At 39.2% G+C, this 72,089-nt stretch overlaps 4 protein-coding genes across 6 annotated transcripts; 3 read left to right on the top strand and 1 right to left on the bottom strand.

The window, feature by feature from the left end:
- Positions 1-22,981: 22,981 nt before the first annotated feature.
- LOC306773479 (DENN domain-containing protein 2A-like) lies at positions 22,982-35,422 on the bottom strand (the record flags this gene model as incomplete). The annotated part of the gene is made up of 20 exons (XM_079263301.1): positions 35,369-35,422; positions 34,396-34,464; positions 32,283-33,383; positions 32,084-32,175; positions 30,883-30,977; positions 30,585-30,794; positions 30,233-30,326; positions 30,089-30,139; positions 29,791-30,002; positions 27,341-27,450; positions 26,109-26,178; positions 25,622-25,699; positions 25,397-25,537; positions 24,880-25,028; positions 24,082-24,259; positions 23,962-24,003; positions 23,761-23,869; positions 23,291-23,560; positions 23,126-23,212; positions 22,982-23,013 (listed from the first exon to the last, which is right to left on the bottom strand). Exons 1-20 carry the CDS (start codon positions 35,392-35,394, stop codon positions 22,982-22,984), a joined length of 3,216 nt encoding a protein of 1,071 aa, XP_079119427.1. The 5' UTR covers positions 35,395-35,422.
- A 2,367-nt stretch (positions 35,423-37,789) lies between these two features.
- On the top strand, positions 37,790-43,934 carry slc37a3 (solute carrier family 37 member 3). Its single transcript, XM_079263508.1, has 13 exons — positions 37,790-37,947; positions 38,564-38,678; positions 38,925-39,017; positions 39,783-39,866; positions 40,028-40,173; positions 40,541-40,637; positions 40,729-40,813; positions 41,083-41,285; positions 41,421-41,562; positions 41,743-41,844; positions 42,189-42,388; positions 42,540-42,605; positions 42,727-43,934. The coding sequence occupies exons 1-13, from the start codon at positions 37,871-37,873 to the stop codon at positions 42,817-42,819; spliced, it is 1,503 nt and encodes a 500-aa protein (XP_079119634.1). The 5' UTR covers positions 37,790-37,870; the 3' UTR covers positions 42,820-43,934.
- Positions 43,935-47,550: 3,616 nt separating this feature from the next.
- cdkn1d (cyclin-dependent kinase inhibitor 1D) lies at positions 47,551-54,209 on the top strand. 3 transcript variants are annotated; one of them, XM_079263206.1, is made up of 3 exons: positions 47,551-47,636; positions 50,763-51,259; positions 51,464-54,209. In XM_079263206.1, exons 1-3 carry the CDS (start codon positions 47,626-47,628, stop codon positions 51,520-51,522), a joined length of 567 nt encoding a protein of 188 aa, XP_079119332.1. In that variant the 5' UTR covers positions 47,551-47,625; the 3' UTR covers positions 51,523-54,209. The 3 variants fall into 3 exon arrangements, with proteins under 3 accessions (XP_079119332.1, XP_079119334.1, XP_079119333.1); XM_079263208.1 differs by lacking the exon at positions 47,551-47,636 and adding an exon at positions 47,878-48,028; XM_079263207.1 differs by lacking the exon at positions 47,551-47,636 and adding an exon at positions 47,895-48,101.
- A 12,817-nt stretch (positions 54,210-67,026) lies between these two features.
- sapcd1 (suppressor APC domain containing 1) lies at positions 67,027-71,577 on the top strand (the record flags this gene model as incomplete). Its single annotated transcript, XM_079263135.1, has 4 exons — positions 67,027-67,163; positions 70,609-70,776; positions 71,149-71,304; positions 71,464-71,577. Exons 1-4 carry the CDS (start codon positions 67,065-67,067, stop codon positions 71,575-71,577), a joined length of 537 nt encoding a protein of 178 aa, XP_079119261.1. The 5' UTR covers positions 67,027-67,064.
- Between the last annotated feature and the right edge of the window lie 512 nt (positions 71,578-72,089).

Raw genomic sequence — 72,089 nt, 5'->3', positions numbered from 1 at the left:
GCATGTTGTTTGCTGATGTGACAGATCAGCTACAAAGTGCTTAATTCATGTTTATTGACCAGTTACTTCCTAATTACATGCTATTAAATCTCAAGAGTGCTTTAGGGTTAATGACAAATATTTGGGGTATTTTTGTGATGTAACTCTGTGCAAAGCAGCAGAATTATGGTAAAAATCAATGTTGTATTGTTACTGTTTTGAATTATTGTGGAGAAATAATTGATTTCATTGTGACTTAATGAGTTAATGAGGTTGGTGTTAATCTCATTCCACATATTAACAATATTTTTTTTCTGTTTGGTCTTTGAGGTTTGTGAGAAATTGAACACTGAAGCGCAAGTCTATTTTTTAAACAGTATTGAGTTTGAAACTTGTACTGTGTTCCATTGTCCTGCTGTTTCCTGCTTCTTCATGTCTGTAGTTTCACACGCTACGTTTCCACCATCCAGTCGTTTGTTTCCACTTTTAATTCTCACCATCCACACATAAATACCACCCCCTGATTTCATTACTTCTACTTATTCTCCTCATCCATTTTCCTCATCAACACTTCTTTCCTAATCTGTCATTTGGTGAGTCTCCGATTATTTCTTTTCTTCTTGCATTTTCCACTCTACTCTTCTCATTTTCCTGATACTGTATCTTCCGTCCTCCTCTTCAACCATGAAATCTACACCCAGCTGAGTTCTTCTGGGAGCCAGGGTTACCAGATGGCATAAGGCAGAACCCAAACATCTGTGTTACCCAACTCGGCCCGAACCAGGCTCCAAAGGATATGCAGCTGTGTAAACAGCCCGTGTGTAAAAATGCAAGCTATGCGGCCAAGCACAGGGGTCCTCACCAGGTCACTATGAAAAGAAATATTAATAAGGATAATAATGGCAAAGGAAATACCTCAGTTTAAGATGTGATGCTGCTCTTGGGTGACAGTGGGGCATGGGAAAGATACAAAACAAAGTATTTAGGGTGAGATTAATCACACTGGTGTTCATGGCTCAGTAAAGATGCAGATTAACACAAATGAAACCAACAATAAAAATGATACTAGTCCAATCTCTGCTCAATTAAAACCAAAACAAAACACCCCACCATGAGCCGCCACCTTATCGTGGTGGAGGGGTTTACGTGGCCTGAAGATCCTAGCTGCTCTGTTGTCGGGGGCTTTATGCCCCTGCTAGGGTCACCCATGGCAAACAGTCTGATCCCTCCCTGAGACACCTAAGTAACCATTGGCAGAAGTGTTCCCTTGTCCAGACGTGGGTCACCAGGGCGCCCCTTTGGAGCCAGGCCCGAGGGTGGCAAGAGCGAGCGTCTGGCGCCTCACTGGCCTCCAGCTTGATGCCTGTACATCGTGGTTTACCCCGGTGGATGTGAGGGTAGCCTCCCTCTGCCTTTGGGTGGGGGTACGGGACCTGACTGTGGTCTGTGCCTATGCACCGAACAGCAGTTCAGAAGACCCACCCTTTCTGGAGTCCTTGGAGGGAATGTTGGTGCTCCCTCTAGGGACTTCCTTGTTCTGCTGGGGGACTTCAATGCTCACATGGGCAATGACAGTGAAACCCAAATGGTGTTTTGTTGTTTGACTTCTGAGCTCGTCATTGATTGTCCATAACTAATACCATGTTCAAGCATAAGAGTGTTCTTATGTACACCTGGCATCAGGACTCTCTTGGCCACAGCTCGATGATTGACTTTGTAATCACATTGTCGGAGCTGCAGCCACATGTCTTGGACACTCAGGTGAAGAGGGGGCGGAGTTTTCAACTTACTGGTGGTAAGTTGGGTAAGATTGTGGAAGAGGAAGCCGGTCAGGCCTGGCAGGCCCAAACATGTGAGGGTCTGCTGGGAACATCTGGCAGAGTCCCCTGTCAGAGTTTCAATTCCCACCTTCAGCAGAGCTTCAACTATGTCCGAATGGGCTGTGTTCTATGCCTCTATTGTTGAGGTGGCCAGCCGGAGCTGTGGCCATATGGTCGTTGGGTCCTGTCATGGCGGTAATCCCAGAACAAATTGGTGGAGGAGCTTTACAGATTGGACACCATCAGTCAAGCTGAAGAAGGAGTCCTATCAGGCCTTCTTGGCCTCTGGGACGCTGGAGGCAACTGATAGGTATTGACAGGCTAAGCGGGATGCGTCTCCGGCTGTCGCCAAGGCAAAAACTCAGGCGTGAGAGGAGTTCGGTGAGGCCATGGAGAATAACTTCTGGACGGCTTCGAGGCGATTCTGGCCCACCATTTGGTGACTCATGTAGGGGGAAGCAGTACTCCGTCAATGCTGTGTACAGTGGAGATGGGTAGTTGTTGACCTAAACCCGGGACGATGGGGATCGACGGAGAGAAAACTTTGAAGACTTCCTCAATCCTACCAACACAACTTGAGGGGAAAAAAAATGAGGAAGCAAAGCTGTGGGGACTCGGGGGTGGACTCTCTTATCTCTGGGGCTGAGGTCACTGAGGTGGTTATAAAGCTCCTTGGTGGCAAGGCCCCGGGAGTGGAGGAGATCCGCCCGGAGTTCCTCAAGGCTCAGGATGCTGTGGAGCTGTCCTGGCCAATACATCTCTCCAGCATCGCATGGACTCGGGGACAGTGCTTCTGGACTGGCAGACTGGGGTGGTGGTCCACCTTTTTAAAGAAGGGGGACCGGAGTGTGTGCTCCAAGTACAGGGGGATCACACTCCTCAGCCTCCCTGAACCAGCTCCATTCCCTCTTTGGCATCCCCGAAGGGTCATGGAAGTTTGCCCAACCAGTCTACATGTGCTTTGTGGACTTGGGGAAGGTGTTCGACCGTGCTCCCTGGGGGCTCCTGTGGGGGGTATTCCCTTAGTATGGGGTACTGGACCCCCTTGTATGAGCTTGCTTTTACTCACTTAAATGAACTCAGAGAAGAAACGAGATTCAATATAGATACCAAATTAGCCTTCACTAGGGGTTGCCACACTGAGAAAATTATGCCAAAGTTTAGTTGTATATTTCTTTTAGCCTTTATTTATACAGTTGATCACAGTGAGACTCAATATCTCATTTTCAAAAGATGTCTGTTTCTTCGTCGGTATGGAAACAGATATTTCCCATTTACCAACTTTACCATTTACCAACTACCTCAAAAAGTGGTCCATCCTGTACTATACCATGCAGCTGTGATGATCTCTCCATGTTGTTGTAGCTTACAGATTCATCCCAAGGGATGTACTAAAGGTCTTGGATGTATCTACGACTCTTTGTTTCTCTTTATTGTTTCGAGGGAAAGGATTTAATAAGCTTCTTTTTTAGGTTTGCCCGCCAATGAAAGGCAAATTTAAATATGCATCTTTTTGTGTAAAACAGCGTTTTCACCTTTCAAGAAAACATATGGTTTTTTGCAGCTCAAGATATGTTAAGAAAGAAAAAGTGGGTTTAAGCTCACTTTAAAATGAGTGTGTCACCACCAGTTTCACAGAAGCTACATTAGCACCACCTGGCTGGTACTTGTGCGACCTCTTGCCAGGTCATCATTGTAAATGAGAATTTGTTCTTAACTCACTTATCTTGTTAAATAATAAAAGTTTAATTAAATTACTTGTTGCTTTGCAAAAATATACCAAAGTTCAGTAATGCTACTTTAATTTTTCCCTGACATATCCATAAAATACTTTTTTAAATTTTTTATGTAATTATCTATCAATAACTTATTATTTGTTCTTTTAGAAAGCATGAGCAAGAAAAGTGCTTCTTCTATCCAAACTAGCAGTGCATGCACTGATAGAATATGCTACTTACACAACTTTTCTAAAGTACAGCTATGAGCGGTATGAAAACTACCAGGCATGCTGCCACATACACACTCACAAAAGCACAGAGTACCTAAAAAGTCCCTTCTGATGAAAGCTGAGGCACACACAAAGGCCAGGATATAGTCTAACAATGAGGCAACACACAGTCCAAGACTTACTGAGCCATGCTTGATGAGCCTGAGCTCAACTAGGATTAGCTGCATGTGGACTCCAAAGCAAGCAACAACTCAGACTTGGCTTGTGATAATTCAACAAAATACCTTACAAGACGTATATGTATATCTGAGAACTCGCAGATCTGGGCAGTTTTGTGTGTGCATGTGTTGAGCGGACTATAATAGTTTATCTCACAGGAAGCCATTGGCCTATTCTCCTTTGCCTCAAACTCCAAAACAACACTCAGGCCCACTTGAGAGTACTCTGGTCTTGGATGAGCTTTGCTTCTGGCACAGAGTCATCTGCACAAGAATCTGGCTGCCCACCAAAGACAATATTTGTCTGAGTAGCCTTGTTTCCAACCTTTTTCTGTTTATTACATTCTGCAGCCTTCACTTTAATTTTCTTACTCCAGAATTCCTGATTTAACCTTTAGATTCCATTTTAAATCCCCTCCATGAAGTGCTGGAAGTCTGCAGTGTTTTTAACTGGTTAACACAGCCATACAGAGAGGTGAGATGCATGTATTACTATTAGGCTTTTCTTTGTATTTATTCATTTTCCACATCATATGGTTCAAATAAATATTTGAGTGCCCTATATAAAGTGCTGCATTTTATATTGTAGCCCAAAACATTGGGAATTGGATTTTAGATTAAAATTGAAACACAAAGAAAATTAATATCTCTGAGTTTCATCCATAAGTAAGAGAAACCCTCCAACAGCACAGAAAATGCTCTTTGGATTATGAAATCCTGCAACTGTTTAGTCATGAAGTGGAGAATCACAAAAAAATTGTCACTACTAGATGATGGAAATTAATCTACTGTTCAGTTTAACAATTCCTCCAATGCTTAAACACACACACACTGTGACTGCCATAATAGGTCACCATTTTGGTGTATCAAAAGGCAGCAGTGTGTGATATTCGGCCTGAATGTAAAAATTGCGTCTTTGTGTGTTATTGTGTGTATAGGCTCTTTTCATTTAGCTGCTCTTTGAACTACAGTGAAACCACTTGACTGGCTGACACACGCCATTTCAAGTCATGGTGTTTTTGTGTGACTATTGTATAGCTCATTGTTTGTTTCTTGTGTGGCTTCTTCACTTTTACACTCCACTCCTTGGCTTTGCTTCAGATGGATAAAACACACCACACGACCAGATCATTCTGTCGTTTCAGCAAGAACATCAAACTGCTTTGAAGATCAAAGCGACTTGTGTGCTTTAGCGTCTGACCATGTGCCCTCACATTTCTGCCTTCCTCTTTACTGCGGCCCGTACACTGTAATGGCAGGCAGCCATGGCTCAAGTTCTCCATCATAAAACAGCGGAAACCCCTTCTGTCCATTGTTTGAAAGCCGGCTCGATGGCACACCAACCACAGATCTCAACAGTGCAGATTTGCAAATGTTCTGTGTAACATTAATAGAAAATGAGTGCTGAGGTCTCTTCTGAATGACTTTCCAGCACATTAGTGCCAGGAAGCCGTTCATTTTAATGTCAGTGGTGTATTAGAGCTGCTATGTACTGTTTTGACTGTAACTATCCCAGCATTTAATCTAAATATACACATGGCATTCTTCTTCTGCCGAGCATATCTTTAAGGCATATTTAAGTAATTACTGGAGATTTTAAAATAAACACATCCGGTGAACAGGCTCAGTTTTGTTAACAGGACGATGGTTACCATCCTTTCATGATGTAAATCCAGTACTGTATAACACTTGAGTTGATGCCAAGAAACCATGACATATGAGCTCCCACTAAAATGAGGTGGAGTGTAGCTTAGAGCTGCTGTTTGCAATCTCAGATCTACAGTGTTCCTCATTTTTTACACTGTCTCAGCTGGAAAACGTTTCATCTTCAGTACTTGGTTACTCAAACCAGCTGGCATCCACGGTATGTGACCACAGATTAGAAATGCAGAGTTAAATCTGCCTCAGTTAATAGGCCTACATTTTCTTCTTTTTACTTGTGATAAGCATCAGCTGACTTACATTTTTTGTTCTAAACGTAGAAGAAAAACATGGACTTGGTCATGCAATAGATGTACTTAATTTCTCAAAAGTGGCACCTGCTGCAAGCTGAGCAAAGTATGGGTATTTAATTCAATTCTACTAAACTGTTGCTGCCTAAATCAACTTCAACATGGCAATACTGTGCTGCACAGGATAAAATGACATATGCTCATATGTTTGTAATTCACATAAGTTTTGTGGCAGTTAGATTAATTACACTAACACCACTGAAATGCCCTTATTTTGAACTCAAGTAGTAATTTGTATTCAGAACGCAATCTTTCCTTTGAATGCCAATGCTTAATCTGACCTGTGACGTAAAGCGTTTTTGACTATTTTAAACTTAATTTGCTTAATTAGCATTAAGCGAATTTGTTTGGTGAGCACTTAAATTTAATAGACTTTTATTTATACTGAATGTACAGAAAAAGTCACTTATTCCAGCTTTAAATGATGGTAAGGGAAGTAGCCTTCATACCCTGACCATTCTGTATGGGGCATCTTAACACTTTACCTTGCAGGGGATAAGGCTTTTCTTTTTTCTTTTTTTTTTAAATCATACTATATTCCAAAGATGATAAGATATTTAAAGTTTTTACAATTTAACATTAATGAAAATTATTCAGAAATTGTTCCATCATGACTGAATAATTGCAGTGTAAACAATGTGGACATTTATTTATTTATTTGTTTGTTTGTTTGCTTGCTTTTTTGTCATTGCTGCATTTCTCTGACAGACTTTGTCTCTCTCTAAAGTGCTCTTTTTATGACCAGCCATGACATGTTTACCATCATCTTAATTATATACAATAATTTTTTTCCGTTTTGTTAAAGTATTGCCTTTTTTTCAGGCTTATCTTGCTCTTCTCTCAACTTAAAGAAATGTGTTGCTGCCAACAAACCAAAGATGAAATAGAAAATGTAGGAATAAGAATACTTCAACATTTGTAATCTTTTCAAAGTTAATTTGTGAATGAAATATTAGTTTATCAGTCGAGAGAAGCATTGCTATTTGTTTTTAAACCACATTCTTCACAGGTCTGCCATTTTCCAACTGGGGGTGTGATGCCTGAGTCGTTCTTCCTGTCATTATTTGGGAAATAAAAATATAAAAGAAAAGAAAACAGAATTAATAACTCACATTGTGCTATTTTTTAAGAAAAGTTTAAAAATAAAACATTTGAAAATAACAGTCCCCAGTTAAAGAAGAATTCTTCAGAAATTTCTTCTGAAGTTTCCACACTGAAAGAAGGTTTTACAAGATTTCATTGGTATCTGTTAAAGCCACTGTTTCCTGTCTTTTCCGTCTGTAGATTCACTGTCTTGGTATTCAGTTTGGCATTCACTGCTCTCCAACTATCATCAAGGCCAATCCCCACAGTCTGGCACCAGTCAGCGGTATTACAGTAACATCCGGTCCTCTATTCACAAAGAATGCTTGCTTTGGCTTACATTTGGATGTGTTCTCCATTAAAAGCCTTAGCACTCTCAGTTGCTGCATTATCTGCACTCATTAATGATTGTCAAAACAAAAGAGGAATGTTACATTGGCAGACATGGAGGAGGATACTTAATATCATATCTAACCTTTGCCTGCTTCAAATACCAACGAAAGGTATTATGAACATCGTTGTAGAGAGAGAGATCAAGAACACTGAATGAATCTGGGTTAATGACAGGGAAATGGAACATGTGCAAACACATTTTCAAGTTATTTCTGTATATGCTAACTTCAAATCTAACCTATCAGTTTCTACCTTTAATTTGCACTCATAATTGTTTTTCTGCTAAATGTTATTTTATCATATTGACTAATATGCTAGCTTTTTTTATAACTTCGATGAAAACATTGTTTCTAAAGTACATATTAATTTTACAACGAGCACATATAGTTTTTCAGTCAAGCCTGGAGCAGAGTAAAACTACTAGCATCTCTAAAGCTTCTGGGACATTTTGGATTTCATTATTTATTCAGTAAAAACATTTTAATGGATTTTTGGACACTGTTGTCACATTGTCATGGAAACATTAAAACCCTGTAAGTGATCAATTATGCAATTATGAAGCACCTGCCCATCATGTTTAGCACAGTGCTTTTTGGTTTGATAATGGAAAGTCATATGCGTGCTTAATAACTAAAGGTACAGATCTTATCTAAAGTGACTGAGGTGTTAAGACTGTATTTAAGTTTCTAACATAGATGTTCTATGGGAGGATATTTCGGGCCTGCAAAATGAAGTCAATGACAAATTGTCATCAACTTGCATTTTTATTAAAGGCCAACAGGTCTTGTTCCTCTGACATCCATGTTAGATAACCTGGTGATTTTAAAATCTTCCCATAAGTGATTGTGAGCATGTGTGGTTGTTTGTCTCATTGTTGGCCTGCAATCTTGCATTTGATTAAGTATTATAAACACGTATCACAAATGGATGGATGGATCTTACAGATAACTTTATGTACTACCCCAGTAAGCATTTTCCTAACAAGTTACAGGTTCCCGCAGTGTTTCCAGCTATAGATCCATATGCAATAAAGTAGTTTATGCTTTAGGGCAGGGTTATTAATGTGGTTACTGTGCTCTGAACATGCAGAGTCCACAGGTCCCCTCAGGCTTCAGGTCAAGATTGAATGAACAAAAATGGCAATAATTAAACTGGGGGCTAAAAAAGCAAAAAAAAAAACAAATGGGTGATGCAATAACAGTTATTTATATACATACTACACATGCCTTGTTTCAAAAAGGGACTGATGTGTCTTTTGTTCTCACATTATGTATAGAAGAGGTGGGATCTCAAAGTAGAGGTACTGCTAACACGATTTTGAACTGGCGATTGAGGTAGTCAGAGCCAACTGGATGTCTGTGTTTAAGGGTGAACTGGTACAGCTGACATACCAGATTTACCAACGACACTGTTGTCACTGGGTTGTTAGCTTACACATTGTAAGCTTGCACTGTTGCTTCCTGAGTTGCCTTAATTCAGCCTGTTTAAATTACCAAAGAAAAATAGCGGTATGCATATGTATAGATTCTGTTTGTTTTTTTGCATAATAAGACACTACATCTGTGTTAAATGGCTTAATTTACACCTAAAGAAACATTTATTTTCACAAAAAACAGATCAAGCATAAGACAAAAATATAAGGAACTGGTGAAAACCAAACCAGAACTTAAAGAAAAATTAATGTCATAGATATTTTACACAAATCTATTATTCCAGTAATTTATCTCTATATATTTGCTGTGCATTGCACAAACCAGTATAAGTGAACAGAATGCTGAATTACCAACAGCATGGGACCACACATGGATTTCCTCTCAAACACCTGCATTTCCAATCTGTTCCTGATCAGTTCAGATTATTTTTAACCAAACCCTACCCAAACCCCTCCCCCTCACATGGTCTTCCAGATCCCCTATAACTTTTCTGCAAAAGGTAAAAGGTGCTGCATATCATTAGCTAGAATGGCGAGAGGTGGGGAGAGCATGTTGGGTCAGCCAATTCTACCATTAGCTAATTCTAATGGTAATAGCCTGTAGCACTCTGTGGCACCTTTCAGCCTGTTCTTCCTCATGAGAAAAGTTTTTGCTTTCCAATTTAATGTTCATTTACATCTTACCTCATACACATGTGAAGCTTTTTGTTTAGAGACAAGCTACTATAGCAGATGAAAATGATTGGAAGCATTATTAAGATTCATTCAGCGAGCTCTGTTTTCTGCTGTTATAATGAGCTGGTCCAGGGCTCAAACCCTTGGGAGCAGTATAATCACAGTTTAATGAGCTGTGTCAGGATCAGCACTGAGGGCTGAGGGATTTAGAAAGTTCCTGACAAGACTGCAGGCCTTACCTGTTACCCCAAACGCTCCCATTACAGAACATCTGGATTTAATGGCAATAAAACACAACTTTTTTGACTGTTATTTACACTAGTATTAGGTTTCCCTGATCCACCTCATATGTAGTTGCAAAAAGCCTTCAGTAGTTTTGTTCAGTTCTGCAGAACTTTTTATCTCAAACTCTTATTAGTGAACTGATATATAGCTTTTCACTTACAAAAAAAATGTAATTTTTGGACTATAATCTGAAAACTATACATATATTTGGGGATTTAAGTGTAAACCACCATTGTTCATGCCAGTGAATGCCAGCGCAAGGTCATAACATGTAAGCATTTGACATACAAGCACAGACAAATAAACACCACTACTGATTTACTACTTTGATATTTTCCTGACAATTATGGATTTGCACTGAATTTTAATCACTATTACCAATGCAACAATAAACTGGTGTGTGAGAACATGTAATTTTAAAACAACCAAAATTTCTTTGTAAAGAGTAAATGTTAACAGGGGTATTGGTCTTCAACAGATACCTGCATGCATGTACTATAACAGTGCAGCTCTCTTTTTTAAAATAGGGCTCAGTATATAGAATGACATGATAACTGGAAAGACTAAAACCATTTATTCCCTTGTAAGATGCCTGCAGAGTACTTTCCAGTTATGATTAGGTGCAAGTAGATTATAAACTACTTTCATACATCTCAAACACAGGGATGCTAAACGGGATAATTGGTTGATTTGAACATCAAATAATACTTTGACTCAACAGCTAAAACAACATTTGCTTCTTCATGTTATATTTTAAACACAGAGTGACCATCCAATGAAACATGTATACATGTAATCTATAATATATCTCCATAACTGGCTCAAGCGATATTTAGGCTCTGACTATAAGGAGACCTTCTCTAGAGGCAGTTCTCTGAGCCACCAACAGACAAAATACATTTCAGGACAGAGCCATTATTTGTACAAGTGGTTCACATAAGGCCACTGCCAGAAATACTTCTAAATGAGACTAAATGTAGGAGGATTTTTGGATTCACAAATTCTTCCACTCTAACGAGTCCTGTCAGATCTTCAGACACGCGCCTCACTTCTTAGGAATTTATCTGCAGGCACTACCGAGCAATGTTTATATTCTTGCATTACTATGTTCAGACATGTTCTATGCTCTTTTTTTTATTGCTTTGGTTTTTATTCAGTCAGTAATAGATATTAATGATGGTCAGGTGACAGCAGCTTGGAGATCATTGGTGCAACTGGTGACTCTTTAACCTCTGGACCACACACTTTCAGGTTTATTCAAACTTTCAACATCTAACTGATTGTAAAAGCTTCAGAAATGTAAACTGCATTTTTGCAGGGCGGGCCAGGTTCTCCTGTTGACTACTGTTGCTCTCTCTTCTTATCTTTGGGTCTGCAAGACAGAAGACAGAAATCAACAGTACGAGCAATCACACACCACGCTGAAGAACTTCTATATACTAATTGACAACATGTGTTAAAGGAGGCAACTTGATACGAAGCTAGTGTACAACCCAAACACAAACCACCTGCTGTGGTTTTTGGAGAGAAAGAGGTTTATCTCCCACCACACCACCACAGCGGAGGCCATTCTGACTCCAGCGGTTCAAATAAGGACACACTGGCCAGAGTCCATAAGTCAATCAGCTTGTTCAGTCTAAAGTCTAAAATTACAAAGGTTTGGCCAAAATGCCTTGGCAGCATGAGAAAATATTATCTTCAAAATCCAGTTTCAAAAAAACACTTCAGGGTCACTGCTTCTAATATAAAGGAAGTTTCAACCTGTAGTGTTTTTTTTAACAGTGTAATTTTCAATGAGTGTCGCTCAGCAAAGACAAAGTTTCACCTTTCTACAGCAATTTATTATCTGATTTTGTGCCAAAATGTTCAAATCTTCAGGGTGTTTTGCACCCAAACTGGGTCTAATATCATTTAGAAGATTTCATTAAATGTCTTCTGTTTGCTCTTTAGCCAAATCAGAGTTTATGATTAGGTGCAATTGCACTGTAGTTTCCATTACAAGACATTTTTCTCCCTTTTAGAGAACTTTGTACACATCAGTTCACAGTTCTGCAGAACATCCTGGTGTAATTTTGCTCAAATTATCCATTTATAAAGTGAACGATTTAAGACATTTGGCATGCTATGCGATGATAATTTTTTTTCTCTCTCTTTTTTCTTTTCAATGAGTATCGTTCAGAAAATCAAATAACTATTTATTGTTGTATGTTTTTTTGTTTGTTTGTTTTTTTTTAAAACGGCAGATATTACAAGAAATTTTCTTTTTCCTGCTCCTTATTGGGCACGGTGCTCTGTGTTGTTTTCTTCTGTACTGTAAAGTCTTGTTTTACCTTTTGTATGACCATGTGAGAAATAAAAAGATTTTTAAAACAAACCCCGCTCTGTCCATCTATTTTATAGGAAAAAACCCAGCCAACCTGAGATGGCTGCCAGCTACCGCACACACACAGACACACACAACTGTTCTTGTCACTCCCAGGATGCAACACAGTTAGTGGCTTGGACAGTACACAGATAAGATAATAAACAGCCCCGCCACTTCCCTCTTTCCCACATTTATCAAAACAAGGTCCAGCTACCTCGTGTTAAAAGTTAACTCATAAATTGCTTGCTGCTCATGTTTATGCTCAATGTAATCGCTGATCAGGTGACAAATTTATAAAAAGTAAACTCCTTAAAGTGCCACACTTGTCAATTCATATGTGAAATGGAAACTGCCATTTGCAGAACACTATTTAATGTTGCTAAGTGGGTCAGATGTAAGATTTTAAATCAAAACCAACTTTTGCTGTTGTCTTTGTCCAAACCAGGGGCGTCCAGCTCCAGTCCACAAGGGCCACAATCCTGCAGGTTTTGTTTGTATCCCTGCTCCAAAGCATCACATTCAGATGAAGCCATCATTGTGTAGAACTTCATTGGCTCTTGGATATATTTAATGCAAGCCAGGTGTGTTGGAATAGGGATACACTGAAAACCTGCAGGACAGCAGCCCTCAAGGACCAACTCTGGTCACCCTCGGTTCAGACAAACTGAGCTAATAGTTACACCTTGATAGTGCACATGTGTTTTTTGTTTGCCCAAAATCTAAAGTGAAAGGTGTACTTAAGAATCAGTGAGGGAGTTCCAAGCTCTCTGCTTCAGCAAAGTTCAGCTGAAAGCATGCTCTGACTTTTAAACTCAAGACTTTAAATGTGTATGGATGTCTCTTGATAGCATTGTTATTTTGTCCAAATATTCTAGACTGCAGAGTATTATTATGTATGTTAGAGGGGCTCTGACACAAACTGACTGATGAGTACCAAAGCTGTAACGTTTTAAACTCAAAATTTGTCAAACCTTATGTGGTGGTGAGCACACATGAGTGTCATGTGGCTCAGGTTGGCCCCTCCCTGCTAATCAGCAGGTAGCTATAAAAGACACCATTTCTTTTGTTTGTTGGCTGATTCTGCGTTGGTGGTGGTGACTGTAGCTGCCCTCTGTACTCCTCCTGGCTTGGTTTTACTCTCAGGGTGATCCACCTGCTGCTGTTTTCTTGGCATAATTTTATTGTAGCGTTTCTTTTGTTCATCAGTTTTGTTTACTTCTTTTGTTTTAGTTAAGTTTGTAAGTTGACTTAGTTTCCTTTTGGTTTGAATTGTTTTCTTTAGGCAGCTGGGAACCATTAGGTGGACGGGCTAGGCACTCATGGTTGGGGATCCTCACGTTTGGTTTGTTTTGATGCACTGGGAATAGGAGGGCTCCACGGTTATAGTTTGCAGTGAAGTGTTTTTGTGTTCATAAGGTGAGAGGTGGCAACACACTGGGGCACTCCTTCCCTGTAGGCTGCTCTCCGCTGGTGGTTGCAGCTGGCCTGGTTTCTTTAGTTTATATAGTTGTTTGGTGACTTGGTTTTAAATAGGTCTTAACAGTGATTTTATACCCAACTATCTTTATAACTTTTGTATTAAATAAATAGTTTAAACTGCCTCACACGTCTCTTCTCATTCAACAGGAGCGACCCTGCATTTATTTCCTTGAGCCCTATGCCCCAGGTGGCGTTGTCTGGCACAAGTTTTAAATAAAAGTTGACTTTATCTCATTTTACCTTTTGTTGTTCAGTTTATTTTTGGTAAGGCCTTACCACTCTGCCACACTTACATGATCTCTAAGGAGGTGACTTCGCGGACACAACCGTCCTCCGCTTCGGGTCGGACGGTTCACGCCTCCACATTGTCTATTAATATCTGATAATGGACACCTCATCGGGCATTATCCCTTACATAAAACATATACATTTATTGTACATTCTTTTTGAACATAAGAACATTTAGAAAAAGAAAACCATGTCATGATTTTTTTGTCATCTAACTCCCATTTTTTTGTTTGTCTGTCTTGATCTGCTAGCAAATGTTGCAAAGTGCCCAAGTCAGTTTTCATTAAATCAGGTTGAAAAACAATTGAGAATAAAGCTTATGCAAAGAAAAGAAATAACTCACAATCCTTTCTTTTTTTCTTTTTTAATACCAGGTGTAATGTTCATTATACAATGTAAAGTCAATACATTTTCATACCTGCTCTTGCTTCACTCACTGCAGTCTTCAGTCTGAACAGTAGATGAGAAAAATAACCCACTCCACTGCAGGAAAACACTAGAAGGTGACAAACAGAATGCATCTTTCTTGTCCAAACATAAACACTCACATTTAAATTGTTTAACTTTTTTGTTGCAGGATTTAATGATTTCATAGGTCACATAAAGTTTCCACTCTATCTTTGCCTGCTGGCTCTAGTTATTGCACCACAAGCGCCAACAGGTTAAGACACTGTTGAACTCCTTCAATCGACCTTGTAACATCCTTTTTAAAGTTAGTGATTTTTCACATTTTTGGATTTTAATAAAATATTTTGCTGATTCATTTTTATATCTTGAAATTTTTCCATGTTTTTGTCAAGCAAAGTGCCGTGAAAATTATTGTGTAAATGTTGTTTAAAAGTGCCCAGCTCTCACGGCCAATCAAAATTGGCTGCCAAACAGAGAGAGGTAAAATCTTGACTTTTTTTTTCATCATTTAAAGACAAGCTTTATCCATGGACAATGTCAGAGTTTTTAGTTTACTATATTCTGTTTAATTCTTGAGTTTGTTGACATGATGACCATCAGAATTTGAAAACTGCATAATCAGAGTATTTCAGTAATCAGATGTGATGTGTTTACATGCGCCGCAGAAATGTGATAATCGACAAACCATAGTTTTTGTTTTTCAGTACATTATTAGATTTTAGAGGTCCTGCCTCAAGTGGAGGAGTTTAAATATCTTGGGTGAGGGAAGGATGGAGCGTGACATTGACAGGCAGATCAGTGCGGCGACTGCAGTAATGCGGACTTTGTCGTGGTGAAGAAGGAGCTGGGTCAGAAGGCGAAGCTCTCGATTTACCAGTTGATCTACGTTCCTACCCTCACCTATGATCATGAGCTGTGGGTCGTGACCGAAAGAACGAGATCTTGCGTACAGTCGGCTGAAATGAGCTTCCTCCGCAGGGTGGCCAGGCTTTCGGTCATCCGGTAGGGGCTCAGCAGAGAGCCGCTGCTCCTCCGCATTGAGAGGAGCCAGTTGAGGAGGCTCGGGCATATGCTCAGGATGCCTCCTGGACCCCTCCCTGGGGAGGTGTTCTGGGCACATCCGGGAGGAGACCCTGGGGAAGACCCAGGACATGTTGGAGGGATTATATCTTTCAGCTGGCCTGGGAACGCCTTGGGATCCCGCCCGCAGTGTTGGCAGATGTGGCTGGGGCCCCGGCGACCCAACCCCGGAAAAGCAGCGGAGAATGGATGGATGGATATTAGATTTTCTTCAGCTCATGTATGAACGTATTTGTATTTAACTCAATCTTGCTTGTTATTTCATTAAATCTGGCATTGTTTTTTTGTTGTTGTTTTTTTTTTTGCTTTTTTTAAACAAGGCATGCTTCATACATTTGTTACCCTGTTACAAGGAAGAAGAATAAGAAGAAGACACAGTAACAAAGGAAGTTACTTTGTTACAAGGAAGAAGCAACAGAAAGTTGTAATCAGTTGCCACTAATGCCTCATAGTAACATTCAGAGACCTGCAGTACTCCTCATGCAAGTTGGTTTTTATTTGTGCTTCTAGTTTTGGATTCTTTCCCCCCAAAGATTTCTGGATGTTTTGTAAAGTTACTGCACTGCTCTACTCCGGACTGCTTTTTTTATTTTACCTTTTTTCTGGCCATTGCCAGTTTGCTTGTTTATGTAAATGTTTGGTTCTTGATATGTAACTTGTCTTTGGTGTACCTTCTTGTTGGCCCTCTTTTACAGTAAAATGTCAATACCTTGATTTAATTTCAGAAATTCACTCAATCATGACATACATAATATTTGTTCATATTTGTCCCAAACAGATTATTCCTATGTTTTCTAAACCCACGTCAGTTCTCAAGGTTGAAATATGTCAAATCATCATTTTAAGACAAGACTGTTGGCCTTGATACTGCTTTCCAAATCTCCTTCTGGTTTGGTGCAGAATTGCTCAAATATACACAGTGTGCGTCTCCGCTCAGTAGGTTTATGTGTTTAGTGTAGCATTTCTTTCTTTAAATTTCCAAATCGCTGTGGAGTCATTTTCTTTAGTGGCTCACATGACACCTGGAATATGATCAAATTTGCTCTCAGGAGACATAGGAAAGAACAAAAACTTACTGAATTACACATACACACACAACCTTTTTAATACTGTGGAGTTCAATCTATTTGCCATGTGTTTGGGAACTCTCCCTGCCAATTTTTACCAGTCCTCCATCTCTCCTTGCTCAACTTTTCAAATCATGTAAAGCGGATACATGTTGAATATATTTCAGTTCTTTTTTTTTTACAATTTTACTGTAATGGATATTCTGTGTTAAAAGCGTCAGCCTGTATTACATCACTTTGAGGTGCAGACCTATATTCTCTGACCTTCAACAACTGACTCAGTAACATCTGCGATCCCCACCAGTGGAAAAAAGTGTGCCATAAATTTTTCCAGAACTTTCCCGACCTATGTTGGGCATAAACCTACAGGATCACAAATCACTGTGGAGACTGGCTGAAATGGAAAATGAAGAGGACCAGAATGATGTGGAAATATGTCATTTTCATCCTCACATATTACTTTCCCCCCATCTTAATAGAGAGCAGCATAAGCCAGCATTTATTTATTTAGAACAAATGTTCTGTGTATTAAGAAGATATACATGATGGATGAAAAGCCTGTGAAAAGTGTATTTGGCTTTTTTCAGAACTTTATTATATATAAACATAGCAGGAAAGAATATATTGCACACTGAGAAGCTACAAAGGAAAACACACACACACACACACACACACACTTGAGTGGAAGTATAGATTATCTAGTACAAGAAATCTGTCTTTTGACGTATTTGGAAGAGAATGAGCATGACCACCTTGAGAAAAGCAATTCTAATCCTTGGGAATGAACACACAGGGTGATGAATAGCTGAGTGACAGTTTAAAGACAGAGCCTATTTTTACAGGCGTGGCAACATTACTCACAAGCAGCCCGTACAGTTGTCAAGTAATTTTCTCTCTCCACAAATAGCAGCTCTCTCTCAACACTCTCTCAATATGCTCCATTAGGCCCTATATAGCAAACACACTTAGTTAAAACTTATCGCCAAAATTACCAAAGATTGGAAGTCATTAACTCACTGGCTGCCAAAGACATCTGCCATAACAATGACTGGTGGCCTATGACTTGATAAAGAAAGCTAATCATGCACACAAATAGCAAAACGCCTTGAATTCATATAAAAATACAAATAACACACAAAACACACAGCCAAATGTAAATGTGTTTGTAATGTGAAAACCATTTGGTTTTGGATATTCTCCCTCTTTATAGTGAGCTGTAATTGTCAGTCAAGCTGTTTTTAATGTAATGCTGTCCAAAGGACATTTCAGTGCCATTGCAGGTATACGCAGATCATATTTCCTCTAGATTATCATTCTAACAGATGGAAGAATTTACAAGAAAGGATATATTATGATTGTTGTGGACTCTAAACTGGCAGCCTCGTTGTTAATTTTGGCATCCTTGCAAGACACTGAGAGGGCTAAATGTGATGTAGGAGCAACCACTAAAACAAAAAGTTATTGTGCATAAGTATGCACATGTGAATGTGTGTACTTGCACATATATGTTTTAACAAGACTTTTTGCCCATAGAACCGCAATGTCCATCAGTTGAACCACCTTGTGGCTCAAACCTTATGATATAAACAGATTCTCGATTTTTTTTTTAATTAAAAAAAGGTTATTGTAAATTTGTGCACATTTATCTTGTATCATTCACCTTTACTTACCAGCAAGTAAATATTTCTGTTTATTCTGTAAAACATCTGAACTTCCAGCTGGTGGACTGCCAAACACTAATCCATGTCTCCCAGTGGTGCACCCCAATGACTGTCTTGCTCCTTTCTGACCTAGCACTACTGCAAGGTTGATCATTTTCAATCGTTTCACAAGTTCAAGGTGTGTTCTAAACAACAATGAAGAATTGTTTTTGGTGAGGATTAGGAAATCATAATGTTTATGTTCCAAGCACATTGTATCAATGGATCATGGGCTTGTATTTGGGATGAAGATAATTAGACTGTAAATCTCTTGAGGTGTAACACAAGAAGAAGCAATGTTTTCTTAAAATGCAGAAATGCTCCAGCAACATAACTACCCATATACTGACATAACTTTTTTACTTATCCACACCCTGGGTGGAAAATAGTTGAGAAAGAGCAAAAAGCTGTGCACTCTGCCTCATAGCCAACAATTTGTGTCGACTTCCCTAAACGTCATGTCATGTAGGTGTAGTACACTTTCACACAAAGAAGATCAGTGTCACATGCATATGACCTGGAACTCTATCTTGCTTTTGCAAAGGCAATAGGCATTATTTGCCACTGAGCTATACTACTAATGCTGCTGTGTTGTTTCTATAGTTTAATCAGTGTAGATTTAGTAGATTCAGTGTATGTAACATCTTCTTCAAGTTTTTTTCCTGTTCTCCTTTGCAATATTTTTCCAGTAAAGTCAACTTGATTTTGGGTACTGCCTTTTTCTTCTTTCTCAGTTGAACACCTACTGTTACATTGTGCACACGTGATCCTGTATTACAAAAAAACGTGTAATGTGTGGTTTTGGCCACACATCCAAAAGATGGAGATATCTCAAGTGCAGAAATTACAAGATCGTTATAGAAATCTCCAAAGAGCATGAAGGGAAATAATGAAAATCTAACTATGTGTTTCTTATTTGCAACCCTAACTAGCCATGACTTGTAAAGGAGAAAAAAATTGGTTTGGATTAGGCCTAAACTTGATTCTGTGACCCTTCTACAAAGTAGGAAATTAAACTAAAATCAATCGCAAGGTATAAAGCATTTCTGTTCATAAAAAAGTAAAGTTAAAGTGAAACTGTCACATTTTGCTATAGCAAATATGTTTATTTATATTAGACATACAATATTTTGTGAAATTTTGTGCATGAGCATGTTTCAGCAACTTTTTTAAAGTTTTGCAATATTAGCATGTTACACTTAAAATAAGCAGATATAACAATTTAGCTCACAAATTCTGGAGTGAGACTATGTTGGCACAAGTTATAAGGAGTACAAACTCCAGATCTAGTCAGAGGCTACATTATGTCCACAAATACAAACCTTATGAAAAGAGACGAGTCGGCATACAGACTTTTACAGACCAGACCACCCTGGAACTTGTCTGACAAAGAATCTCCTGCAACAGCTCCATGTGTGCATGTCTGTTTGTTCACGTCTTCTCTGCTGACTCCAGACAGACTCCTCTTCCTTCTGATCTTAAAATGGTCAGTTTTTTTAAATGACCCTTTGAAAGGTCATCTTAATTGAATGAGTGAGTGAGAGAGAATTTTAGCCTTTGTCATCAGTTGCCTTAACAAATGGTTTTGTAATAGCGGTGTAGATAAACTTGGACACGTACAAGAGACCACATGCAGAGAGGCCTGACTAACTCACCCTCAGGCCTGGATGTCTATGTGTGTGGCCTGGGCTTGAGGCCCCCCACACCTACCTATCTTCTTTCTCCCTCTTTTTCAAGTTCTCTTTCTGAGCCTCACCCTTTTTCTTATTTCAACAACGCAGATTAGAGAAAATCAGAGGCCACACAAATAGGTCAAACACTCAAACCATCCTTTATATGTTCAGCAAACTTATAATTTGCCTCCACAAGTTTGAAACTTTTTGAAGCAGCAGTGAGATGAAAACTTCCCTCTCCACTCCACCCTCTTTCTCCCTCTCACTCTCTCTCTTTATCACTTTTCTCTCTCCTCTTCTCCCTGACTTGCTGTTATGGTCTCCATGTGCTTTCATGTTTCCACCTCCAGAGTGTGTGTGCCTGTATGTATGTGTGTGTTTTGTGCAGGGGGGTTGGGGGGATTCAGACCGCTTGCATGCTTGGCAGGGCTGCAGCTGGACACTGCACCTGCATTTTCAGAAAACACGCTGATTGTGGCATGTTAAGTGTGTGTGTGTGTGTGTGTGTGTATGTCTCACACTCTTCTGAGTGACACCATATTTCTCTGTGCCATTTTTTTCTACTCTTTGTTTCTGTTTTGTTATTCCCACACTTCTGCTTTCAGAAGTCAGGTTAAATCAGTGTGAGAGGCTATTTATGGGGTTTGGCCCTAATGTCCAATATTTGGTCCAATGTAGTTCTTGTACATAAAAACTGTATCAGTGTCAAATCCATGTACAGCCTTGTCAAAATAGCTATTGTTTGAGGATTTTTGGGTGTGTAGGTACAAAAAAGGTAAAAAGGATATGACACTAAATAACATTACACTTTTCTTTTTTGACTAATGGCAAGTGCTGTTTAGTTGCCACACCTCTGTGCCACCCTAAATTACACCATGAATCATGTAATTAGCAGGAGCTACCTCCTGTATATGCTGCATAGCTGAATCTTACTGCATGTTCTCGCTTCCAGTTGGATATTTCTTACATTTTATGCAGCTATTACTAAGTAGCATCAGATCGAATACAGTCAGTGTGATAGAGTGAAAGGCACTTCATGGAGAAGATCAGAGTTTCAACAACCATTGTTGTTTCCAAGTGTCAGACAAGAGAGCACTCTTAGACTGAAAACACATCAGTGCATTTGTGTGTGCTGTTGTTGGAGATGTTCAGCTGCAGGGGTTACTGTGGAAATACACAGATAGAAGCTTTTGGAGGTCAATCCTTGCTGGCTGAGATTAATCAAAACCATAATTACTTTCTTACTAACAAGACAGGTTTTTCTTCTTTTTTTTTTTTTACTATTTCAACTGCAGCCAGGTGTTCAGCAGGAAACAGTATGTGACACTGGGTCTGGGGTTCAAGCATCTATGCACGCATGCACACACACTAAAAATACACACAAAAAACTCTGGTTGAGCAAACATTGCAGCCGCCGTCAGTACTCTTCTCTCACCACATCCATTCATCTTTCTGAGACACCTCCTGGCCTGTAGCATTGCAGCACTGCAGCTTTTTCACCTTGGAAGCCAAATAGGAAGCTGTGGTATGATTTTCACATTTGTTGCTCCACGACAACTCAAGTGAATATACGTGTTTAGAAAATTGGTTTCCATCTTTTTTTTTTTTTTTAGATGCAGCCTTGTCACAGAAACTTCCTGCCATGTTTCAAATATGCACAATTTCTACTCTCAACAAACACACCTGTGTCAGAGCTAAATACGTTATTTACCCAGTTGAGAGCTGTAAGGAAGCATGTGGTAGCTGTGTTAAAAATTTTCAAAATTATGAGTTTTGGGCCTTTCACAACTAAACCATATATGCAGAATTCAAAATATGTGAATTTTGAACTCTTTTTATAACTCCTGATTTGTTTTGAATGTGATTTTTCTGCTCTATGTGCATCTTGATAGCAAATGAGTCAGCAAATGAACTCATTATTTACATGGTAACAGGTTTGGGCCCACCTGGCTTAGCTAGCAGGCATATACTATACACATCACTTCTTACACAATACACAATGACACTGCAGCTGTGTTATGTTTTCATGCTGACAAAGATGTGCTTTCCTCCATGTGGGCTGCATGTCAGCTTTGTTTTTGTGACTCAGAGACTAAAATAGTAAAGATGCAACCCCGAGCCAAGGCTTTTTGTGGTGAAAAGGAAAAATACCTTTAAATTAACAAATACAAGCACAAATGTTTAGTATACGGTTGCTATGCTGATTACCCTCACAGTAAAAAACTTGGTACACACATTTTAAGTTAACACAAGTCCCCTTTATAGTTTCTAGCATGAAAGAAAACCCATGGTGGAAATTTTAATCTAAGTCACCAATGCATTTTTTTATTTATCATTATGACATCAATCAACATCTGCGGATGAGGAGGATGAAGAGAAGAGATGTATTTACAAAAGAAAAAAAAGCTAAAAAAAAAAAATAATGTAATGAAATGGTTTTATGACAAATGGACATTTGTTTTAAATTGGAAAAAAAATACACTACCATACAAGATTAAGACAATAACTCCCAAAATCACAACCAGTCACTATTTAAAACGTTTTTTCTGTTATCATTGTTACAACTTACTGAAAACTGAATCATTCCTGAGCAACAGGGCCTGTTTGTAGCTTTCTTGGCCGACACCATGGTGGCCAAGATGGAACATGCTACTGCCCCCTGCTGGGCGTATAAAACAAAATCACTTTGGACTTTTTGGGTTACTTTGTAAAAGGACAGGAAAATAAATAAACTTTTCCTTGAACGACTACTTACAAATTTAAAGAAGCATGCTATCGTTCTAACACAGTAGTATTTGTGGCGATTAATTGTGTTTACTGAATATTTTCAGTCAAAAGAGAGCCAGAAATCAAAATATTTTATCTGTCCATAGTGTTTTATTCTGTGTTGCTTAGAGCAGCATCTTCCTCTTGGAGCAAAAACTACAGGAACAAAAAGTCTCATTAACTGGCAAGAGATGGCAGGGCAAGTTCTCAAATAATGATGGTGTTCGCTGAACAAGGAGGCGCTCAAGTCTTTCTGTGCCTTAATGTTTCTTCTTTTTACATTCTGTCTCTTCATGCAGCTACTGTTGCATTATTTCTTGGAAAGAAATTTCATCTTGTTTCCTGGAAGAAATGCGAAACAAACAGGAACAGTTTTTGATGAGAATGAGCCAAGAGAGCTTGTTTCCTCACAATAAGGCAATTCTGATGATGAGTAAATCGGAATCAGCCCTACCCAAGCCTTTGAGAAACCTATTGACCCTTCGGTGTTCGTTTTCATGGATGGAGTCCAGATACTCTTGCACTCTTACTTCAAACAGTCCTGTTGGAAGAAAACAGACAAAATATAATGTTGGATCTACTCATGAAACCTGAATCTCTTTCCACTGTGCTTCGGTACCTCTCAGGGATTGTCTGTGGAGCTCCCTCTCCTGGATGAACCAGCCAAACATCTGGGTCTCCATGAAGACCTCCAAAAATCGACGCACTGTCTTGGATAGGATCGCTTTGCGAAATCCTTCCCGCTGGAATGAGTAAGGCACAGGTGAGGAGGAGGAGGAGGAGTAGCCGTCCTCCCGTTCTCCTGTGATGAATAGTGGATAGTGTCCTACCAACTCCACAAAGAAGCGAACAAAGGCCTCAGAAACTACAGTGCTTAAATGGCCAGTGTCTAAAGAGAAAGGAAAAGAAGTTGTTTTAAAAATAGTCATCGAACAGTCGGTATGTCCCCGTCTTTGGTCTTTTCTGAACTATCTTAGTTTTAACTGTTTATATTTGTACATTAAGATTTACATTTAGCTTCTCCACAACTTCAAAAGATAATCTATTTATTATCTATCAAAGACTCTTACAGCTTTATCGAGTACTCACCGCTTGTTGCATCGCCTCCTCTTTCAGTAGCAAGTTCTCTCCGTCTCTCCAGAACATTCTCCAGAGCCGACTGGAGCTTAGGCGGCAGGATCGAGTCCTCATCATCCAGCTATAGGTGTCCAAACAGGAAGGAAAATTATCTCCATTCATAAAGTTTCACTGCCTTAAAAACACACAGATGTACCTTTAGAAATGGTTTACCTGTCTAAGAAGTCGACTCTTTACAAGATCCACTACAAGAACCTGCGCACAGATAGGCTCATTGTTATTAAGCTTTTTTACGGTGTCAAAAAAAAGTATTAATCGGAAGAGCTTTCTGACCTCCTCCAGGGGCAGCTCAGTAAGCTGGGGCAAAGAGCTGGACAGCAAGCCAACGATGAAAGGAGTCGGGGTGCAGACGATGTCAAGCATAGCTGAAGGCAGCACTGGGATGTAAGTGTGCTGCCATACAAAGGGGTAAAGCAGTGCCACAACTGCGTGGCAGCACTGGGAAAGAGTACTGCAGGGCAGAACAAGGAAAATGATTGACAAATGTGCAGGATAAGGAGCTTTTTTTTATGATGAGTGTTTTTTTGTTTTTTTTTAACAGGTTATAATTTCCTGTTTAAACATCAGACACACATAGATAAAGTCAGCAGGGAATGAAAAATGAAAATTAATCTACTTATTCTCACCACATGAGGGCACCACAGGCTAAATCCAGTGTTGCAATGAATAGTCCCAAAGTAATATCCCAGAGAGGAAAGTAAGAGCACATATTTCCTTTACTGACATCACTAGACTTTGCATTTTTTTTCTACTACTTTGGCCCCTCTCTTTCTCCCTCTCTTTCTCACTCCGACTGGCTTTTCCTCAGCAGGACAAACAAACTAGCCACAGCAACAACTCTACACCCTCTCCTTAAAAAAATATCTCTTAGCATGAACATTGGATCTCCAAGATGTCTTAGATTTATTTTATAATGAGGGTCTGGGCCACCCACATTTAATCTATCTTCATAATGAAAACATCCTTGGTGATTTCACCTATGCATGTCAATCATGACATAATTGTAAGGAAGATGTTTGAATAAAAAATATAACCTACTGCAGTGGAGACAGAAAAATATGGCTGCCTAACCTGAGCTTGTCTGCAGTGAAGATGACTCGTCTTTCCAGCAGCAAAGAGCCAAACACCTTGAGGAGCAAACGCAGACTCAAACATGAGAACAAGCACTCAAAGTCCACGTGCTCCAGACGTGAATCAGAGGGTCGACAGAGCTCCATAACCTGGAAAACAAACAGTTAATGACTGCTTGTATATGTGTTTACATGTAGTCTTAATATTATATAAAAATAGAAATATCTATATGTTGATTATGTTTCCTCAGAATTACAATGCAAGGCTTCTGGAGTAAAAAAAAAAAAAAAAAAAAAAAAAAAAAAAGCCCTAAATGTCAGGTATCTCAAAGAAAAAGACTCAGATACAACCTCAAACAAATGTGTTAGACAAGAAACACTCTGCAAGGTAGCTGTCCAAAATACAAGCTGGTAAACTAGCCACTCCCGAACCGCACCCCCACCCCAAATGGGATTTCAAAATAATTTCTGATTTTTCATTGGACACACCTCCCCTCCATTGTTCTATTGTCACTTACCTCAGTGCCTGAACCAGGAAGAAAAGTTTTGATGTTGATGATTCTGCCAGGAGCTGGGAACTGAGCCTCCATGATAGCTCTCATAAATGGCTGCACCAGAGCAGGAGACAGGGCCCGCCGCCTTTCCACTTCATCCAACACCTAACACACACACACATATATATGTGCACACATTATAAAAGTGTTTTATAATGTGTTACTAGGAGAGCAGTGTGTGAGGTTTACCTTGGCGAACAAGTTGAAGCAGCCAAGGTGACTGACAATACAATAAACCTCTGGCAGACGTCTGCCTTTTCCACTGGGCTAAACAGACAGAAAAAAAATATGAAGAATTTAATTTTATACCACCAAAGTATTTTTTGGGTGAAAAAGTATTAGTCTTCTGTCAGATTTTCAGATGACAAAGTCATTTTTCCTTTAAAAAGTACAGATCTGGACATACTCACATTTGACAAAATGGAAGCATATTTATGTGCACATCGATAGCAGTAAAACACACAGTGTAGAGATACATGAACAGGACCATATGGACACCCTCACACGTGGTACAGTTCCCAGTCTCACATACTTCCGCCCAGACTCTGAGATGGACTGTTTTCCCACAGGCACCTCAACTATTTTGGCACGCTTATTTACTCAGCCGCCATTATGGTATTCAGTCACTTCCTGTTCAGAAATAGCACACTTATTTATTCTACCCATTGCTATTTACCAGTAAGCGCCGGCAGTATCCGAACCTCCTGCTCCCGTCCTCTCCAGTCAAAACAAAGGAAAACATCTCACTGCAAAAGAGGTTTTGGACAAATAAAAATATAATTTGTGTATTTTCATAATACACAGTTAAAATACAGATATACATGCCATATGTAATATTGCAATTAAAACTTTTGTAAACAGGCAGCCTGAGCTCCCAGGCATCAGGTTACTGAAGTTACTGTCCTTCTTTCATAACAGAAATTCTCTGAATTTCTATTAGCATTACAAATATAACAAACATATCACATTACAAATGGTCAAGAATTCTCATCGCTGGAGATTTTAATCTCCAGAAAATCCCTTTCACTCTACCATGAAGGAATTTTTAAATCAAATACACTGTTTTGATTTTGGCCCGCATGTCACACAGCCAAGACATAACAAAGGTCACACATTGGACAATGTTTTATAATTTTGTCTCGTTTGCATTGTCTCCCTGTGTATGCGTGGGTTCTCTTCAGGTACTCCGGCTTCTTCCTCCCATCAAAAGACATGCATGTGAGGTAATTGATCGCTCTAAATTCTATCCAGGAATGAATATGAGCATGAATGATTGTTCAGTATTATTATTATCAATAGTAATGATATTAATAAATAATACTAATAAGTTTATTTAATCCTTTTTAAATTGAATTTCCCATTGTCTTCAAACCGGGAGCTGTGTCTGCTTAATCTGCATGTTCACTGCTGTGGTGATTGCCTTTGTCTGGGGGTTGGTGGTGTCCTGTACTGGCCAGCCATGATCTGGGAGGGTCGTATGGTGGTGGCCTCTATGTTTGTGGGTACAGGTCCCTCTGAAGTTAAAAGAGGCCCAAGATATTGTTTCTTCATATCTGTATTAAGCCTGATATTGGGACTATGTTTGTTCATGGGGTATGGGATTAGTGGCTGGGTTTGTAGGTTAGGGTGCTTCTGTGTGCTTTACCTGTGTGAGTGGAGAGAGATAATGACTAGATGTGTGTTTTTGCTTTTAATTTGGTTGAGTTCTATGCCATGGTATATGAAGCTTATGTTCAATTTTTTTATCCTTTATATTTCATCATTGTTGTTGTTGTGTAAAGGACTTTCTGGTGCTTTTTTGCGTGAAAAGTGTTATATAAATTAAATTTAGATTAACTGACTTTTGAGACACTGAATAAAATGGGAAATTGCAGTATTTCATTCACAGTCCCATTGAAGGAATGCCACCTTGGGTAGGTCTCCACTGGTTCCCAGTCTTTTGCATCAGGGAAGCAGAATTGAGGAATGATCCTTAACTGATCCTCTGTTTCCCTCATGAACTTGAAGCTTCGTTCCAACTGAAACATATGAGAAAACCAGAATGCATGTATAGTTACCCTGAAGCTGAAAGCTGGTAACATGGTTACCACACAGTTTGACCTCCTGGCCTTCATATTTTCTGAGAAGATTTCTGACTGGCAAATACATCACATATACAAAACTCAACACAGTTTTTGTTTTCACCAACGTCACTCAGTTATAATTACTCAAGCCACAACCCTGGACAAACCTAATATCTCACAATTCACTGCACCTCATTTTCATATATAGTACATATTGTTCTTTAGGGAATTTTGGTGCCTATCTTAGGTCAAATCTAACAATATTTGTACATTCAAAACATTAAAGTGGCACTACTGAAGTTTGGCAGCTCTTCACACTTGGCAATAGCTAACAAAGGCTAGCAGACATCCAACATACATCTTGTCTCTTCTGTGTGTTCTTTCCAGCCAGTACAAGACACTCAAATGTTGATTTTTCTTATCTCTTGCTCTGTCCCTTTTTCTCTATGTTTTCTCTCTGTTTCCTCCAAGAATATCTTCTCTGGTTTCTTTGCTGAGTCAGCCATGATGTGTGTTCAAAACATCTTGATGCTAAATAAGCCATTGACAGGAAGCGCATCACATAGAAATTAGCTAAAGTTCTGTAGTGAATCTTTAATGCTCCCTAAAATACCTTGGATCTCATGTTAATATCTCCAGATCTCCATGTGCAGGTTTTGGAAAATAGTGTACTTCACGAACAGTCACTGCCTTGTAAAATCCAAATGAATTGACACATTTCCATTTCCTTATTTCATGGACAACCCTGAGTCAGTTTCTAAGTTACAACAGGTCTAGCAGTCCTGCACCATTTGGAAAACAGACACGTTCAAGAACAAACAGACGGAGAAAATGTGGAAATAAATTCACAAATTGAAGGTGCAGTGACAAAAACAAAATGTCCAGAAGCCCCTGGATCCACTGACAGGCAAAAAAAAAGCTTCTGCATGGAAGAATTTTGGCCACTATTGGTCACCGTGTATTCACAGAGTAAAGTAAATGCTAATTACTTTATCTACAGTATGAACCTTAGTGGGAGTGTGTGAGAGAGAGAATGAGTTGGGGTGGAGAACCTCGGCCTTCTCTTTTGAATGTTTTGAACTCTCCCTGTTCCAACACATCAGATTCACATGAATGAATCAATGCGTACAATTTGATAAGCTATATAATACATTTGATTTGAATCAGATGTGTTAAACCAAAGATACATGGAAAACCTGCAGAATTCTGGCCCTTAAGGGTCAGATTCCCTAACCCTGATGTATAGTGTCTATGTGTGTGTGAGAGAGAGAGAGAGAATGTGTGTGTGTGTGTGTGTGTGTGCAAAGAAAACGAATAGAGGAGCGCTGATGCGTGCATCTGTAGATACTACCTGTATGACAGGAGTGAATAAGTGACATCAATTCTAAACCAATAAACAGTGTGAATAGATCAATAACTGCATCCTGTTCCTCTGAATCACTATGGGAAGGTGTATGAGTGATTCTGGTCTTCCACACAAACCCAGCTGCTCCCTTGTTAACGTTGCCCTGACAACGGGGACACTTTGTAACTTCAACTGACAGAGCACAGAGATGAATGAGAGATGAACAAACCCCTCGAACAATCGAGTGCTATTCGCAAAATAAAAGTTATATTAAAACAATTCTTGAATCGTGAGCGCCAGAAGGCTTTGAGGAACACAGGGATGTAATTTATTTTACCCTTATATGAAAGGAATTTAAATGGCAGCGTGTTAAAATTGAGAGAGTCCAAGATGGGTCCTGTCAACCAAATCCCATTCATTCCTATGGGGAAAAATGTTGCACTTTTTTTGCAAATTACGTAAATGTCGTAAGACTTTTGTCGAGCAAAAGTCAAAGCACACTTCTCCTGGCCACGATGCAGGTGGCAGTAATTCTTACACACTGTGCCTTTCAAAATGATAAAGTTTTGACTGAGTAGAGCTGTTTTCCAGGTAACCGCAAAGGTATAAGCTTATTGCAACACTATTATTTCATGCAGTATTCAAGTTTAAAATTATGAGTGATTTGCAAAATCTGGACTCAAGTCATTCATTTTAGGTTTCCAGGTCTTATGGCTTTGGATGCACAAACAATTCAATGTAGGAATAATTTATGAGATGAAGTTCATTCATTCATTTTCTATACCGATTGACCCAATTCTGGATTGAGGGGGCCTGCAGCCTTTCCCAGTAAATAGCAGGCGAGAAGCAGAGTATGAAATTAAACTAATAAAGTAAAATCAAAAGAGTCTGTAAAACTCTGATAGCTTGCTCCTTACAGCCAAGATTACACACACTCATCTGCTACTGACCTTAGGAGGGAACTGCTGTGTGACCTCCGGCAGATAGTGGCTGCCAACCTTGGACTTTTGCAGAGATACAACCAGGAAATATTCAAACAGCTTCCTCTGGTGGAGTTCCTGATCCAGCGGGCCGTTTCTGGTGTTGGAACCGTTGTACTGGACCTGCCCCTGTCTCGGCTGGCTCAGTATGGACTGGACTGTCACAAGACGCTGACGGTGAACTAGGAGGGAAAGAAAAACACAGGATATAGCTCCAAGATATCACAGTGAAATATAAAGATGTGTGAGAAAACGTTTGATTACCTACCCTTTGATCTCTCCTCAAGTTCACTCTCAGAGTCACTGTTCTCGTCAGTAACTGTGAATGAAAGCAAAAAATAAACATTTACACTGAAGTCTTAAAAGAAATCAAATAAAGTTTTCATTTTTAAGATCATTTCATCATCATGACCTCTTCCTGAACTTGTCTCAGCATAATGATAAATTCTTCTCAGATGCTTTTTCCTGGTCCGAGCCTCAAATACGCTGTTGATCCTCAGTACGACCTGCGGAAAATATCACTCATTGTGAAGAAATATAACATCTCCCCCAGTGAGGAGTAGAAAGTCAACTTCACTCAACTCAACTTCATTTGCAAAGCAAATTAATTTGTGATACATAGGTTTTCTCCTGAAGAGGATAAAGATAAAGATAGTCTAAACAGGAAAATAGATTAAAGCTTAAAAGTATATTTGCAAAAAATGTTCAGTTTGAGTAAAATACATCATATATTGTCAGTACTCTTGTAATACGCAAACACAAACCGTTGGTATTCTGCGGCAGGTGCGGCTATAGGGATCTGCAGGCAACCATGGAATATGTTCAGGCCCAGTGGGAGTGGATGGAGGACTGAGCTGAGGTGGAGATGAAACACCACCACTGCCAGTGTTGTGGATCTGCTGGTTGCTTCTCTTCAGGTCCAAGAGTTTAAAGCTCCTTCCTGAATTCTGCCTGAAAAAACCAGGTCTTGTTCCCTGCAGTACCAAAACAAAATCAATCTGTCACCCATAATCACCAAACCAATTTTTTGCTGCTATATATTAAGCTGTTTGCTTCATGAACCTTAGTAGTATCTGCACCAGGAGAGGAGGGTAGAGACTGCTGAGAGCACTGACTGTCCAGCTCAATGTCCTCATAAGGGTTTTCCTTGGACAAATCTGCAAGAAGGCCATGAAGGAGATATTCCAGATACTGAGTAAATTAAATAATAAGAAATTTAGTTGCATAGAAAAGTTTCAGTGGTAAGCTATTCATTATTTATTCAAGTATATTTTTGAGCAACCTTAGCAAACTACTTATTTGTGGGCATTTTCTGGACACTCTTTAATTGACATCTGTAATAAATTTGTAAGAGCAAAAGAGTTTAAACTTCCACTTCTGAGTTTTAGTGAATTGTCTATGCACACCTTGATTAAGGTCCAGGTCTGGTGGAGGTCTGTACCTTGATTTGCTGCTGTCTTTTGGGATTGTCCGTTAATTATGACCTAATTTCAGCAAATCTATAGTCGTGATACATATGACTTCTCATCTGACACTACAATACTTTGATATACAGAGGAGTTTAGGTCAGGGTGTCCAGGTCTTGCGGCTGCAAAAAAAGCTCAAATTATTACAGCTCTACCACTGTGTTTGACAGTTGGTGTGAGGCTGGTGTGATTGCCAAACATGTCCACTTTGGTCTTGATTGCTCAAAGAACATTGTTCCAGAAGTCTTGTGGAAAACTAAGCTGATGCTTCTGCTGGCAGCCCTTCTAAACAAGCCGTATTTGTTCAATCTTTTTTGTCTTTGTGCTTTTATGAACCTTTTTATTTCATATACTAACTTTGGCTGGTAGAATTAGAGATGGAGTTGTGGTTTCTCTGAGATCATTGCTGATGTCTGTCCTCCTTGCCACAGTTTTAACACACAACTCAATGCTCCAGGCCACAAAAGTATCAAAACATTTGCTTTCCTATTGGTGCACACACTTCCTGGTGATCAATCAATCAAGCGTAATTGATTCACAGCCTTTGGCTCGTCATGTTATGTCCTGAGGAAGCAGTATGGGTGGACTTAATGTTTTTTTTAAAATGCTGTGGCATTTTTTTCTGAGTTTTTGTTAAATATTGACACAGTGTATTTGCCATCTTGTGTTGATCTCATTTTTAAACTTGATAAAGACCAAAGTTTGTACAAAACAAAAAACCCAGCTCACAACTAAAGAAAATATATGTATGAAACAGATTCCAGAAAACTCAGTAAAAGAGAAAACAATTATCTGACCAAGAATGTCTTCATAGTGATGTTCCTGAGACAGTAGATGTGTCATCAGTGGACTGTTTGATTTGGTAAGGTCTTCAAACTCAAACGATCTCCTGCCAATGTGAACAGAAAAATACAAATCATTATGTAGGAATAAAAAAACTTTTTGATGCTTGTCACTTTGTCAGGAAGTGATTCGTGTTTTCTAAAGCCTCTATACCTGTTGGCGTTGTCTCTGACTCGCTCTGACCTGGGTCTCCCATAGAAGCCCGATGGAGGCTTTGAGGAAGTTTTCAAGGCAACAGAAGGCAGTGGTGGGAGGTTCCTCTGCCCTCTTACATCCCTTTGACTTCTTCCCATGGCAGCTACCGCTGGATGCTGGAAGGTACGTCGAGGTTTAGGTACTGGGTTGATGGGAGGTGCACCTGGCTCTGTGTACACATTCTCCTGTTGCTCCTTCCCTTCTTTTATCCCAGATGACCAACTTTGATCCCAAATTTCAGAATCTTTATTCTTCTTTTCCACTTGTTTGTCCTTGCCTGGTGGACTGAAGTAGTTTCCAAGCTCTGGAGGCGTTTTCCCATGCTTCTCCCCCATAGCTTCCAGCTTTTTAAACAGAGTGAATACAGCCCTCTTCTCCTGACTTGTTTGTTCTGCTCTCCTGTCGTTGCCTTTTCTAAGCCTCCCTATTTGCTGCTTCTCAGTGGCTGAAGGCGAACAAGACCTTGAATCTGTAAGATTTTCTAGATTCTCTTTCTCATCATGACTCTTTTCTTTGTGAACTACAACTCTTATACAGTTATCCCTTGATTGGTCCTCACTAGGCCCACTATTCACCCTTTGAGGCTGATTTCCTTGTTTAGTAGATGAGCAAGGCCTTGAATCTCCAGATTTTCCTACATTTTCTTTTCCAAGATCCTGCTTCTCTTCATGGGCAACTCTCTTGCAACTCTCACCACACTCCTCGTTTATTGTTTTGTTGTTGCTTTTTGTCAAGGATTCTGTCCTTTTAATGCTGTCAAAATTACCCAAAGTAGCAGGGGTGCGAGGAGAAGGGCTGGATTCCTTGCCCTCCCATAGAGAAATTTTATCCTTAATGTTGCCTGCGTTAGATCTGGTCAGTTTATTTCCTACCATGAAAGCACAATCATTGCTGCGAGGGTCAAAAGTTGCCTTCTTGTGAGCCATCCCAGATATATCCTTCTGGTTGTTCAGGTTGAGTAATGGCCTTAAGGGATGTTTTGGTGACCCCTCTCTTCTTTGTAAAGCTTTGTTGCTTTCCGGTGAAGCACGTCTCCCACTATGACAGCCCTGCTTTAGCCTATAGAGAAGAAACAAGAAAACTTACTCCTTTAGATTCCTGCTGAAAAATCCATTTCAAGTGTGTAATAGTAATTGTTACAGAATTTAACTGGAAATGTATATAAACTTATTACATTTTAGTCAGTTAAAAAAAGGTTAAAAATATATTCAAATTTAATAAAATGTTTACAAAAGGATAGCTGACATCTGCCATTGTTTCCGAAACTTCCCACATAATTGTTGCGGATGCCAGTTAAGGGACAAGCCAGTCTTTTTCTAGTGGCAGTGGGAAAACTGAGCCTGAGAGTAAACGCCAGAGGACAAGCTTATGACCGAGCATCTTCTTCTCATCAGCTTTGCTAAATAAACACATACTTGGACTGGGGCCCATTTCATCTGACTGTTAAGTTTTAATAAATAAACGAGAGGAAATGGGAAGTCCTAAGTTGAAAGACCTTTCCATGGACGTGATGATTAAAGCGCAGCTAAATGTTCTTTTTTTTTCCCAGGCTCAGGAGTTAATTGTGTCCGAGTTTCTCAATCATATAATTTCTCTGTGATAAACCTGTGCAGATGCAAATGCTGGGTTATGAAACAACAAAACCAAAAACACCGCAACTTCTTAGAAAGCACAAACACAGCAAGACTTTGACACTTGTTCTGTTTTCTGAGTTGTCCTGATGTTAAAGCTCTGCTGTGGTTCAGGAAGCTGCAGGTGAATTTGATTAGACAGCTGCAGCAATTTACCAATCAATCCCTTCTTATATATGCAGTTGTTTGATGGGACTCAGATGATGAAAGAATCCTGCAACCATCAATATATGCTAATGTTGAACTCAGTGGTTGTGAACCATTAGTTTGTTTGTTTTTTAAAAGAGGAAACTAAAACTTGCCTTGATCTCATATATATGCTACCTTGCATGTTGGATGGACCTATTTTGCACCCAAGTGCCTCATACTCCTGCATTTTTAATTTGATCTTCTAGTTTTGGGTTTGTTACAGTTTTGTCCCTCCAGGCCACCACACAAACCTGTTGACAGTGGAGTAGCATTCTTCCTTTACTGTCATTCTTTCAGCAGCCTTCATGATCTCTGTACACCTGTAAACGGGAGATAAAAGCATTATTCATTGTTCATAAACATTCTTGTGTTGTTTTTCCTCACTTGACCTGTAATTAGTTTTTTTTTCCAATAATTTGTCCCCTTGTAAAGTCTAAATATTTCCTCTCAGCTGGTAAAGAACAGCATTTAAAGGACAGCTGGACAGGCTCAAGGCAAAACATAACAGTACAACTCCCTCAAGCAGTTAAACATTTCACTCGGCAGTAATAGAGGAGCTCCTGCATGAACACATCACTCTCCTTTCCTTTTTGTATCCTTTAGAGCTCTGTCCTCTGCCACTTTGTCCTCACAGGGGTCTAACATTTGACCCGCAAAGTTACTAAAATGCTCTGCATACTTTCACATGTCTCTTGGTCCAACATTTCAAAGTTCAGTGTCCTCCAAGATACAGCCTCTAGTGATTTCCCAGATCTGAGGCTGCTGTCATCATTTGTTTAGTTGATTTGTAGTCCAAATGACAGTATGCAGTGCATGAACAGCAGGGCCACATACTGCTCTTAAAGCTGCAGGCTGATAAGCTACTGCACAAAAAAAGGATCCAGATGCATAGTTGGCGTGTCATTGAAAAGAAACTAAGCCATCTAACTGCAGAGTTGATAAGGGAAACATGTTATTTATCTTTTCTTAAACATACAGTACATTTGCACAACTTACTGAGTGATCTTCAAATGGTAAAGAAACCCTCATGCAACTTTTTTTCCACCATCAATTTAATCTTCATTACATACGTTCTAATCCTAAATTTGATAAGATATAGACTCATTCTGAAAAAAAACCCTTTTCTTTTGAAAAGAAGACTTGAATGAAACAATTTCCCATTCATAAGTTTCAACCTACAGTACAATCAAATTCTAAAATCAGACCATTAGACCATTTTCTTACCTCCATCCAATGTACAGTTTCCACATGCTTTTTAGAAAAACAGGAGCGTAACATATTCATCACTGCTATTACAAAATCCATCGGAATGATGTCCAAACCACCGTGTTGTTAAACTGTATGTCCAGGTTTCCTGATCTCCAATAGGTTTTCTATCTTAGAAATAACTTTTGCAGATGTTTATTAAGGAAAGAATAAAGAATCAAAATAATATCTCCCTCAGCCTTACTCTTTTCTTATCTCTAGCTTTCATTTACCCTCACTGTCACTCTGGACATGACCATCTTTCTCTCTCACTCACACTCTCTCTCTCTCTCGGGCGCGCGCACTCTCTCGCGCTCTCTTTATCTTTCTCTTTCTCTCCCCTATAGCTACATGGGAGTTTGTAACACATTAAACACATTGTAATAAACCATTTCCTCCAAACTTGTGAATCAAAAGTTAATTGCAATTTCAATTCTCATCGTCTCTACAGTTGCTTATGCAGCTGACAAATAGTTTGTGCTGGATTTTTTAAACTGAAAATTGCTTACATTTTGCAAACACATTTAATCTGAAATATTTTATACAAACTAGCTCTGTGCTGTTGTTCATGGCTTACCAATATTCGAAGGTTGGATCCCTGTTGCAGTGTCAGGCTGTGAAGTAGCACGTTCAATGCTTATACTTTTGGCGGTGAAACTTTAAAAAGGTAGGGAAAGGTCGCAAGCAAGCCAATGGCAGCTGGACTTGCATGAACAAGTGGCACAGCAACAGGTGAAAGCTGGACAGTGGTTCCTATTCATTTGGATTTTTATGTAATTCAACTCCTGTCCTACAGGTGGCAGCAGTGCGCCACTGGGCGCCAGTGGCATACAGAGGAACTTGCAGTAAACACTGTAAACAGATTGTTGTAGCCGCACCAAGAGCAAGCTAGCTAGACAAACCCCGGACGGAAAGGTGAGAAACCGCTGCGCCTTTTGTTGTTGTTTTTTTGTCGTTTAAGCATTTATTTATATAGGGTGTCTTTTCTTGATATTTATTGTGACTTTACAGTTTAAAGAAAGGGACTTGTCACACAACGGCTGAATGTAAATGATGATATCGTTTTATGCGCCTCTTCCCCCTGTTGAAGCAAACGTGGAAATACACTGTTGGTCGAGATGTTGAATATCTTCCCTCTTAGAAAAACAAAATGTTTTCGGGTACCATTTTTATACAGAGAACATTAATTAATGCGTTAACTAATATAAGTGTGGTTAGTCAACAAGTAACCTGGTTTTCTTCAAACTCTACACGGACAACTAAAGCTTTGTAATCTGATGAAATCGTTTTCATAAAGGAGTCCTGCCTCAGGTGTGCGATAAAATTATTTTCTGTCAGGGCTGTACCTATCTGACTCTAAATGTCTCATAAGATGTTATGTTTTGTTAATAGGAACTTTGTGACAAGCCAGCCACTCGTTTGTGGCGTTTCTGAGTAATTGGGATAGTTGTAGATGGTGTAGTTAAAGATACATGACAGCATTTAAAACTGGCCGGTCGACGATTTACAATAAATGTTGGTTGCATGTCTTGTCATTTATTTCTCGTGAAGTAATTTTGCCTTTGCATTATGGTAAAATAGAAGTTCCTCTGTCAGCTATCCATAATCATGAGTCCTGGGAAGTATTAATCAAGTAAAATAGTATTTTTTGCAGGAAGTGAGAGTTAAGTAATTTACTTCGGACACATGCACTAACCACATTCAATGATGTCTCAAAATGTAAGCTTGATTTCTCAGAAGTAAATTATTTCCCTGCATTTTGTGAGTGATCTTATCCCATACCCAGATGCCTACAAAGGGAGCTTGTCTGAAACTAGGGAACAGAATATCTATGTCAAGATTTTGAGGATTAGGAGAACCAGCAAGACTCTTAATGACCTACAAAAATGCTCCATTATGGCAGTGATGGTCTGATTAAGTGGATGGTGTGTGACTGTCATAACACATATCTCAAATATGAAAAGCAGAGACCTATAAGATTTGGATTCCTGTTAAAGCGTGACAAAACGAGGCAGTGTTACTGTTGGATGGAGTGGTTGGGGGTGGTCTGGCTGTAAAGGCAACCAGTACATACTGGGTTCATTGATGGCCATGTATAAGACAGCATTCAGACCAGGTATTTCTGTATGTACTTGGCTTTCATACCATAGAAATGGCTACTTTTAGCATACCTACTACTACTGCCCATCTTAATACATCAAAAACATTTTAGAAATCCACTTCTAAATCTGTTACACATTGAGCTAAATGCTTCAAGCTAAAGTCCTGTAATAAATGATTGAATCCTGAATATAAGGTTGGTGATTTAACGTTGACTTCCTTCCTTGGCAGGCAAATATTTCTTTCCCTAGTGATGTGTTTGTCCCATTTGTTTTAGTGGTGGACTGTATCGGAAACCCCTTCCCCTTCACCATCCTCAAAGACTACCACCACCACCTCCTTTTCCTCTGCCTCCTTTTCCTCCCTCCAGCTGCCCCTGTGATGCCTCCCTCGTGCTGTGGCTATCTGTCACAGTACACTCATCATCATCTGGTTGTCTTCCTCCTCACCTTCTTTAGGTAATCAAGTCACCCAGCTATAACAAGATTAACTTAAGGGTTTTAAATGTTCACCTGGTTTGTATTAATTTATGTTCAAAAGTAACTGGAAATCTGATGACTAGGTTTTGTTTTCAGTCAGTATGTTGCTTGTTCAAGTAATTTTTTAGGCGAGATGCAGAATACATAATAATGTGGCCTCTGGAGAAGCATGCTGCAGATGGATTTAAGCTGTAAATACAGGTTAAAGGTCTATGGAGCAAGCTTATCACAGGGTAGACTTTGTTAGGATCGCATCGACTATCAATACCCATTTCCAGTGGACATGTCATTTGAAATGGCAAGCAAACAGACGGTTAAATAAAAGAGGACATAAATTATACTTATAGCTATTTTATAATCACTAGATGTGTGTTTTTCTATTATAATCATAACCGCAGATTATGCATTGCATGTTTCCAGAAATATCAATACAATGAAAATTAAGTAAGCCAACTTTTTAATGCCCCTTCTGAAGCATTGAGTTTAGTGATGCTTTATAGTAAAACTTAATGTCAAATCATTTCTGTTTTTTTTTTTTTTGTTTTTTTTTTTTTTTTTTTTACTATTTTAATAAAGCACATTTGTGTCTTTCCAGCTATGTGTTGCTGCATGCATCCAGAAAGACATTTAGCAATGTGAAAGTGAGCATCTCAGCTCAATGGACGCCATCTATCCAGAATGACAGTACATCTGCGTTCTCCCCTGGCAAGGTAGTTATCAACGCAACATTCTGTTCATACCTAAGTGGTTACACTGTTATTCTATTAACAACAAGTGGAAGAGAAAATGAGTTTGAAATGTATAGAAATGATTATAATCTCAGATTGGCAAAAACAAAGCATGTGCTACTATTTTCCTCAAAAAAAGACAAGACAAAAAATGTAATGTGAAAGGAGTCCGGATACTTCAGAGTACTCGTTTAGATAAACTGCATGTAATTGTGTTTTCTGCCCCAGACATGGGAGGACAATCGTCTGTTTGGAGATGAAAAGCAGGCCACTCTGTTTCTGGGAGCTCTGGACTCCATTTTCCTTTTCTCATATGCAGCAGTAAGTGCAATCCATGGTTTACTAATTTTAGAGAAATTAGTGCAACTGCATTATATGGGTACAACCTGCAGAGTTAAATACCTGACATTTAACCCCACCCTGTTCGATTTGATTTTTTTAGATTCAGGAAATGAATGGAAGACCATTTATTAAAGCGTTAAATGCATGTATACTGAATGATAAATAATCCTCATAGAAAACATCCTGGATCCACATGGTGATTTAGATCAGACTCAAAATTTAATGGAATCTAAGTTAGACCACTACCCATCCTCAGAAGAAAAAAAAAAAGAAGAAAATCCATCCAGTAGTTTTTGCATGCAGACAGATAATAGCCAGTAAAACCATAAACTTCTTGGCGGAGGTAATGAAAACACAAACAAACATTAAAGTTTATACACTCTGTGAATGAACTTGCCAGCCACAACAGGCTCTGATAACATCTAACTATCTGATTCTCAATGCTCGAGGAAAAGCATTTGATTACAATCATCTCTGAGCCGTTTCTAAATTCAGCCATGACTTCAAGTCAGAGCAAAATCAAATCAGTGTGGGTCAGAATATACTCTGCGCTACCTGGTTTCAGGCTCCGATCAGGTACTCCTCCGCATGGATGTCCTCATTTGTATCATCTCAGAAATTCAGATTTCATGACAGAAACATATGCTGTAGATTAGACACAGACCTGCAGAATGTAAAAGAATGTCAAATGTACATAGTGATGTGATTCATTCATGCCACGTTGCTTTGTCTTTGTCTGCACAGGGTCTGTATTTAAGTGGCGTGATTGGAGACAGAGTGAACTTGCGCTACGTACTCTGCTTCGGCCTATGTGGCTCTGCTGCTGTGGTCAGTGCACAGACAATATGTTGCATTCTGGTTGTAATCCTAGATTATATCATATTTCTTTGATGCATTTGGTAGCATCAAGCTGTTTTTCAACAGTAAACTTTAAAACTTAAAAAAAAACACACAGAGAGATGAATCTGGTTATGTGCTTGTGTTTACAGGAATTTGTGTTTGGCACTCTGACCGAATGGCTCCACATTTACAACGTCTATCTATACTGTGGTCTGTGGGTGCTGAACGGCCTGCTGCAGTCTGCCGTCTGGCCCTGTGTGGTGGCTGTCATGGGGAACTGGTTCGGCAAGACAGGGTGTGTGACATGTCTCAGTTTACTGTGCTACATTTATCTCCCAGTGCTTCATCTGTTTCCAATGGGAAACTCGGAGCACAGGCGTAACATGCCCCCAGACTTGAAATATGTAGTCAAGCTCATTCCCATCAGCTGCATGGCACACATTCTGCATGCCAAGACAGACATGCCTGCACTACTACTGTGAAATCCATTCACAGGTGTTGCAGCCACAACAGGCTGTTTTCCTCTGCAGAGCTTGAATATCAGCAAGTTCTCGAAGTACTATGGCAAAGTTATTCCTATTACGTAGATGTAGCATGTGAAAATACAACTGGCAACACACCTGAAAAGCATTTATATAACAACCCATGATGATGCTTTCCAGGCGTGGATTTGTATTTGGCTTGTGGAGTGCTTGCGCCTCAGTGGGCAACATACTGGGGGCCTTCCTGGCTTCTAGTGTTCTCAAGTATGGATATGAGGTGAGATATATAAATGTATGCTTTCTTTTTCTTTATTGCTGTAACACTCCCAGCTTTACTCACATGAAATATTAATCTTTGCTCTACGTAGTATGCCTTCCTGGTGACCTCAGTTGTGCAGTTTGCTGGTGGGGTCGTGGTTTTCTTCGGCCTCCTCACTTCCCCAAAAGAAATTGGTATGGACTCTCGGAAACTAGTTAGAAAAGTTATTTTTGTTTACTTTAAAGTATTGTGATGATGAAAAATAGATGTCATCTAGATTTATTCTTCATTTGTGTGTTTTATTTTATTTTTCCTTAATGATCAGCTAGCTTTATATGTTCATTATTAACTGTATTGCTGTCATAATTACATCTAAAGTGGACACAGTTCTGGGTTATAAGTCACAAAATTTCAGCAGTCAGCCTTTAAAGAATATTTGTGTGTGTTTATGTGGGTGTGTCAGGTTTGAGCTCGGGGTCAGAGACTGGACTCAGTCCCGTAGAGACGGACACAGATAGCCACCAGCCTCTGATGAGTGATGAGGAGGAGAAGGTGGAGGTGTATAGCAGACGATCCCACTCAGTTCAGGAGACGGATGAACCTCCAGTCGAATCTCCACAAGCCATTGGCTTTTTTCAGGCTTTCTGTCTGCCTGGAGTTCTTCCTGTGAGTGAGATGGAGATATCTAAATGGATTTACTTTAAAAACAACTTTTTAAAAAAATGAATGGTTCTGCTTTAGAGTTAACCAATAGTAATAATGTATTGATCCTCTCCTTCTTTCGCCCTGTTCCTACTGCAGTATTCCCTTGCTTATGCATGTCTGAAGCTGGTCAACTACTCCTTTTTCTTCTGGCTTCCGTTCTACCTGAGCAATAACTATGGTTGGAAGGAGGCGGAGGCGGATCGCCTGTCTGTTTGGTACGATGTAGGGGGCATCATCGGTAAGCAGTAGGCATTTCATTCACCCTTCATCTTTATTTCCCTGGAGAGAAATAGCTACTTTATAGTTTGTACATATGAAACCGGAGCTTTTGTGTAAATTTCACTTCATACTGTGAAGTTTATCTTTGTCATGTGCGTGCAGCTCTATAATTCTACATTATTTTGTGTCTCTGTGGCAGGAGGAACACTTCAAGGTCTGATTTCAGACTTTATGGGAAAGAGAGCTCCAGTATTGGCTTTCAGTCTGGCAATGGCGATGGGAGCCCTGGTGGGATACAGCCGTAAGTACACTGATCTGCCAAAATGCTGTATTAAAACCAGCTGTCAAGGTCATGTTTGGTGCAACCTGAGCAGCTCTGACTTGTTGAGGCACAAAAACTTGATGCTGATGGTTCGTGCTCTTTTGCTGGGATACTGCCTGCATGGTCTGATAGGTATCAATGTAGACACCCATAGGACACATCTTTGTCATGGCCTAGTTCAGTCAATCTTTTACTTGGTTGCACTGAAACCTTGGAGTTTTAATGATGGTGTGATTAACATCGAAGAACAAGAGCAAGATTAAGTTCTTAATATTATTTGATGAGTCACAGTTTTTGCTTGGCTTTTGTTTCTGCACTGTCAGGATCACCAAATGATAAAGTTATAAATGCAGCAATCCTGGCTGCCACCGGCTTCTTCATCGGTGGTCCATCCAACATGATCAGTTCAGCCATTTCCGCCGACCTGGGGAGGCAGGATGCCCTGCGGGGCAGTCAGGAGGCTCTGGCGACCGTCACTGGAATAGTGGATGGAACTGGAAGCATTGGTGCAGCTGGAGGACAGGTGAGCCAGGAGAGATGATGTGGTTCACACAATAAAAACCAAAATGTTCTTTTAAAACAGAGCTAATTAAAGATAATAACAAAGATGAAAACTACTGGAGGATGAAGAGATGGGAATGATGTATCCTCTGAATTTTTTCATTGTCATGTAGTACGTGGTGTCCCTGATTGAGAGCAAGCTGGGCTGGATGAGTGTGTTCTACTTTTTTATTGTCATGGTAAGACATTTTGGTGATATCACAAGGATCATTTCTGGTGTCTTCACTTCTGGAAACAGACATGACTAAATCATCAGACACTCAGGTGTGACACAACCTGCTTGTTTTTTCTCTAACACAGACAGGAGGCAGCATTGTGTTCATCACACCTTTGCTTGTCAGAGAACTTCGAGCCATGTGGAGAGACAGGCAAGCGCTGCGACGCCAGCTGTGACAGCAGCTCTGGTCAGATTCAGCTTCAGGATGGAGAAAGATTTGACAATTGCTGTTTCTCACAATGAACACCAAAGTCTTTAAAAATGAAAACATACAAATGGACTTTTTGAGTGCGAGTACGAGGATTCAGGGGTTGGGTTGAAGTGACTGGGTAAAAGAAAGCTGAGATGCATGTGGCTGTTCTTCAGTCTGTGAATCCAGAGTTTGCAGGGTCATCACACAATGTATGACTGTATATATTTTAGGGTTTACAAGAATGTACATACTTACCTTTTTAAATGTCTGTATATTTTATTCCATTTTTAACTTAAACATCAGACCAGTGGAGACTATCTGAGGGTCAGAATTAAGAATGTGAATTGTGATTGTAATATAAAAATGTACTTTTATTTATACAGTTTTTTTTGTCATTTTTGGTTTAAATGGAATGTTTTGCACTCATAAGATTTGTCTTATAATTAATTCGATAAGAATTTAGTGAATCATTTATGGTATTTACCTTTACATGATGTGATGCACCTCGACAAAGGTGTTTATTTGTCCACTGCAGGTCACACCACTTCAATGTTGACGTGATATTATGTTGATTGTCAAACTGAGAAGGGTTTGTGCTGCCTACAAAGGAAAAGTAAAAAACTGAAAAGATTTTACTTCACAGATACTTGATCTATCTTGTACATGTTTTTGTAATCTAGGTCAGAAGCTTAACTGTAAATCTTGTGATGATGGGGACTGGTTTTTGTGATTCTGTATCCCTGATTCGATATCTCTTCATCATTCCCTTATTACATCCTTTTCACTTGAATCTTTATACATTGTTTTTTATGTATTTTGAAATTAATTACTCTTTTTAATATTATTTGTATCTGTAAATGGAGTTTTCTCTGTTGCACTAGCTGCATGTTTGTTGGGAAACTAAACTGTATATCTATGACTTGAAGAGCTAATACAGCAATGCCACAAATGCAGCTACTTTCTCTTTTTTTATTTTTAACTTTTTTTTTTAAGTGATAAGATTTAAATTGTTTGTTTTGATCTAGATCAGAATAGATGATGAAATCTTTCTTTCTTTTCTGTAGTTTAACATTAATCTCCATCCTCTGAGATGAGCCAAACTAGACTGTAAGATGAAATTTGGAGTTTTGAACACAATCTGTGGTTCAGATTTGTTTTTATTTTAATTCATGGTCATAAATAGGTTCAAATAAAACATTTTTGCAAGATAATTATACTCGGGAGATTATTATGTGTGGAAAACTAACTTAAAGCTTCACTGAGAGCAAAGTGAACATGAGAGGTTTTTCATGCCATGTTGTGTCAAAGCCACCAGGGGGTGCTATGAGCACAAAATAAAAGATTATTCGTGTTTTAGATCAGGAATAAGGAAAATAAAAACTTATTTGGGCAATTTTTTAAAAAGGAAAGTAAACAATGCATAAAAAAATATATTGAATCCTGTATCTATTTCCACCACAAATATTTTCCTGTTATTTAACCATGATCTTTGACGCTTTTCTTTTTCCAGACCTTACTGAGTTTATGTCTTCTACATATTTTATTACCTTCCATTTAAAGTTATTTAAGTTGTTAAATTGACTTATTTATTTGAGTCAAGCAGGTGATCTACCAGTTAAAGGCAACCAAATCTCTCAGGGTATCCAGTAGATGTCTGTTTCTGTCTAGTGTGTTTAACACCTGAGAGCAGAGAAGCCTAGGCTCACTTTATAACTTATTTCTTTTACTTTATTCTTCAAGTGAAAATATATATATTTGAAGTGTAATTTGCTTTCAGAATAGTAATGGGTAATGGGTAGTAATAGTAATGCTTTTATTCTACCTTTTGTAGATTACATTATCATGAATTTAAACTTTTACATGCTGACTGAGTCCTGTCGAGTTTAAAATGTACCTCTAAAGAGGCATTTCAGTTTCTCTGATTATTCTTTTATGTGGGCTAATTTTGGATTGAACTTGCTGGGATGCATATTTTAATTATATATGTGTTATTATTTTGGTCCGTGCTATCATGATGACCTCACACTGCTGGAGATTTGTCAACTGCACAAACATGGGAATCCCTCTTTTCTACCTCGATAGTGCTCCATGGGATTCAGATCTGGTGACTATGGAAGTCGTTGGTGTACAGTGAACTTATTGTTATGTTTAAGAGACCAATTTAAAATAAGCTTTATGATATGCAGCATTATATTGCTGGAAGTAACCGTTAGAAAAAGGATATTCTCTGGTTATAAAGGGGTAAATGTGGTCAGAAACATATTCAGGCATATTCATGCCAAGTAAATACAGCCCCTTCACCATTACACTACCAGCCACCTAAACAGTTCATCCAAGGCAGGATGGATTCATCCTTTCATGTTGTTTCCACTTAATTCTGACTCTACCATCTGAATTGTGCAGCTGAAATGGAGACTCATCAGGGCAGACAGTTTACCAATCTTATCTTGTCCCGTTTTGGAGAGTCTTTTTAGATTGTAGCCTCAGTTTCCTGTTCTTAGCTGACAGGAGCAGCACCTGGTGTGATCTTCTGCTTCTGCTGCTTCAAAGTTGGACATGATGCTTGGTCAGAGATGGGATTCTGCTTATCTTGGTTGGAACAAGTAGTTCGACAAGACATTTTCATCGAGAAAAGCATCACTCACTGGATATTTTATTTTTATTCTCTGTAACCCCTAAAAATGGTTGCACATAAAAATCCCAGTAGATTCACAGTTCTTGAAATACCAGCTCAGACCAACAAATATGTTCGTTTAAAATTACCGAAATCCCCTCTTTCCCGTCTTTCTTATTCTCAGTCTGAACTGATGGAATCATCTTGACCATGTAAGCATACATGTATTTACTGAATTGCTGCCATGTGATTGGATTTTTAGCTATTTGTGTTAATAGCAATTGAAAAAGTGTACCTAATAAAGTGCCAGAGGTGTTTTAACACACATCTAATTACTTCAGACTAAAATACTAACAAAGCTTATGTATTATATAGGTGTTGACACTCGCTGATGATCAAATGCATTCAAGGAGCAGAACCTGGCTGTTGCTTGTCATTGCTAGAAGCAGTAACATGTTATTAAAATGATAATATTTGACAAGGTCAATATGTGTTTTTTGTTTAACTATAAGCAAAAACTAAAGTTTGTAGCCTGGTCATCTTGGGTGTTCTCTTTCTTTTTTCACAGTCAAAAAAGGAAGTTGGTGTTTGTGCTGCTGGACCGGGTTGCTCTGACCAACAGTGAGTTAGTTTTCAGTTTTCAGTTATTCATGAGGGAAAATTGTGTTTGGGAATTACCTTAATGATGGTTGCCAAATCATAAAACTATTTTATTTTTCAAACATCTGCAATTGCCTTATCTTAAATGTCCCCAAAAAGCACAGATAAAATGCTGCAGATATGGATTTTATTGAAGAAAAGTTATACTAGGGAACATTCAGTCAGCTGTGTACACTTTGCTGCATTTGGCAACTCCTATTTGACTGTTTCTTGTAATGTTTTTTCAATTTGCTGGAACATTATGAGCACATATATAAAAATAGCTTGGTCCACTTCACTTCAATGTTCCACATTGGTGACATTATTCATACAGTAGGAATGTGACACAGTAATATACTGTTGCCTGCGTTGACCTTATTAAGCTTAATATTTCCCAAAAATCTGCAGACTTGTATGATTTTGCAGGATAAAAAATGGAAACATTACTTGTCTGAAACAACCCATAAGCCAAATATTGTTGCCACTGTGTGTACGTGAGTGTGGAAAACCTGGAGTAACCTTCCTGAATGAGAGGCGTTGGCTCACTAGCTGCTCTTTCAGACAGCTTTTATTCTACACCACTTAAAAGCAGTCTGCTGCCAATCTCGCTGCTTTATAAGAGCCTAAAGGCTACAACAACATGAAACAGGAGACTTCTCAGTTGCAATAATATTACAAAATAATTATGTAAGAAAGTATGTGTAATAAAAAGGCAGAAGACAGGGTTAGATGGTGGCAGAGTACTCGCTGCAGCAAACCCAGAAGGGAACAGGTAAAAGGAAAAGTTTAATGAACAGTCTGCTCAAAAAGGTTTTATTTTTTATTTACCTTGATTGTTGGTGCTTTTTATTTCAAATCTGGTTACTGTAAAGCTATTTGAAAGATACTTTATAACCAACTTTGATTTATATTGTCCATGAAAATACACTTTTTTATGTTTTCTAAAAGTTGTAATAAACATATTAGGTGCTCATGCTTATGAATGCTGTATTGTAAGATTGCCTTAAGCTTATTTTCTTAACTTTGACACAAATCTAAAAAAAAGGTTTAGTCTAAATAGTATAGTTTTGCATTTTGTGCAGCTTCATTTTATTCTTATTTATTATAAGAATGGGTCTAAAGAGTTCAGGTCAATAATTCAGTTTAAAAGTACTTTCACTGAACTAAATAGAAAAATAAAGGACTTCTGCTTACATGTTAAGTTCGTTTCTGTTTTGTTTTTTTTTCACTCCACAAAAGCACAAACTTTCTCCTTCTCATTGAAGGAGAAGAAACGGAGTTTTGTGAGCCCGCTCACGTTGCAGTTCAACGTGACTTGAGGATGTAGGCAAGGTGCCAAAGCAAAACGTGATGCAAGCACTACACGAGAATGTGTGTCACATTTGAGAAAAAAGGGGAAATGGCGGCCACTGCCAAGATATTTGACCTACTTCTCGGCGCCCAGAGACCGAAGTGAGACAGAAGCGCGCCAGTGCTGCAGCAACAGGTTAGTATCGGAACTTCTGCGCACAAACAAAATCAGAGGATTCATCCGTGATGATGACAGGGTAAAACAAGCTTTTGCATTTACCATTTTAAGTAGTTTTACTGAAAACTTTGCTAACATAATAAGGCTTTATAACGTTTTTATCTCTTTTATTTTGTATCTGTGCATGTTTTCTTGTAATTTGCCATGACTGTCAACAAGAACTTGCTCAGCTTTGGGATCATTGTAAGATGTTGTTCAGACTTCTGGCTGCGCTGGCTGGTTTCGATAGATACCACGTGACCATATCTTCGCGTATAGGACGTCCCACTTGTCTCCTAAGTCCATAACAAACAAGTCACAGATAAGGGGAACAAGCACGACGTTCCCGTGGGCAGTGTCTCTTCAAACCTTCTACCTTGACACAGTTGTACCAGCGGGACTGTCATATACACATTTCATCCCACAGAGACGGTGAATATTTATAATTTGTTGACGAAACGCTCGAGCTGTCAAACTCCGCTTTGAGATATTAAAGACATTAATGGTAAGAACAAAATATTGACATTCTTGACTATTTAGCGTAATGGTTTGTTGCGTATTTTAACGTTAGTTTGGACTTATGTACGTTTAGTTAAACGTAACACTTGAAACTGTTTTTTTTTTCATTTATGCGTCTATCACTGACATTTCTATTTTGCATGTAAATGTTGGATGGGAGTATTTAGTTCTTGTTGTTAGTCGACATGAGAGAAGTTATGTTTCGTAAAGTAGTGTTGGCAAGACGCGCACCGATTCTGTGTCGCATCTCATTGACCCACATCCGCGGTTAATCAAACTGCGTCACGACGCGCGCTCGCCGCTGGAAGTCGCTGGCTGTTATTACATGAACTGTTTTTAGTGTTGCAGACATGGTAGTTTTGCATACTTTTTCTTTCTTTTTCTGTTTTTCTGAATGTAATTTTGTTGGAGTTTTTCATTGCATCTCTAAAGAGTTGGGGAATGGGGGGGGGGGGGGGGGAGGAGGGGGGACTCCCTCCCGCCACAGTGGAAACCGGACCGCACCTACCTCATTTTCAACGCAAACAACTTTCACTTGCGAAAAATACGGGGAATTACAATAGTGATGTTAAAAAAAATTGAATGAATAAATTTTAGAAAATTAAAATGCAACAGATCTTTAATTGTATGACATTTACAACTTTTTCAAAGCGTTTAATTGACTGACAGGTAAAAAGAGTGGTTTTGTGAACCTTTTCGATATTCTGCACCGTAGGTGTTCAATAACTGCGCAACTCTCTGCAACTCCGCCTCGGGCCCCCTCTGGATGTCTGAAACAGCGTGTTGAGGCTGCTCTTTGGCTGATATGATAGATTATTGGTATTTCTGAGCTGCCATCCATATTATTTTGTGAAATTTCTTTGCAAATCGGAGAGTTGCACTTGGCACGTAGCATTCCTCCGAGAATCACCCAATTCAAGGCAATTACACTGACTCTTATGTAGATGCCTTGAAATCCCCTGGGGGTATTTTGAAGAAAGAATGCAAATATATGCAGATCAAGGCGTTTGCTGTTGATTTAACTAAAGTAAACTTGAGTCAGTTTTCAATGGAGATGAGGAATTAAACATTTGAAGCTAGAAATTGTGACAAATCACATGCTTCTTGTTTATTATTACCATGCTAATTCCAAATAATTAAATTTTTAAAAAAAAAATTTAAAAAAAAAAAACCTACTCCAAATACTATAGAATAACTATGTATTAGTCACAAAAGAGAAATTATAATGTTGCTTTTTAAAAATTATTAGTCATAATGTATAACTGGCATTGTGCGGGGCTGCTTTGTGCAAGATTGACCTCTGTTGAAGCAAAGCTGCAGAAACCTCTGTCTGAACATGCTCAGTTTTGTGTTTCTTTTTTAGTCACTGTGTTATTGAGAAGATTCTGAATATTTTTTATTGATTGTCAGCTCAAGGTGCTCCACAGGAGTCTGAGCACTGAGCCAGCTTTTTTGTTTTATTTCTACATGTTTCCCGAGTTTCTTTGAGTCACTGGATCGAATGCAGCTGCTCCAACAGATGGCTGCAAAGCAGATTATGTTCTCCTCCACTGACTTGGAAGCCATGAGCATCTTGATGCAAATACTGAAGGTCTTAAATTTTAAAAAGTAGAGTCTGCCCTGTACCGCTTTGTGGACAATCTCTCTGTTGGATTTTCTAGTTTAGTTTGTTGTTCAGGTGAACTCCCAGGTATCTTTGGTCTTTCACGAGCTCCACCTTTCCTCCTAGGATGGGAGTAGTGCTTTGCTTATTTTTTACTTAGTCTAAAATCTACAGTAATCTCCTTTGTCATGTTTGCATTCAAGATGAGACGATTGTCCCAACACCATGCCACGGTGCCGACAGTCAGTCCCTTTGCTTCAGCCTTTTGTTTATCACTGACACACCTCACAACTGCTGAGTCACCTGACTATTTCTGCATATGACAGGACTCTCAGTTCTGTTGAAGCGCAAGATGACACAGCAGAATTGTCATCTAGAATAATATGCTGTTTCTATTTCTAAACTTACGTAGAATCACAAAGACCACCGTTGGCTCATGTTTGATGGGTCACTGCCAGAACACAGCCAAGTGGTCACCACGGGTCAGTGGGGGATGGGATTGTGATACACCTTCATGTAATATATTACCTGACAGTACAAGGAGTTAATTAGAAATGTGAACTGGAAAGTCAAGGTAGAACTCCATCTGGGAATTCAGCATCGTTCCTCTAATTAACTGAGACAGATGGGGAATGCAGGGTTCATTTCTCACTAGAAGGCTTAATGGACTTCTTCTCCTTTTGACCTTTTCTTTTAACCTTTGACTGGCAAGCACCAGAGCAGGTGGAGAATCAGACTCATTTACACGCAGCAGCCAGTCAGCATTGTCAGAGATTTATTTGGTGTCAGTTTACATACCTGTTGCTGCAGTAATTATTTAGCGGTTTTGCCCACATGTGTATTTGATCATACAGGGGCAACCAGATGCTGCTTGGGTGTGTGTGGTTTTAGCATTTATTAGCTCATATATATGTGTGTGTGTGTGTGTAGTAAAAGTAAAAGCCTGTAAAAATCCGGATCACACTTTGTTGAAACACGACAGGCCTAACAAAAGGAACCAACTCTGCGCCTTTCTTTTCTCATGTTGATCCTGCTCTTCCACAGGGACATGGAGATGGCTTCTACATCAGCAGCAACAGGAGAACCAGCAATGACATCTGAGTCAGAGCTCTCGTGCCTGGGAGGCATTGAAGCTTTAAAGTTGAAGGTGGGGCCGGTGCGAAGGATTCTCTTCGGGCCTGTTGACCACCAGGAGCTGCAACAGGACTTCCAGCGGCTGCTCTGCATGAACGTGGAGGTGGCGAACAAGCGCTGGAACTTTGACTTCCAGGGCGACATGCCAGGACAGGGTTCCAGCATTGAATGGGTGGAGCTCAGGTGCCAGGATGTGCCACCGTTTTACCGCAGCTGCAAGGTGCAACCAGCGAGGCGGCCTGGAGCTGGGCTGACAAAGGACTCCAGGAGAACATCGACTTCATCGGGCGAGGGCTCCCCCATGTCCAGCAGCTCATCTGGATCTGGAGATGAATACCTGGAAGTCACAACCAGGGGTTGCTACCGGCTTCAGCGGCTGGGGAAGCGCAAGCAATCTGCCATAACAGGTGAAGCTTATCAAATATGACTTATTACATGTAATACATCATGCTGTTTATATAGAGGCACTGGTACCTGTGCAAAGAGCAGAGCTACTCCTCACATAAACAATGTGTTATCATGTGCTTTTCTCAAGGTAAACATTTGTCTTGGCTTTCTTGCTACATCTTCACAGAGTATACTGATTTTCATGGCTCCCTTTCCCTCCTCAGATTTCTTCAAGGTGAAGAAGAGGAAGCTTCTGCACTACAAAGCATCTTTTGTCCAGTAGAGAAATACAACAGGATACCTTGGAAGACCCCTGAATGGTCGGCGTCCCGCCACTCTTCACCTCTCACAGATCAGATGTATATATGTAGCAATTTGTAAGTGACTGCCCACAAACCAATACATGCTTGGGGTTTAAAGTGTCACCCTCCACATGCCTCTAATTCCTCAGCACGAAGAAGCTAATTTTTTCACTAATTAATCAAGCTACCACCCCAGAAATATTTGTGTATAAATATTGTGTATACTGTACATTCTATATACGGTTTTACTCAGCTTTTGAATATACTGTGAAGTCATTTTCAATGCACTCTTTCGGGATACTAGAACAGAAATAGGTCTCTAGTTCCAAGAGGTTAATTTTCTTTATGGATGGCGTTTGACCTCAGTCCCTGACCCTTTTGTCTCCCTGTTGCTCAAAGTCATTGGAGCTTTTGAACTCACATCGCCTTTAGTTTCACCCCCAAGACTCCGAATGCTTGGATTGGGTGAGGGGTCAAAATTTCACCTGGGGTTCAAAATGTGGCGGCACGACTATCGTTACCTCCCGGTTAAAAGGTTAGACGTGGAGGTTGGACTCTTGAGAATTAAGAGTTAAATTCTGGGGGGAAAAAAATATTATGATTCCTATTTATTTATCTTCCATGATATTAGATTGTGGTGAAGATGAAAAAGAGTAAGATGATAGACATGTAATGTTTAAAACGAGGTAAAAGTGCCATCGGCCCTAAATTTGGCCTTTGATTGTCATGGCTCATGTACACGCCAAAGTTTCTACTTTGAAGTGTAAACACCATTATATCATAGCAAATAATATATAAATGAAAAACTATAGTATATATCTTTTTTTTTTTTGCTTTGAATTATTTGCAGAACTGGGTTATAAAAATCTTTTTTTTTTGGTAACAGAGCGAAATGTATATGTAGTGGTGTGTTTAAGTCAGCTTTATGCTTTTTTAAAATGTAGCATTTCTCACTTGCCTTCATGCGATGTCCATCTTGTAGGTCTCAAATATGCCTCGTTTACTCCATGAAGGGAATTTTGTTTTTTACCATAGTGTTGCAGCTCAGATGGAGCACACGTTTTGGTTTTTCCTTCCCGTCAAGTACGTTTTTATAAGTGTGGTGGTGTCGCATTGCAGCTTTATACGTGTTTGTATTGTGTGTACATATGCACGTGTGAGTGTTGTTGAGTTTGTTGAGCGTTTTCATCAGTTGTAAATGTTGGGGCAGCTGAGGCAGTTCTACTAAAGCAATTACTTGGTTATTAAGTCAAAATAACATGCTTTTTGTTTGAATTAGTATTTTGGGGGGGGTCACAGAAATTTTAAAGATTCATTTAAATTTGCTTTGTTTTTGTGATTCATCTGCACAATCCCCATTTTTTCCGTTAATTTCTTTATACTTTTATTTTTTGCAGCAGTAAATTGTATGGATTCCTCCAATTGTACTACCTCATGAACTTACAGTAACACAAGTAAACATACAAATGAAAAAAAGAATGAAATGCCGCTCAGGTTGTTTTTACAAGCAGGAAATCAAGACAGACAGACTCTGTTGTGGTAAAATATCAGGTAGTGTGTCAGAGCAGGGCCTCTGTTCACACAGAGGAAACACTGATCCCCTGAGAGGTTTCGGGTGGGTGGGTTTGATCTGCAGACGACTTTTGTTGTCTGTTATTCTTATTGCTTCACTTTGACAGCTTCAGAGCAGAGAGACAGTGTTGGGGGTAAGGACAAGAAACTAACATTAAAAAAAAACTTCATCTAAGCCCACTTTTCTCAATGAAGAGATGTTTCCAGCTGGACCAGTTGTCTTTAAGTTAGACATGTTTTTGTGTGGCAACCTTTGAGTTTTTGTCTCTCTTTACAAGTCGGCTGCCTTGCTGTCTGCAGAAAGGGCATGAAAGTCGTCACATAATCACATAGGGTTTGATTATATTAGACACAACAGAAATGGCTTTTAAAATACAAATAGTCTAGATTACTTGCTTACTTACCTACTGTGTGTGTGTGTGTGTGTGTTTGTGTGTGCTTTAAAACTTTCTTTGTATATTAACTTATTCTCAGTTTTTGCCTTGTTTTGTAGGAAAATAATTATAAATTTCCTTTATTCCACGATAATAAATTGTATTATCTCTGAAACCATATCTTTGCACTACTGGAAACCTTATTTCTGAGATATTTTGTATGGTAATCAAAGAAAAAAAAACATTTAAAATTTTTTTTTAAGTAGTTTTTCGTCTGTTGATTCTTCATTTCACTATTTTATGTGGTATCCCACATTTGCATATTCATATCTTTTAAATTGCAACCTCATTGGTCTTTTTCAACTTCTAAACTGAGAAGTCTATTTTTAACAGAAAAAAACCTTGATCTCACTATGCTCAAGCAACACTTGCCAATTCACCTCTTGCAGCTACATGTGTGGAGTTTTTTCACTTTGTATATGCATGATAATATGACAATACCTGTATACTATTTGTAATAATGTAATGATAATTTAATACTGATTTATCATTGCAACATGTCCAAAGTGTAACAGCTGTATGAGTTCACAGTCTTTCTGACAGTAATATTTGTATAGAAAATGTTACGAGACTCTATTGTTGAGTTGTTGGTGCACTGTTGCCTTTTATAATGATGATTTTATATAGCGTGTTAAAACAAATAAAACATTTACAGATGATAATGAAGTATTTGTCTTGAGTTCTTTTTCCTTCATTTGTTGTGAACTGTCGCATGTAATAACTGAAGCGATCCCAAGTCAGTTTTAATTTTAAAAAGGTGTTTTTAAAAAAAAATAAATAAATAAAAAAAATAAAATAAAAAAATAATATATATATATATATATATATATATATATATATATATATATATATATATATATATATATATATATATATATATATATATATATATATATGTCTACACACACATATACATATATATGTAAAACTGCTATATGTAAATTTGCCATCCTGGTAGTTTGGTCCACTGATGAAGGGAGAGAAAAAACATTCTGGTGTTGGTTTTGGCAACAGACAACCAAGCAGTGGACATGGGACCGCTGTTTCCATGTCTTCTCACAGCTTGTTGATAACTGCGACTGAGGCAGGCCCAGCAGATGTCCGGTCAAAGCCAATACACACGTTTTAACTTGAAAAAGGGCAATGTCCTGGTGATGACTCCTTTAAATCAGATTTCATGTATAGGCGCATGAAAAAACTAGATGTTTTTAACCTTGATTTAAAAGTGTCTACATGTGCAAGTTTAATCTGCACTGGTAGTTTGTTCCACTTGTTTGCAGCAAACAGGAAATTCAAATAAAATTAAAAAAAAAAAAATGCTGTGACTGGAAAAGCGTTGGCGTGTAGACTGTTACCTGTTGCATAAATAAATAAAATGTCTTCTAATTTTGACCTTAAAATTTAGTTCAAATAACACATTCCTTCTTACCCGAGTGTATCAATGATGCTCTGCAGAAAAATACACAGCTTTAAAATGTCACTATGATTCCATGCTCTAGCTCTGTATTATACATAATTTACCCACAATACATTGTGTATCACCTCCCAGGATGGGCTAAAAGTTGGACTTTTACACACGTATATTCTGGGTTTAAAGTAAGTCTCTAAAAATGTTGTTGTCAATCAAGATTGTGCCTCCACTCTTTCATACCATAATCTGTGCAAATAGTTTGTCATATTACACAGTCATACACTAATGAAGCCTCAGCAGCTGTTTGGTTAGCTCCCTGACCTGTATTTACAGCAGCTTCCATGTATTTACAGCAGCTTCTTGTTCCATGTCAAACTCCTAATCCTCTTGTTGTCTACAGTACTAAGCATGTTTTGGTGTGCCCCCCTCCCCTTCTCGTCCTTAATCCTGTGCTGTATATAATGTTTGGATATGCAGTCATCAAGCCCATTGTTTCCTCTCCAGGGTCAGTGCCTGTTGAATATATTATCAAGCTTGTGAAAACAACAGTCACACACAGTACAGTGTGACTTGGGTCAGACGACTGGGAACTGTCATGGTGGATATTGGGTTTAGAAAAGAAGATGCTGTTGTTGTTGTGTCTGAGGTCATTGCAAGGTTTTTTTCTGCTTTAGACCCCAATGTAATCTTTCCCCAACCTTAATCAAGGCCTACCACTCCCTAAGAAAAGACATAGTTTAATTTAGTTAATATCCATAAGATAAAGTCATTATGTGAATGACTGATAGTAATGATACTGATAGTACTGCAGTATCTGTCTCTTATTGTGATGTGGTGAGATTAAAAAACTGTTTGGTTTCACTTTGGATGAGACTTTCAAAAATCAATAGATCTGAGCTCATTCGTCCCACAACAACCAGATAATTTGATGCTGAAGACACTCCAGCAAAACCCCAAGGGAAGTTAACGCACATGCTGTATGTTTATTTTCTCTATGGAGGAAGTTTCTCTGCCGAAGAGGAAGCTGTGATAAAGTGGAGAGAAAAAATGTAAAGAAGCAGAGGAGAAGAAGTTGTTGGCTCACAGGTGCATGCCGGGGATTTCAGTGTCCTCCTGCCCATCAATAGCAGAGGCAAATGTTGGAAAGAGTCCCTACAGACACGAGGTTGTTTACTCCCAACATTATTTCCTGACTTACCACAACAAATGCAACACACTCAAAAACAGAGGTACCAGCTTGTACCTAAAAAGGTACAAATGCTTGTCGCTGGGGGTACCCTTCATTTCTGGTCTATTTTTGCACCTTTTCAAGTTCAACCTTACCCTATCAAGTTATATTTTTTATGTTTTTCACAGCATTAGACCTGGTCCATGCCACTTAGCAATATTATCTTATCTATAATCTAGAAATACTCTTCAAAAACTCAAAATACTGACGTTGTGGGCTACAGCAAGTGCTGTGCGTCTAAACCGGTCTTAACAATACATTTCTTTTGAGGCGACTTTTTAAATTTTTTAAAATAAAATCATCAAATATCAGTTGTAATATGTGGTGAAGTCGTAGGGGGGTATACTGATTGCTGAAGAAAAGCTGGTAAAAGTCCCAGTATGCACCATTCGCTGTAAAAAAATAGTACCAGTACGCAAAAGGATAGAATCTAAAAGTGCCGGTACTGTGTACCGTTGCATACCGGCCCACTTAAACCACTGCTACTAACAATAGTTTTTGTCACGACAAACATTTTTCAATGCTGCAGGTACCCTTATGGTTAAAATGGTACAAATTTGTACTTAATGTCACTTCGAACCCTTTTTCATAATCTGAAGGTGTGCTTCTGGTCTCTTAAAGACCAGAATTGTACTTTTGAGAGAACATTTCTTTAAAATGTACCTATAGGTACAGAACTGTCCTTATCTTGTACCTCTATTTTTGAGAGTGAACAATGGAGAAATTGCTGCATGAGAAATGGTGAAATGGTATTTGTACACCAGTGTGTGTGAAAGGCACAGTCTTGTGAGAACGGTGGGAACAGGACTGACTTCAAATGATGAGCGCAGTTGTGAATGTATACGGTGGGCAAAATGTTCTTGCAGAGGCGTCCTGTGCAGTGATGACTCCATTGCAGGCAACTACTTCAAAATGATGTACATATTCACTATCTTTTTCTTTTTGGGGTGTTATTTCTAACCAGTGTTTGTCCACACACTGTAATTAAAATGGTGTCACAAAATGTGGCAGCTGTCATAGAAGTGGATCTACAGCAAATAAGCAGCTTATTCTATTATAGAACAAAAAAAGAACAGTTATCTCATTAAAGCGATTAAACGCCAACAGAAACTCATTTCTTAATAAGTAGCTCATACATTTTTCAGTCATTGACCTTTCATCTTGTTACATGCTGCACCTTTAAGAGATGCATGTGCCAGTACTGCTGATTTATATTTAGAAACTGACTAAATCAGTTCTCGCCTCAGGGCAACTCATTCAGACTTAAAAGTTTCCATGCAAACATGAAGAATTGTTATTAAAATGTTAAAAGTGGGAGTTTAATCTGCTGAAACCAGCTCGTTTTAATGTGGGACAATGAGTTCATTTATAAAATGGCCAGGTTCAAACTAACTGGTTCTGGGATGCTTGTCTGCTTGCAGCCAAGCGGATAAAATATTTTAAAGCCGTTCATTTGAGATCATTTTTGACATGTTTTCACCTGCAAATCAGTTTCTCATAGAAGCTGCATATGAAAGTGGGAGGGGTTTCATGGGAAAGTTCGCCCAGCTGTGGAGGCCACAGGTGGGGTTGTGGAGGAAGGTGGAGGAGTGGGCCACTTTGGTTTTATTTGTGTGTGAGACTTTGCTCTGGATCTGGAGAAATTCATGGGCACAGAAGGGGAGAAGCAGCAACCTGGCAGCTGGTTATTATCAGTGGGATTCTCTGAGGGATTTCAAGGCTGGATGGGTTAAATATGAAACTGTTTGTTTTGGAAGTGGGGGTGGTGGTGTTAGTGGTGGTGGTGGTAGGGGGGGCCTTAGTTTGGGAGCAGACTTCTTAGTTTTTCTGAGTAGTCGTGGCCTGCGTGTGCCTGCTTCGTGCATGTGGCATGAGAACACGGTGTCCTCAAAGCTGATATCATCAGGCTCACTGGAATATTGTTTTTGCAGAGTGCGACTGTGGGCGTGGGGCGAGGAGAGGCAAAGAGGAGGAGGAGAATGAGGAGGGGGGCTTGGGGAGGGGAAAGGCGGGGCGAGGCCACTGTAAATCGATCCTTTGTTTTTTCGTGGCTGTGTGTGTGTCTGTGAGCCACTTGTTTTGGTTTTGGAGAAAGTTTCAGTGTCAAAATGTGAGAAAAAAAATGAGACTTCATGGGAAAATTTAGTAAAACCAGTTAATTCAGCATGAATGAATAAAAAAAATAGATGTTTTCAGTCTCGTCTTTCTAAATGCTAATTATAAAGAGTTAAATGAAAACAGCAGAATGGAACCAACAAAATGATTGTTTCGGCCATTTTGTCCTTTCCTGAACAGCTGAGTTGAAAAGGTTGTGCACTCCAGCTGATGTGGTTTTCCCTTATCTCCATCAGGGGAACATCTGGTTTCCATCTGCATGTGCTCTTTTGGGCTGTGCATGAGCGTGACAGAATGTGAGGGAGACTAAGAGGAGGAGAGGGCAAGGACAGTGTGTTTGCAAGTTTGAATGAGTGTGTGTGACTGGTTGACTGAGTGGACAAATGAATGACAAATGACTGTGCTGAAAAGAGAGAGTATTATGTGATCATATTACCCGGACTTCAACCAGAAATCTTCAAATGTTGATGTTTTACTGTGCTTGTTAACTCAAAAGTTTAGATGCATCATTCTGGTTTAACACCAGGGTTCATCTGAGAGGAAATCTGCACGTATTAGTTTTTATGGAGTCTTTCTGAAACTTCTCAGCTTCAGGTTTTTGTTTTTTCTTTATTCCTTTTTTGGATAATATATCTGTTTAAAGTGCAGAGAATCGAATTGAAAGCTAATTATGTGTCCATCTTCTTAAATGATCATCAGCACAGAACCCAGATCCAGATGTTGATACATCTCTTTGAAAATAACTGGAAGGTGAGACAAACATGGCCGAGGAGCCTAGAGGAGAAGGAGGAGGCCTCTGACTGTGGAGCGTAGTTCATATTCGGACCTACCTTCTTGGGGCCGCATGGTATCAGTGGTAACTGGGCCAGCTGGCCTGAGGTGCAGCTTTGAAACGGTAACTGAAAGCAAAGGACCTCTTGCTGTATTGACTGCGGACTGACGAAAGACTGAAATAAAAACTGGTCATCGAGAGAAAGTAAAAAAAACCATAAGACCAACTTTTTATGTCCAAAAAATATTTATATACTAGTCAGAAATCATTCCTAATAGCTTTGACATTTAATGATTTTCCTTCAGTGCGTTTTATATTGTGCATGGTAACCTGAATGAAAACTTACACCAGAAAAGTTTACTGCTTTTTTTAAGAAGTCATTTTATTTAAAATATTATGGTAGGGATGGTTTATGACTGTTTATTCGCTTAACATGATCAATTTTTTTCATTATCTAAAAATTCAGGACCACCTTTTTCTGATTTTTTTTTCCTATTTTTTTTTTTATAATGTCACAAATATTTTCAGCGGTCTGGACTACAGGTAAACCAATTTAACCCTGAGAATGACTTAATGTGCTTTGGCATCTTTTTCAAACTTAAATAAACAAAACCTTTCCGGTAAAAGCATCACAATGGGTGGCAGCATTTGGTGTTTGGCATTTATGGTGCATTCAAAGCCAAAAGAACATGACTGCCGATGACCACCCTCATTGAGCCAAGTTCTTCCAGAGGGGTTTCCTTCCTGTTACAAGGAATTTTTTTTTTTGCTTTCCACTGTTGTGTCACAAATGCATAGGGATTGGATTGGAGTCATGATTTGATGCAATCTTTTGGTTTTCCTGAACAATTCATTAAGAATTGGCTCAAAATTATGTGTCTCTCAAAGTCCCTTGTTGTGACGTAGACCTATGAAAATGAAGCTGAAATTATTGAATATATTATGGCATAGTGCCTATTGCAATAACCCAAAGGTTTTTGCTATTTTGAGCAGATCAATTCCACGTGTGGTTCAGTACATTGGAACACCAATATCTGCCAACCAATTTACCCATTCATGCAAACAAGTGTATTTTTTACACTGTTTACATAAAGTGTTTGGTTTTGATATGTACAGTGACCATGAGCTGGGCCAGAAATCCCTTAAGAAACATTTAATAATTAAAATAATAATGACAAAATGTCAACCTTGCTTAGAACACTGCTTTCTTTTTGACTACCTGCTGCCCCTTTGACCTTATTAGCTGTGAGAAGTCTTTCCCTCCTACAACCTCTTTTTCTTTTTGGTTAACGTGTCACTAACCTCAAAACAATTCAAGTTTCAATAGTCAGAAATAACTCTTTGGTGTCTGAGAAGTGTTTAGTTATGATGTTTAGGGTTTTACTGAGTGACTCCTGATGAATCAGTTGAAGTTAAATGTTTGGATTTGTTGCTGTTTGTTAGTGGAAAGTCTTGAATATAGCATCCATCAAGCTTGCAATGCCCAGCATTTATTTATCTGGGTCAGGACCACTGCTGTAGTCTTTTTAAAAGAAAACTCAACAAGGTTAAGACGGCTGACTTTATATCAAAAAACACACCTGCCTCTACAGATGAAGAGAAACACAGTTTTATAATCCCTGGTTGAAGTGAGTGTGTGTTGATATGTATATGTGTTAAAAATCTGGTAAGATTTCACAGAGATATGATCTGGAACTGTGAGCCTGGAGTGGCTTGGGTTTGGGAATAATGTCGTTATTCTGCTCGACTGTGACACTTCATCTCTGCTTTGCAACACCAAATGAAGAACTGCTGTCCATGCACCGCTTCAGCTGCTGCCTCACTTGAGTGTGTGTGCTCATTAAAGCATACTGTATATGTGTGTCTGTGTGAAGGTGTAGGGGAGTGAGACAGGAAGCAACTAGGGGCCCACCTCTAGCTGCAAAGTAGTAGCAGTGACTAACAAGATTCACTTCATGAGAAAAACATTTTGTGTGTATGTGTGTGGGTACGTGTGTGTTGTAAATCCTGATGATATGTATCAGATATGTAGTTTGTGTGAATACGTTTTCACTGTATGTTTGATATGGTGGTAACTTCCCTTTTTTTTGGGGGGGGGGGGGGGAGCACAGTAAAAACTGCATAAATTGAATTGTTTAAATATTTCATTTTGACAACAGAAAGACTGAGTGACACTGTTTTCAGCAGGTTGGCAATGAAATATGTTTAGATAATAAAAATAAGCTTCTAAACATTTAAAAGCCTTTGTTGAAATATGTTTTCCTCTCAGAAAAACAACAAATTTGTTATGATATTATGAGCTCACAAAACTTCAGGCTTTGTGTTGGTGAGAATCACATGTTTTATGATGTAACATGGAGTCATGAATGTCCCTGAAGGCTAAGGATACTGAAACACACAACTACTCTGCAATGGTTTAACTCTCTGTTTTGATCAGATATGAGTGCTAACTTAAGGCCTTTTGGGTGTCTAGTCTCAGCTTGTGACCAGTGACATGAATACAATATTTATAACTCCTTATCATAAACTATGTGTCGGAGTGATTTATCTGGTCGGTATGGTGCCAAACAAGTCAAAGAGTTGTATCACTTTTACATGTCATGATAAAGTGGGTTTTTCACTTTCCCTTGTGGAAGAAAACATGAAGGAATGCCAGAACATATGGAGCAGAAAGGCTGAAAATAGATGGCATACTTTTAGGGAATTGGACTGGTTCCTCTTTATGTTGCGCCATCTGGTGCTTTGCAGAAGTTAGAACATAATACTCCTTTGCTGCAAATTTACAAAATGTCACCTATGAATGAAGTTTTTACTCCACCAAGTTATGCAGACCTATAGCCTCCTCTGCTGGTGATCAACCAGGGCTGCAGCTTTGAATAGTTCCGTATGCGTGTCATTTGTTCCACTTTTTTCATGACAGTAGTTTTACAAATGGAAAATATTAATTCACGATGTGGTTCTTTCATTTTATTTAAAACTGGTTTGCAAATACTATTGCACTAGAAGTGTAAGATTCTCATTATCTTGAACGTTAAACCATCTGTGCCTTAATTCTAAAAGGGGTCAGAAATTTTCCTCAGAGGTTTTGCTCCATATTAACACGATGACATCATCTTGTTGAGGCAGATGAGTCAGCTGCTCATCCATGATATCTATCTCCGTTCCACCACATCTGAAAAGTTATTTGATGCATTTGGATCTGGTGATGTAGAGGTCAGTGGAGTACAGTGAACTTATTTTCATGCTCAAGAAAACATTGACATGGAGCATTATCCTGTTGAAAGTAAATAAAATATCCCCCACTTCATGACACCATGAGCAGCAACTTGAACCATTGATAAAAGGCTTGATGAACCCTTTCATGACTGCTTTCATGTTGTTTCCATCAAATTCTGATTCTACCATCTGAATTTTGTAACTGAACCTGTCAGACCAAGCAATGCCTCCGTTTCCTGTTCTGAGCTGACAGGCGTGATCTTCTGTTGCTGTAGCTCCTCTGCATCAAGGTTGGACATGTTGTGCTTTCCAAGATGGTTTTCTGCATGCCTCTATTGTAACCTGTACTTATTTAGGTAACTGTTGCGTTTTTATCTGCAACCAGTTTGTCCATGTTCCCATTACCTCGTATATCAACAAGTTAACAACCTCTTACTGGATAGTTCCTCTTTTTTGGATCAATCTCTCAATGATTGTGCATCAAAATCCCAATTGATCATTCAGCGGTGTCGGAAATGCTCAGATCAGCACGTTTGGTTGCCATGCTATGTTTAAAGTCAATAAAACCATCTGTCTTCCTCATTCTGATGCTCACTTTGAACCTCAGAAAGTAATTCTGTCCATGTGTATTGACTAAATGTGTTGAGTTGCTGCCATGTGATTGGCTGCTTGAGCAGATGTACCTAATTAAGTTGATGGTGACTGTATATTTTTATGTCTACATGTTAGCTGGTGAAATAACAAAATCTCAACTGATGTTGCATTTACATTATTATATTACTGAAGTAATTTCAATTTCTTTTCCACAGTGGTATTGATCCCACTTACATGGGTCTAATCGTTTCCTGCTTATTGAAGATCAGATGTTCCCAAACTGCACAGGATGAGATTGGTAGATAAAAATGTCAAACTATACGTGAAGAAATAAACATTTTATACATCTACTTGATAAAAAGACACTTATTTCCTTTTTACTATATTCATCATCCTAACTGCTTAGTCCAATAAAGGGTCTCAGGGAAGCTGGTGCCTAACCCAGTAGTTTTTGGGCAAAAGGCGGGGTACATCCTGGACCTCTCGCTAGTCCATTGCAGCTTTTTATAATATTACTATATTTTATTGGGTTATTATCTTTAATATTTTACATTATATTATATATGTTTTCTGAACTGAAATGTTTTTCCACCATGAACACCAAATGGAGGAGACTTGGATGAGTTGTCACAACGAAACCAGGCAATCATGATGCTAAAAGTTTATTTTGGGTCAAACAAGGGACAGTTCTAATCAGGACTCCTTTTAGAGGCTTGGTGGTACAACATTCAGATGGACAGTTAGCCCTGCAGAGTATCTGTGTGCTCGTTTCAATTCAATGTTTAACCTGCAGCATTTTTGTCTGATAAATAAGAAATATGAAATTATTTACATTTTATAGCCTGCAACTCAGTGTATTTTAACACTAAGTGACATCCTTTGATACAAATATTATCAGAAGTTTCTGATTCCCTGGTTACCAGGGTAACGGGTTACCACCTCCTTACATTCAATCCTGATCTCTCAGATCCCAAATGTAAAGTGACCTTAAGTGTGAAAGGTGTATTTGTTTTAACTTTTAGAGCAACAATTTGTGATAGCCCATCTTTATGTACGGTTATGTTTATAACTTGGTACTACACACATTTATATTAAGTCTAGATCTTTCTTTGAGTATATATACACAATATGAAGTACACGTCCCTGTACTACAGGTGTCAGAGCTTGGTCCGCATTGCGGGTAGTAAGTCGGATTCGTTTCCGGTGAGGGTTGGACTCCACCAAGGCTGTCCTTTATCACCGATTCTGTTCATAACTTATATGGACAGGATTTCTAGGCGCAGCCCAGGTGTTGAGGGGATCCGGCTCGGCGGCCTCAGGATTGGGTCCCTGCTTTTTGCAGATGACGTGGTCCTGTTGGCTCCATCTGGTCGTGATCTCCAGCTCTCACTTGAGCGATTCGCTGCCGAGTGTGAAGCGGCTGGGATGAGAATCAGCACCTCCAAATCTGAGACCATGGTCCTCAGCCGGAATAGGGTGGTTTGCCCTCTCCGGGTCGGGAGTCAGGTCTTGCCTCAAGTGGAGGAGTTTAAATATCTCTGGGTCTTGTTCACGAGTGAGGGAAGGATGGAGCGTGAGATCGACAGATGGATCGTTGCGGCGTCTGCAGTAATGCGGGGTCTGCGCCGGTCTGTCGTGGTGAAGAAGGAGCTGAGTCAGAAGGCAAAGCTCTCGATTTACCAGTCGATCTACGTTCCTACCCTCACCTATGGTCATGAGCTGTGGGTCGTGACCGAAAGAACAAGATCTCGTATACAGGCGGCTGAAATGAGTTTCCTCCGCAGGGTGGCTGGGCTCTCCCTTAGAGATAGGGTGTGAAGCTCGGTCATCCGGGAGGGGCTCAGAGTAGAGCCGCTGCTCCTCCGCATCGAGAGGAACCAGTTGAGGTGGCTCGGGCATCTGGTCAGGATGCCTCCTGGACGCCTCCCTGGTGAGGTGTTCCAGGCACGTCCCTCTGGGAGGAGACCCCGGGGAAGACCCAGGACACGCTGGAGGGATTATATCTCGGCTGGCCTGGGAACGCTTCGGGATCCCCCCCGCAGAGTTGGCAAATGTGGCTGGGGAGAGGGAAGTCTGGGCTTCCCTGCTTAGGCTGCTGCCCCCGCGACCCGACCCCGGATAAGCGGCACGAAGACGAGACGAGAAGTACAAAAGTTGAAAATTACAGATGTAATTTTGTAGAAATGGATTTTTCTACAACTTTGTTGTGCGAAGATCCACAACGTGTATGACCCAAGCCGAATATGTAGTGTGTTACACAGCTCCCTGTGCTGGTGAGAAAGCAGGGTTGCAGCTGTAAAATATTGCTAAATTATGTGAATTCAAAAGTTTTTATGAGGTGTACAGTGAGTTAAAAATATCATTGGTGGGATCCATGGGAGGGCCCGTATTAACAGTTGCAAACAGGACAGTGTGCAACATGTGTGCTGTCTAGAGAAATAAGCGTAACCCCACCCTTTGTACAATCAAAACACGGTATACTGCATGCACAGCCTGCTGCGCCTCTCCACAGAGTATTACAACAGCTTAAAAAAAAAAAAAGGCTTGAACTAAAAGTGTACAAAATTGAAAGACTTGTCTACATCGCTGCAACAGAGGCCCAGTTGGGTTTTCTTAAAATAGGGTTTTTGTCTGTTTCTTCATGAACCAGAAATAAAAAGATGATGTAATCCTGTGGTATGCTGGTGCATTTGTGACTCTAGATCTGGTAACTCGCTAATCTGGGAAGGCATACACAGGATTTTTCCCATCCAGACAATGTTCCTCTTTGGGAAGGTCTTCTGTCTTTAAGCAAGACAATGTTAAATCACATACAGCACTTATTTGAACAGCATGACTGTCATAGAAGACTTTCTGGAGTGTACTGCCTGAGTTGCAGATGTCTTGCTGACTGTCTATTCCAATGAGGATGATGACTGAAAAGGAGCCTGCTCCAGCATTTAGTAGGCAAAAGGCAGGGCACACCTTTGAGATGTTGCCAGTCTATCATAGACCCATTAGGTGCGTCATAAAATGCAAATGCCACAAAGAAGACAAGTATTGTTTAAAAGCTAGAGTCCTATATCAGACAAAACTGAGACAACACATTATTTCTTGTGCATAGCTGTGTCATTGTCACAAATGATCAATGTTGCTCACTTTATATGCTTAGTCTATAGAAGAGAAGATGTAATATTTTCCCTTATATTTCCCACTACTCTAAAACCCTCCCAGTTGCTACCACACATCTCAAACAGCTTGCCAGCAAAACCCAAGTTCACCCTGAGGCGGTAATGAAAAGCATGTGTCATTGATTTTCTGTGCTGCCTTTGACCATCTGAACAGCTGGGTGCTGATAGTAATGATTTAATATCTCTGCACTAAGGCTGAAATCCCTCCAACTCTCATTCCTGCCCTCAAAACTCACAAGATGATGGCGCTTGTTCCTGTTGCCTGCTGTACTTTGTACTCCACGTCGCTTTGCTCGAGCAGGTTGTTTGATTGCTCTTTGCCAGGTTATGTCACATTCCAAGGAACATGTTGGAACAGAATTCTCACCTGAAGCAAAGAGGAAAATAATTGCATGCACTGTTTTCATTCTGCAGCATCAGTGCAGAACTGCCTTGTCTCTGATCCAGCTGAGAAATGACATGATTCTTAGAAAACTGTGCCAACCTCTGAACTGAGAAACGCTGTTATTGAGTTATTGAGACTCAAGCTTGTTTTTGGTGGATTGACGTGAACCAACTTTTCCCTCAGCGAGAACACGTATGAACACACAGAAGCTGGAAAGTGTGTGATCACACCTGTATCCTCTTCTGAAATCTCTCATCTACACGTTCTTTTTCACATTTCCTGCTGTTGTCTTTTCTCTTTTATTGGATCCATCACTGCCAGTCTGCTCATATCTCCACCCCACTGCCTTACTAGATGTCGATTAACCAGTCATGGCAGTAACATGTGGAATTTTTCATTACCTCGCCCTAGGGGCACCATGCTGCCTGTGCCTGTGTATCGTGCTGTTTTTTTCCCCCCACTCCTGTCTTCTCTCTCTCTCTCTCTCTCTCTCGCATACACTCACACACTCATTCTCTCTCTGTGCTATTATTCTGAGTCAGCCGGTGTTGAGCTGTGGTTTGTTGTTTTGTGGTCAAGCCAGCTGTATGGGGTAGTAGTAGCTGTCAGTTACTGATCTGCTCTCCATGGCCTGCCGTCCCTCCGGCTCTGGCTCCTACACTGTCGTTATTATCCCGCTCAAGACCACCCTCAACAGTCTGGACGCACTTCGCTTCTACCTATGGGTGAGGTGATATTTGTGCATCTTGTGTCTGTTTAAGTGTCACTAGGTTGCTGTATTTGCCTGAGGTAAATTTACAGGATTTTTTTTCTGCTCTTTCAGAATGAGGGTAGTGATTTTCACATACACACTAAGTTAGTTTCAAATTCACAAATGACGCTTCTGTAGCTTTTTTATTGATTTATGTACATTTCTGTGGCCACCATTTTTGTGATATGAACCAAAATGTCAACATAAATATTTTTATTTACCTCTTGTTTTCTAAGTTAAGTTCTGAGACATTTTGGGAAATATGTCCTTTAGTTCCCTCCATCTGTCGAAGGCAATGCTTGTTATTGTCTAATAACTACTTGTAACAGCTAAAGTTATATTAAAAAATCTGTATTAGGTACATTTTCAATGCATCAACATGTCCAAAACCTAATTGAGTCTCAGCACTGAAAGTACTGTTTGTTGTACTGCATGTTGTGTTTTAGCAAGACTTTCCAGATGACAAGTGGCGGTTGAACATCACTTGAGCTGCGTGCCTTTGTAGACAAAGGGTAATGACAGATGAAAACATGGCCTTGGTATTTATATATTTATTTATTTTCTTGTTTTACTTTTTAAAGTTAAGCTGCAATGTTTAGAAATAAAGACAATTGTAGCTCTAATATGCTATTCCAAAGAACAGATTGATGTTTTAAGTTTATACTCAAATAAATCTGTAATGTCCTGCATAAAGCTTCCTTTTTGTTACCTATTTATGCCTCTGTAGAATTTTGTTTACAAAGTGTTCAGTGGCAACTTGAAAAAGGGAGTTTTTTTTTCTCTCCAAATGATCCAAATGGAAAAGACAACACCTGTGGTTTGGATTAGTTGTTGAGCTTTCATCAGAACTATCAGAAGTCTATCCACTGATGGACAGGGAGTCAGTGTAAAGACCTCAGAACTGGACTGATATGGTCCACTTTCTTAGTCTTGGTGAGGACTTGAACAGCTTTCTGAATTAGCTGCCGTTGTATAACTGATTTTTTTGGAAACAAGTTTAGTCACTGTTACAGTAATCAAGGCGACTAAAGATGAAAGCATGAACTAGTTTTTCCCGATCCTGTTGTGACATCAGATCTTTTACCTTTGATATATCTTTAAGGTGATAGTGAGCTGACTTTGTTATTCCCTTATTGAGTTTTACAAAATTTAGATTTTGAGTCCATCATGACACAGATTTCTGGCCTAGTTGGTGGGCGTATAGAATGAACCTTTAATGGTTTGTCTTTGGCTCCAAAACACATCAGTTTATTTTGTAAATTATACGACTCATCAAGTCATTTAATAAAATCATGGTGCATTTTATGAATCTCTATCCTTGAAACTCATTAAAAAGCATATTTTTTGGGATTTAAGTTGACAGACATATCTAAAATTGGTTATAGGAAGTAGACACACACCAGGCAGATCTGACAAGCTAAGCACAGAATAAATATCCAGAAGCTGAAATTGTGTCTGTGGAAACAAGATATTTATTTTTACGTTAGCTAATAAAGTGCCGGACCTATAAATGTTCCTTTTATGTTGTTTTAATGCCATAAAATCCTTAAAATTTTCACCAAAAAAATTAATTTTATAGATAAAAGACAACAAATATTTTACAGGAGTGCTTTTATTGAACCCTTGCTGATGTAACAGACACCATTTTTGTGGTAGTATCATCTGTTACTGGAGTACAACATACCTTTAAAATAAACTGCATTCTGGGATAAATGTTGACTGAATATGTAGTTATGATTGGAGCCTGCAATAGTATACATCACTCAACTGTCTATGATCTTAATTTTCCAAAGGTATATAACATGTGGAGGTACTTAGAAAGTAGAGTGAGTAAAATACATCTTTATTTGTCATTTCCCACCAATAAGTACACTGGTACCTGTTACCAGTGTACTTATTGGTTACCTGTGTTTCAGTGTCTTAATCTATGTTACAAGACTTTCTTTAACTTTAACAGATAATGGCTGTAATTTTCCATTTTGAATTTCCCCTTCTGGGGTACATTTAATACAGAGCAAGAAATACAAACACTGCTTTTCCTCTGCCAGACATGGTCAATTTTAGTGCCATAATGAGACGCATTTTTCATACTAGCCACCAAGCTCATGTAGGTATTTAAGTTCTGTTTGAACAATAATGTTTAACACATTGTTAAAATTTCCAATTGCATGACTGTTTTCATGACAACTTACATCATGGGACTAGATGGACATTTTTCCTCCGTTTAAAGCAGATTGTACTTTTATTCAGAATTAAAGAAGAATTAAAACTCTCATGTAAACATGGAATAAATTTCAACTGTTGTAGTTTTACAGGTGCCCAACTCAACAGCAACAAATTGTTTAATTAACGTATAAGCTGAATGGAAATTTGTGTCCTGTAATGGACTGGCAACCTGTCAAGGCTGTACCCTGCCTCTCGCCCAATGCTTGCTGGGATAGGCTCCAGCTTCCCCGCGGCCCTTAATTGGAACAAGTGGTTAAGAAAATGAATGAATGGATGGTAATTTATGTCATTAATTGTAATGTGAATCAAGTAAATGAAAGTTCAATATGTTATAATGTATAAAATGAAATGTGGAATTTGACTAATTAATTTTTAGGGCAATGTAAAAAAAAAAAACCAAAAAAACCCAAAAAACAAACAAATAACACTTTTAGGACTTTATTTAGTGTATTTAAGGGTCATTTTAGAAAGATTTTGTGAAATGAATATTAATAACTTCATGGATGCTTATGTTGTTCAATGGTGTAATGGTATTTTTGCACCCTTGCTATCTTCAGTTTTTGTTTCCAGCATCGCTTCCATCTCAGTTATTTTTGAACCAGCGTGGCTAAAATCATCCCAGTGACACATACCCACATGGCAACTCTGATTCTCACAGCTTCCTGTTAGATGTTGCCAAGTTTCCAAATATTTTAAATCTATAATCATAAAACATGTTCTTGGCCCACAAGTGCAACTATACCTGTAATAAAATGATAATAGGTTGTTAAAAAAAATGTTATCTCCACAGTTTCTAATGTTATTATTCTCAGTCTCAGTCATAATGGCTTTTTAAGAAATACAATGATCTTTATAAAAAATAAAAAAAAAACTCCCAGGTGTTTGGAATGTTTTTGTGCTTGTTTCAGCCCATTTAAAGTGAATGCAGTCCAGCTGGGTGAATGGAACTAAATGCCTCCTGCTGTTCTGTAGTTTGTTTCTGTTGTAACACAATACCTTGGGGGCCACTGGAAGACAACAGCCAAGACTATGCTGATCACAGTAATCAAGCTTTTTCAGTCTCCACCCATGAGGTCATCAAGATACAAGTGTGAACCTGTATGCTCATCGTAGAACGGGCTATGAAATCAAAACAAATACAGCCTCAGGCCAGAACTTTAATCTGCTACCTCATCTTCCGCTTTTTGTTTCAGATTAAGCGCATGAAGGAACTAGAGGAAGAGAAGGATGCTCTGTGGTGTGGCCTGGAGATCCTGGAGAGGTCTCGGCTCTGGTACCTCCAGCGGCTTAAAGAGAACCGGATCCGGCAGGACACAGAGAGCAGGAATGGGTCTGGCATCTACCGCGAAGGTGCAGAGGAGGTACAGTGCAAAGCAAAGGCCCCAGAGAAACTGTTCCATGTATGATGTGTTTTAAGTATGATCAGCTGTTGCTTTACCACAAACTGTTATTTAAAAAAATCATAAAAACAATTGATGAGAAGGATGATGAATTGCAGAGCGCCCAAAAGTTGAAGACTCATGGTAATACACATCAATCAGTTAATACAAAATCTTTCCATGGAGACCCACTGTTTCAGAGTTACAGCTTTGCAAATTTAGCTGAGAGCATCAAAATTTTAACTGGTTTAAAAAGGAGATTTGTTTGTAAATAAATATTAGTAACACACAATAATAACTGTGCCACTTCATGTGTGTCAAAGTACCCTGACAGTAGTGTGTTTTTCTCTCCAGGCTCGTGCTTGCCTCCTCAGATCTCGTATTCAGCGGGTTAATGGTTCTCTTGGTTCTGTAATGAGTGAACCCAACGCCATGAGCAGCACTAATCCCTCTATTCCTGAGGCTGTGGCAGACAGTGACCTCCGCTGGCACAATACAGTACTAACTCAGGTAAAGAAAAGCTAATGTTTTAAAATAGTTAGTTATTTGTGTTTTAGTATAATTTAAAAGAAAAAAATAATTGTAAATGTTTTATGCAGGCTGTCTCAATAGGTTCATTTCTTGCTTAGTATCTGAAAACCTTTTCTTCTTCTGTTTTTCTTATGATAGGAGGTGAGTAACAAGAATCGCCAGATCTCCTTGTTAGAACTGGAAAAAGAAGCTCTTCTTGAACAGCTCGAGGAACTGCATTCATGTAGACTGCCGGCACATATGAGCACCTAAATTTAGATTTGCTGCACTTTTACCACGTTTAGTACAAACTTTTAACTGAATGTGACTGCTGATGGCATTTACTTTTCTGTAAATATGTATTTAAACAAATAAATTTCAGATAAATGGTGTATTTTTTTGCTTCTTTGTGTTATTCATGAGCTTTTAGAAAGCCTGACTGACAATTTTGTTAGTGCTGAGTCATTGACCGACATGACATTTTTTATACCTGAAATCATCATCTTGTATATAGATAGATAGATAGATAGATAGATAGATAGATAGATAGATAGATAGATAGATAGATAGATAGATAGATAGATAGATAGATAGATAGATAGATAGATAGATAGATAGGTAGTTTGGCTGCTAACTGCATCTCCTTGTCAAGCCTTGCCTCCCTGCCTCCACTTGCCGTCACTTGGGTTGTCCTCCCTCTCCAACCACATCTGAACGTGGTCAACCTGGTGTACACACACCTGCCCACAATCACCATCATCTCCTTTCAAACTAGCTCACTCCTC

Source organism: Telmatherina bonti, assembly GCF_933228915.1.
Source record: "Telmatherina bonti genome assembly, chromosome: 23".
Taxonomy (NCBI): Eukaryota; Metazoa; Chordata; class Actinopteri; order Atheriniformes; family Telmatherinidae; genus Telmatherina; species Telmatherina bonti.
This window is presented reverse-complemented; position numbering and strand designations above follow the sequence as displayed.

What these genes read in the sequence shown, in the direction of transcription:
- slc37a3 (XM_079263508.1), top strand. Translation starts at nt 37,871, where the DNA reads ATGCCTCCCTCGTGCTGTGGCTATCTGTCACAGTACACTCATCATCAT. An exon ending in CACTTCCCCAAAAGAAATTG is followed by an intron (nt 40,814 to 41,082) that starts GTATGGACTCTC and finishes TGGGTGTGTCAG; the next exon opens with GTTTGAGCTCGGGGTCAGAG. An exon ending in TCTACTTTTTTATTGTCATG is followed by an intron (nt 42,606 to 42,726) that starts GTAAGACATTTT and finishes TCTCTAACACAG; the next exon opens with ACAGGAGGCAGCATTGTGTT.
- cdkn1d (XM_079263206.1), top strand. An exon ending in CAAGCAATCTGCCATAACAG is followed by an intron (nt 51,260 to 51,463) that starts GTGAAGCTTATC and finishes TTCCCTCCTCAG; the next exon opens with ATTTCTTCAAGGTGAAGAAG.